At 46.9% G+C, this 72,089-nt stretch overlaps 1 long non-coding RNA gene across 1 annotated transcript; it reads right to left on the minus strand.

Moving 5' to 3' along the window:
• Nucleotides 1-33,187: 33,187 nt before the first annotated feature.
• On the minus strand, nucleotides 33,188-49,892 carry LOC140409628 (uncharacterized). Its single transcript, XR_011940445.1, has 4 exons — nucleotides 49,825-49,892; nucleotides 49,265-49,390; nucleotides 43,560-43,753; nucleotides 33,188-34,563 (listed from the first exon to the last, which is right to left on the minus strand). It is a non-coding gene; the product is annotated as an uncharacterized lncRNA (long non-coding RNA).
• Between the last annotated feature and the right edge of the window lie 22,197 nt (nucleotides 49,893-72,089).

A 72,089-nucleotide genomic window follows, 5' to 3' on the forward strand; every position in this document is an offset into this window, starting at 1 on the left:
AGTTTAAAGCTATGTCCCCTCGTGCCAGCCATTTCCATCCGCGGGAGAAGGCTCTCACTGTTCACCCTATCCAACCCCCTGATCATTTTGTATGCCTCTATTAAGTCTCCTCTTAACCTTCTTCTCTCCAAAGAAAACAACCTCAAGTCCATCAGCCTTTCCTCATAAGATTTTCCCTCCATACCAGGCAACATCCTGGTAAATCTCCTCTGCACCCGTTCCAAAGCCTCCACGTCCTTCCTATAATGCGGTGACCAGAACTGTACGCAATACTCCAAATGCGGCCGCACCAGAGTTCTGTACAGCTGCAACATGACCTCCTGACTCCGGAACTCAATCCCTCTACCAATAAAGGCCAACACTCCATAGGCCTTCTTCACAACCCTATCAACCTGGGTGGCAACTTTCAGGGATCTATGTACATGGACACCTAGATCCCTCTGCTCATCCACACTTTCAAGAACTTTACCATTAGCCAAATATTCCACATTCCTGTTATTCCTTCCAAAGTGAATCACCTCACACTTCTCTACATTAAACTCCATTTGCCACCTCTCAGCCCAGCTCTGCAGCTTATCTATATCCCTCTGTAACCTGCTACATCCTTCCACACTATCGACAACACCACCGACTTTAGTATCGTCTGCAAATTTACTCACCCACCCTTCTGCGCCTTCCTCTAGGTCATTGATAAAAATGACAAACAGCAACGGCCCCAGAACAGATCCTTGTGGTACTCCACTTGTGACTGAACTCCATTCTGAACATTTCCCATCAACCACCACCTTCTGTCTTCTTTCAGCTAGCCAATTTCTGATCCACATCTCTAAATCACCCTCTATCCCCAGCCTCCGTATTTTCTGCAATAGCCTACCGTGGGGAACCTTATCAAACGCTTTGCTGAAATCCATATACACCACATCAACTGCTCTACCCTCGTCTACCTGTTCAGTCACCTTCTCAAAGAACTCGATAAGGTTTGTGAGGCATGACCTACCCTTCACAAAGCCATGCTGACTATCCCTGATCATATTATTCCTATCTAGATGATTAGAAATCTTGTCTCTTATAATCCCCTCCAAGACTTTACCCACTACAGACGTGAGGCTCACCGGTCTATAGTTGCCGGGGTTGTCTCTGCTCCCCTTTTTGAACAAAGGGTCCACATTTGCTATCCTCCAGTCCTCTGGCACTATTCCTGTAGCCAATGATGACATAAAAATCAAAGCCAAAGGTCCAGCAATCTCTTCCCTGGCCTCCCAGAGAATCCTAGGATAAATCCCATCAGGCCCCGGGGACTTATCTATTTTCAGCCTGTCCAGAATTGCCAACACCTCTTCCCTACGTACCTCAATGCCATCTATTCTAATAGCCTGGGTCTCAGCATTCTCCTCCACAACATTATCTTTTTCCTGAGTGAATACTGACGAAAAATATTCATTTAGTATCTCGCCTATCTTTTCAGACTCCACGCACAACTTCCCATCCCTGTCCTTGACTGGTCCTACTCTTACCCTAGTCATTCGCTTATTCCTGACATACATATAGAAAGCTTTTGGGTTTTCCTTGATCCTTCCTGCCAAATACTTCTCATGTCCCCTCCTTGCTCGTCTTAGCTCTCTCTTTAGATCCTTCCTCGCTACCTTGTAACTATCCATCGCCCCAACTGAAACTTCACACCTCATCTTCACATAGGCCTCCTTCTTCCTCTTAACAAGAGATTCCACTTCTTTGGTAAACCACGGTTCCCTCGCTCTACGCCTTCCTTAAAACCTACCCCTTTTGTCAATCTGTCCTACTATCCCATGTAGACCAGTGTTATATTAAGCCCCTGTTCCGGGGTTTAGGTGTTTTAGTAAGCTCAGAGAAGGAGGCAAAAGAGGGGGAGGTGTGGCGCTGCTAGTCAAGAGCAGTATTACGGTGGCGGAGAGGATGCTAGATGGGGACTCTTCTTCTGAGGTAGTATGGGCTGAGGTTAGAAACATGAAAGGAGAGGTCACACTGTTGGGAGTCTTCTATAGGCCTCCAAATAGTTCTAGGGATGTAGAGGAAAGGATGGCGAGGATGATCCTGGATAAGAGCGAAAGTAACAGGGTAGTTATTATGGGAGACTTTAACTTTCCAAATATTGACTGGAAAAGATATAGTTCGAGTACATTAGATGGGTCGTTTTTTGTGCACTTTAGAAGTCAATGGTCACCTTGTCGTGATGGAATTGGACACTGGAGCTCCCATCTCCATCGTGGATCATTTCGGCAACTCTGTACAGGGATCCTGCCGCTGACATTGAACGACACCAAAACGACCTATAATAGCGAGCCTTTGAACATCATGGGGACCACGGTGATTCTGGTGACACACAGGTAGCAGCCGGTCCATCTTCCCTTGGTTGTGGTACAGGGACTGGGGCCCAGTTTGTTTAGCTGTGACTGTTGCGAGTCCTCTGTTCCAACTGGCAACAGGTTTTTTGGATGGGCTGAAAGTCCTACACAGTGGGCACCCGGGCACATCTAAGTTGAAGGTGCTGGCTCACAGTTAAGTCTGGTGGCCCGGCATCGATGGAGCCATTGAGACGGTCATTAACAGCTGCCCGGCATGCCAGGTGCATTAGAAGCTCCCACCGACGCCCTCCCTCCATCCGTGGGAATAGCCATGTTCCAATCCATGTTCCTAGTCACTCGAAGTGGCTAGATGTGTACAAGATGGCCTCGACGACATCCAGTACCAGGGTGGAAAAGCTCCAGTGCTCCTTTAGCACGCGTAGGACCCCTGAGGTCCTCGTAATGGTTAATGGGACACCCTTTACTAGTGAAGAGTTTGCTGCATTTACAAAGCAAAACCACATCTGGCATTTTAGAACCACCCTGTATCATCCCTCCTCCACCGTCCTGGCGGAAAGGGCAGCCCAGACTTTCAACAAAAAAAACCACAGTTGCCATGGACATGTGACTGCCATGTTTCCTTTTTAAACTACCTCACATTGTCACACATGACAATGGGAATCGCCCCTGCAGAACTGTTGATGGGCCGAAAGCTTAGAAACCAGTTCAGTTTCACATTTCCGAACCTCGACAGGAAAGTGGAGGTGCAGCAGGAGGCGCAACAGTGGCAACACGACCGGAGGACGTCAGGGCAGCAATTTCACTCAGGGGGCGCGGTCAATGTCCACGCCTTTGGAGACGGGACACATTGGCTCCCAGGTGTCGTGCTAGAGAGAAGAAAACCTGTCTCTACAAAGTTAGCATTCTGTGGAGAGCCCAGCGGAGGCATTTGGATCACCTCAATGCTTCACCATGCCTGCCTGGCAGCATTGACGCCTCCGTGTCAGGAACCGCCCCTCAGTCTGGGGACCCAACCGTCTAGATCGCAGCGTCCGATCCAGGAGTGGGAGGATGACTCTGGTTTGGAAATGGACGGCGTTGTGTCCAGGACTGAGGTCTCGGCAATAACACTTTGGAGGGCGGGTGGAAAACAGTGGTCAATGAACCGATGCACACCGCCTGACATGGGGGTGCAGGGGTGTTATAACCCCCATGAGGGCCACGGGGAAGTCATTGTTGATCTTCCCGCAGGACTCGAGGAGTAAGAGGTTCCCAGATGGGCACGGAGGCCACCCAGCTAGTGCTCGTTACAGACTTACATGAAAGCCGGCCCTTGGCAGGGCCTGGTGTGGTTCGTTCTCACAGCAAGGACTGGAGTTACTGCCTTGTGCAGAATATTGTACATAGTTAACTAAACCTCTGTACTACTACCGCTGGCTTCCACAAGTTACTAAGCTTTCTCAACCTGGAATGACCAGGAACTGAATGTTCTTGGCCTCAACCTGTTCTCCTCAGCAAGCAGCAATGACATCGCCACCAAATGATAGTAGGGCACTTTTACTCAAACTGGAAATCTAAATTCTGCAGAAAAAAATCACTGTATTGTTAAGCAAGACCCGAGTATTTCACTGTTTAATGTGTGATATATAAGTACAATTTTCAAACAACTCTTATAACTGGCTCAGTGGGTAACACTCCAGCCACTGAGTTAGAAGTTTACAAATCGAGGCTCTCAATTTCTACTCTCGCGAGGGAACATAAAAGATCCCTGACATAATTTCAAAGAAGAGGAGGGAAGTTAACTCAATGTCCGAAGGTCAACAATTACCTTGACCAATATCACCGAAACAGGCAATCTGTTCATGATCACTGCTGTTTATTGGGGGCTTGCTGTGTGCTAATTGCCTGCTGTATTTCTGACGTTATTGGGATGTGAGAACAGGGCACTTAGAAAATATCACCAGGATTAGACAAAGCCAACGTGGATTTGAGAAAGGGAAATTATGTTTGCCAAACCTACTGGAGTTTTTTGAGGATGTAACCAGCACAATAGACAAGGGTGAACCAGTGGATGTGGTGTATTTGGATTTTCAGACCGCTTTTGATAAAGTGCCACATAAGAGGTTAGTGTGCGAAATTAAAGCACATGGGATTGGGGGTAATATATTGTCCTGCATTGAGAATTGGTTAGCAGATAAGAAACAGAGAGTAGGAATAAATGGGTCTTTTTCAGAGCAGCAGCAGGCAGTGACTATTGAGGTTCTGCCGGGATCAGTGCTTGTATCCCAGCTAGCCACAATACACATCGATGATTTGGATGAAGGAACCAAATGTAATATTTCCATGTTTGCTGATGACACAGTGTGAGTGGTGAGGAGGATGTTAAGCGGCTTCAAGGTGATTTAGATAAGTTGAGCACTTCGAAAAATACACGGCAGATGCAGTGTAATGTGAATAAATAAGTTATCCACTTAAGATGGATAAACAGAATGACAAGAGTATTATTTAAGGGGTGATAGATTGGGAAATGTTGACATACAAAGGGACCTGGAGGTCCTTGTACACTAGTCACTGAAAGCAAGCATGCAGGTACAGTAAGCAGTTAAGAAGGCAAAGGTATGCTGGCCTTCATAGCAAGAGAACTAAAGTACAGGAGCAAGGATGTCTTACTGTAGCTGTACAGAGCCTTGGTGAGGCCACACCTGGAATATTGTGTGCAGTTTTGGTCTCCTTTTCAAAGTAAGGACATATTTACCATAGAGGGAGTGTAGCGAATGTTCACCAGACTGATTCCTGGGATGGTAGGATTGGCGTATGAGGAGATCTGGGGTGATTGGGTCTGCACTCACTGGAATTTAGAACAATGAGAGGGGATATCATTGAAATATATACAATTCTGACAGCGCTCAACAGACTGGATGAAGGGAGGGAGGGAGGGGGGAGGACTAGAATGAGAGGTCACAGTCTCAGCATACTAGGTAAGTCATAAGTCATTTAGGATTGAGATGAGGAGACATTTCTTCACTCAGAGGATGGTGAACCTGTGGAATTCTTTATCACATAACACTGTATAGGCCAAATCACGGAATGTATTTAAGAAGAAAGTTGATAGATTTCTAGACTCAAAAAGCTTCATGGAGTATAAGGAGAGCGCGAGAGTATGGCGTTCCGATAGAGGATCAACTGTGATCACATTGAATGGCAGAGCAGGCTCAATGGGCCGAATGGCTAACTCCTGCTCTCAATGTCCGATGTTTCATAACAATGGCAACAGTATTGGGTGTGAATCTCTTTGTGATGTCATGTGGTTGTGGAAGTTGCTATATAAATGCAAGTCCTAGCTTTCTTTAATCCCACAAATGAAGGTATTACTTCTAAACACCAGCTAGGTCCTTGAATGAATCAGATCAGCAAACACTGTAAATACATAGCAGCATTTGAAAAGAGAAATAAAAAGCAGATTAATACTTTGTTTGAGGGTTTTTTGTCACGTTGCAACACTTTCTGGTTTCTGACAAATTGCAACCTAGATTGCGAACCTTTCGTTTTCTTACTAACTGTGGGGATGTCAGTTCTCTCTTTCCTTCTTCCTCCGTTATTCCATTTCTCATTTCCAGCAGTCACAGTGGAAGAATTTCTCTGGGTGCCAGAATGAAAATTGGATTTGTGAAGCCCGCCTCTGTTCAGTATTTCTCGAATACCTGTAAATGGGGTCTTTTAAAGCTGTGGAATCCTGGTTTGCAAATTCTTGTCCGATATCCAGTATAAATATATTGGAACAAGGAGTGGCAGAAGTGCGAAATGAATCCTTCACTCAGTCTCCACTAATAATGAGTCCGGTCAAGTTATATTCCCAATCATTTTGGATTCATGTTAATCAGGAATCTGCAACATATTTGAGGTCAGTAAGGTGCAATGGAAGGCGAAGGTTCAAAGCATGCAACTCCACGATCCCGGAATTTTGGTTCCCTGACCGCTGTCACCAGAAAGGGAATTCCTCCAAGTCTTCAGGGGAGAATGCACTCAACTGCTGGACAAAGGAGACCCAAGACCTGTTCTGGCAATGCACTCAGTCTGGGAGCCCACAGGTTGCAAAGGCTCTGCTTGAGTCTCTCAATTTAGCCAAACACCAGGGATGGGTGGAGTGTGAAGGATTGGCTTTCGCGCACTCTAGTTATCATGCCTGGGCCCTCCTTTGTCATCTTAGAGCTGCTAAACAGATGGAACATTGGGCCCCCAAAGTCTGGCCTAATTCAATCGCCTCCTAAGTCAGTGGAGGGTGCAAAAAGACCTCTCGACAAGAATGCCAAGAGGCAGGGACAAAGAACAATTAGCAAAGAACAATACAGCACTGGAACAGGCATTTTGGCCCTTCAAGTCTGTACCGGTCATGATACCAACCTTTGCCAAAACCCTCAGCACTTCCTTGTGCCATATCCCTCTCCCCATCCTATCCATGTGTTTGTCAAGATGCCCTTTGAATGCCGTTAATGTATCTGCTTACACAACCTCCCTTGGCAACGCGCTCCAGGCACTCACCGCCCTCTGCGTAAAAAACCTGCCTTGCGCAACTCCTCTAAGCTTTGCCCCACGGACCTTAAACCTATGCTCCCTGGTGACTGACCCCTTCACCTTATGAAAGAATGCCTGCTCATCCACTCTATCCATGCCCCTCGTAATCTTGTAGACTTCTATCATGTCACCCTTCAACCTCCATCTTTCTAATGAAAACAGTCCGAGTCTATAGAGCCTCTCCACATAGCTAACACCCTCTAGACCAGGCAACATCCTGGTAAACCTCCTCTGCACCCTCTCCAAAGCCTTCACATCCTTCTGGTAGTGTGGTGACCAGAATTGTGCGCAATATTCCAAGTGCGGCCTTACCAAGGTTATAAACAACTGTAGCATGACTTGCCAGTTTTTATACGTCTAATGAAGGCAAGCATTCCGTATGCTTTCTTGACTACCTTGTCCACTTTCAAAGATCCACCTTCAAAGATCTGTGGACACGCACGCCCAGATCTCTCTGACTTTCTATATTCCTAAGATTTTTGCCATTTACGGTATATTTTGCCTCCATGCTCGATCTACTAAAACGCATTATCTCACATTTGTCCGGATTAAACTCCATTTGCCATTTCTCTGCCCAAGTCTCCTATCTTTTGTCCCACTGAGACGAGGAAGGAATGGTAAGGTGAAGGAGCCTTGGATGACAACAGAAGTGGAGCTTCTAGTCAAGAGGAAGAAGGCAGCTTACGTAAGGTTGAGGAAGCAAGGATCTGGCACGGCTCTAGAGGGTTACAAGGTAGCCAGGAAGGAACTCAAAAATGGACTTAGGAAAGCTAGAAGGGGGCATGAAAAAGCCCTGATGGGAAGGATTAGGGAAAACCCCAAGGCGTTCTACACTTATGTATGAAATAAGAGGATGATCAGAGTGAAAATAGGGCTGATCAGGGATAGTGGAGGGAACTTGTGCCTAGAGTCTGAGGAGGTTGGGGAGGCCCTCAATGATTATTTTGCTTCAGCATTCACTAGAGAGAGGGGCCTTGTTGCTCTTGAGAACAGTGAGAACCAGCTTAATAGACTCAAACAGGTTGATATTAAGAAGGAGGATGTGCTGAAAAGTTTGAAAAGCATCAGAATAGATAAGTCCCCTGGGCCTGATGGGCTATAACCAAGGTTACTACGGGAAGCGAGGGAGGAGATTGCTGCGCCATTGGTGATAATCTTTGCATCCGCACTCTCCACTGGAGTAGTACCGGATGATTGGAGAGAGGCAAATGTTGTTCCCCTGTTCAAGAAAGAGAATAGGGAAATCCCTGGGAATTACAGACCGATCAGTCTTACGTCTGTGGTGAGCAAAATATTGGAAAGGATTCTGAGAGATAGGATTTATGATTACTTCGAAAAACATAGTTTGATTAAAGATAGTCAGCATGGCTTTGTGAGGGGCAGGTCATGCCTCACAAGCCTCATTGAATTCTTTGAGGATGTGACGAGACACATTGATGAAGGTCGGGCAGTGGATGTGGTGCATATGGATTTCAGTAAGGCATTTGATCAGTTTCCCCATGGTAGGAAAATTCAGAAAGTTAGGGGGCATGGGATACAGGGAAACTTGGCTGTCTGGTTACAGAATTGGCTGGCCGAAAGAAGACAGCGAGTGGTAGTGGATGGAAAGTATTCCACCTGGAGGTCGGTGACCAGTGGTTTCCCATAGGGATCTGTTCTGGGACCTCTGCTCTTTGTGGTTTTTATAAATGACTTGGATGAGGAAGTGGAAGGGTGGGTTAGTAAGTTTGCCGATGACATGAAGGTTGGGGGAGTTGTAGATAGTGTTGAGGGTTGTTGCAGGTTACAACAGGACATTGAAAGGATGCAGGGCTGGGCTGAGAACTGGCAGATGGAGTTCAAACTAGAGAACTGGCAGATGGAGTTCAACCTATGTAAATGTGAAGTGATTAATTTTGAGAGGTCGAATTTGAATACAGGGTTAAAGGCAGGATTCTTGTAAGTGTGGAGGAATAGAGGAATCTTGGGGTCCACGTACATAGATCCCTCAAAGTTGCCACCCAGGTCGATAGGGTTGTTGAGACGGCATATGGTGTGTTGGCTTTCATTAACAGGGGGATTGAGTTTAAGAGCCGCGAGGTTTTGCTGCAGCTTTATGTCACGTGACAGTACCCTTTAAGAAATGGGTGTTTAAGAAATGGACCTTTAAGAAATGGAGCTGCTCATGTTACTGGAGTGATGTCAGTGTGTGGGTGGAGCTATGCTCCACTTCTGCTTTTTTTTAGTTTCAGTTTGAGAAAGCTTGGGGGTGTCTGTGAGCTGCACGGCTGTTGATCTCTGCCATCCAAAAACTATCTATGGGTCACTTGGTGAGTTCAGAAGTATAAATGTTTTCAGTCTTGAATGTACACCCTGATGTGCTCCTGTTTGGAGGTTTGTTAAGTCTTTTGGATGTTAACAGAACAGCATACAGATTACTTAGTGTTGTATTCTTTGGGGGGTGTATTTGATTTACTGGTTGCTAAGATGTAAGGCAGATGAACGGGTAAGGCAGATGAACTTCGAGCTTGGATTAGTACTTGGAATTATGATGTTGTTGCCACTACCGAGACCTGGTTGAGAGAAGGGCAGGATTGGCAGCTAAACGTTTCAGGATTTAGACGTTTCAGGCGGGATAGAGGGGGATGTAAAAGGGATGGCAGAGTTGCGCTACTGGTTAGGGAGGATATCACAGCTGTACTACGGGAGGACACCTCAGAGGGCAGTGAGGCTATATGGGTAGAGATCAGGAATAAGAAGGGTGCAGTCACAATGTTGGGGGTTTACTACAGGCCACCCAACAGCCAGCAGGAGATAAAGGAGCAGATAGGTAGACAGATTTTGGAAAAGAGTAGAAACAACAGGGTTGTAGTGATGGGAGACTTCAACTTCCCCAATATTGACTGGGACTCACTTAGTGCCAGGGGCTTAGATGGGGCAGAGTTTGTAAGCAGCATCCAGGAGGGCATCTTAAAACAATACATAGACAGTCTAACTAGGGAAGGGGCGGTACTGGACCTGGTATTGGGGAATGAGCCCGGCCAGGTGGTAGAAGTTTCAGTAGGGGAGCATTTCGGGAACAGTGACCACAATTCAGTAAGTTTGAAAGTGCTGGTGGACAAGGATAAGAGTGGTCCTAGGGTGAATCTGCTAAATTGGGGGAAGGCTAATTATAACATATTAGGCGGGAACTGAAGAACCTAGATTCGGGGCGGATGTTTGAGGGCAAATTAACGTCTGACATGTGGGAGGCGTTCAAGTGTCAGTTGAAAGGAATTCAGGACCGGCATGTTCCTGCGAGGAAGAAGGATAAATACGGCAATTTGCGGGAACCTTGGCTAACGAGAGATATTGTAAGCCTCGTCAAAAAAAAAAAGGAGGCATTTGTAAAGGGCTAGAAGGCTGGGAACAGACGACGCCTGTGTGGAATATAAGGAAAGTAGGAAGGAACTTAAGCAAGGAGTCAGGAGGGCTAGAAGGGGTCATGAAACTTCATTGGCAAATAGGGTTAAGGAAAATCCCAAGGCTTTTTGCACGTACATAAAAAGCACGAGGGTAGCCAGGGAAAGGGTTGGCCCACTGAAGGATGTGGAGCCAGACGGAATGGGCGAGGTATTAAATGAATACTTTGCATCAGTATTCACCAAAGAGAAGGAATTGGTAGATGTTGAGTCTGGAGAAGGGTGTGCAGATAGCCTGGGTCACATTGAGATCCAAAAAGACGAGGTGTTGGGCATCTTAAAAAATATTAAGGTAGATAAGTCCCCAGGGCCTGATGGGATCTACCCCAGAATACTGAAGGAGGCTGGAGAGGAAATTGCTGAGGCCTTGACAGAAATCTTTGGATCCTCATTGTCTTCAGGTGATGTCCCGGAGGACTGGAGAATAGCCAATGTTGTTCCTCTGTTTAAGAAGGGTAGCAAGGATAATCCAGGGAACTACAGGCCGGCGAGCCTTACTTCAGTGGTAGGGAAATTACTGGAGAGAATTCTTCGAGACAGGATCTACTCCCATTTGGAAGCAAATGGACATATTAGTGAGAGGCAGCATGGTTTTGTGAAGGGGAGGTCGTGTCTCACTAACTTGATAGAGTTTTTCGAGGAGGTCACAAAGATGATTGATGCAGGTAGGACAGTGGATGTTGTCTATATGGACTTCAGGAAGGCTTTTGACAAGGTCCCTCATGGTAGACTAATACAAAAGGTGAAGTCACATGGGATCAGGGGTGAGCTGGCAAGGAGGATACAGAACTGACTAGGTCATAGAAGGCAGAGAGTAGCAATGGAAGGATGCTTTTCTAATTGGAGGGCTGTGACCAGTGGTGTTCCGCAGGGATCAGTGCTGGGACCTTTGCTGTTTGTAGTATATATAAATGATTCGGAGGAAAATGTAACTGGTCTGATTAGTAAGTTTGCAGACGACACAAAGGTTAGTGGAATTGCGGATAGCGATGAGGACTGTCAAAGGATACAGCAGGATTTAGATTGTTTGGAGACTTGGGCGGAGAGATGGCAGATCAAGTTTAATCCGGACAAATGTGAGGTAATGCATTTTGGAAGGTCTAATGCAGGTAGGGAATATACAGTGAAAGGTAGAACCCTCAAGAGTATTGAAAGTCAGAGAGATCTAGGAGTACAGGTCCACAGGTCACTGAAAGGGGCAATACAGGTGGAGAAGGTAGTCAAGAAAGCATACGGGGCATTGAGTATAAGAATTGGCAAGTCATGTTGCAGCTGTATAGAACCTTAGTTAGGCCACACTTGGAGTATAGTGTTCAATTCTGGTCGCCACACTACCAGAAGGATGTGGAGGCTTTAGAGAGGGTGCAGAAGAGATTTACCAGAATGTTGCCTGGTATGGAGGGCATTAGCTATGAGGAGCAGTTGAATAAACTCGGTTTGTTCTCACTGGAACGAAGGAGGTTGAGGGGCGACCTGATAGAGGTCTACAAAATTATGAGGGGCATAGACAGAGTGGATAGTCAGAGGCTTTTCCCCGGGGTAGAGGGGTCAATTACAAGGGGGCATAGGTTTAAGGTGCGAGGGGCAATGTTTAGAGTAGATGTACGAGGCAAGTTTTTTACGCAGAGGGTAGTGGGTGCCTGGAACTCGCTACCAGAGGAGGTGGTGGAAGTAGGGACGATAGTGACATTTAAGGGGCATCTTGACAAATACATGAATAGGATGGGAATAGAGGGATACGGACCCAGGAAGTGTAGAAGATTGTAGTTTAGTCGGGCAGCATGGTCGGCACGGGCTTGGAGGGCCGAAGGGCCTGTTCCTGTGCTGTACATTTCTTTGTACTTTGTACTTTGACCACAGGGGAGGCCACATTGGATTTGGTATTTGGTACTGAACCAGGGCAAGTGATAGATTTGTTAGTGGGGGAGCATTATGGAGATAGTGACCACAATTCTGTGACTTTCACTTTAGTAATGGAGAGGGATAGGTGCGTGCAACAGGGCAAGGTTTACAATTGGGGGAAGGGTAAATACGATGCTGTCAGACAAGAATTGAAATGCGTACTTCCGGTTGCAGCGATGACCAGCTAAGTCGCACGTTTCGGCACCTCCCGTTTTAACGGACTTTTGGGCTCTTATCGGGAGCCCCAACGGAAATTTTTCACGGCTAAACCCAGTGTGAGGCAACAAAGGAAGGAGTCCCCCTGGGTGTGGATGGAAAGAAGCGATAGTAGTGGCCAGATTGCGGAGGATCCTCTGGAGCAGCGGCAGAGAAGAGAAGGGAGAAGCAAGATGGCGGCTGAGGGAGCCCAGATGGTATGGGGCCCGGAACAGCAGGAGTTCCTCCGGCGATGTGTGGAGGAGCTCAAGAAGGAGGTGCTGGCGCGGATGTTGCTGGCGATTGAGGGATTGAAGGAGACGCAAAAGATTCAGGCGATGGAGCTCTGTGGAGTGAAGGCAAAGGCTGCCGAGAATGAAGACGAGATACAGGGCTTGGTGGTGAAGACGGAGACGCACGAGGCACTACATAAGAGGTGCACAGAAAGGCTGGAAGCCCTGGAAAATAGCTTGAGGAGGAAGAATTTAAGGATTTGGGGTCTTCCCGAAGGGACAGAGGGAGCGGTTGTTGGGGCGTATGTGAGTACGATGCTCCATACTTTAATGGGAGCTGAGGCCCCGACGGGCCCCCTGGAAGTGGAGGGAGCATACCGGGTCCTCGTGAGAAGACCAAAGGCAGGGGAAATACCGCGAGCAATAGTGGTGAGATTCCACCGCTACAAGGACAGGGAGATGGTCCTGAGATGGGCTAAGAAGACACGGAGTAGCAGATGGGAGAACGCGGTGATCCGCGTGTACCAAGATTGGAGTGCGGAGGTGGCGAGAAGGAGGGCGAGTTTCAATCGGGCCAAGGCGGTGCTCCACAGGAAGAAAGTAAAATTTGGAATGTTGCAGCCGGCGAGACTGTGGGTTACACACCAGGGCAAACACCACTACTTCGAGACGGCAGAGGAGGCGTGGATATTTATTCAAGAAGAGAAATTGGACCAGATTTGAGGAATGGATGTTTGGAAAGAAGTAGCGAGGTGGTGGCAAGGAATTGTAAAGGGGGGGAGAGGGGGAGGGCTTGTCTGTAAAAATGTTAGACGGGAGAATTCCTCCCCCCCCACCCCCCCAAAGGGGGGGACACGAAGAAATGTGGGCGCCGGTGGGGAAGGGGTCAGGGAAGGGGAGAGGGAGCTGCGCCATTAGGGGTGGGGCCGAGAGGGAAGCGCGGGCTTTGTTCCCGCGCTATGGAAACAGTGGCGGGAAACATGGGCGCAGGAAGGAAGGGGACCTCACACGCAGGGAGGCCAAGGGTAAACGGGGGAAGCTGAGGTCAGCCAGAGTTTGCTGACACCTGGAAGCAATATGGGGGGAGCAATCAAGCTAGAAGGGAATCTAGCGGGGGGGGGGGGAGAGCTCATACGGGATGGGATGGTCGGGACGGGAGGGCGCCATCTGGGGGACAAACGGGAGCGTGGGACCCAGGTGAGGAGCTGGTTTAAAAAAGGGGATGGCTAGTCGACGATGGGGGGGGTAAAGAGCCCCCCAACCCGGTTGATCACGTGGAAAGTGAGAGGGTTGAATGGGCCGATTAAGAGGGCAAGGGTATTTGCGCACCTAAAGAAGCTAAAGGCAGACGTGGTCATGCTTCAGGAGACGCACCTGAAACTGGCGGATCAGGTCAGATTAAGGAAAGGATGGGTGGGACAGGTATTCCACTCAGGCTTAGATGCGAAAAATAGCGGGGTGGCAATACTGGTGGGGAAACGGGTATCGTTTGAGGCTAAGACCATAGTGGTGGACAGTGGGGGCAGGTACGTGATGGTGAGTGGCAGATTGCAAGGTGAGGCGGTGGTGCTGGTGAACGTTTCTGCCCCGAACTCGGATGACGCGGGTTTTATGAAGCGTATGTTGGGGCGCATCCCGGACCTAGAGATGGGAAATTTGGTAATGGTGGGGGACTTCAACACGGTGCTGGACCCAGGGCTGGACCGGTCCAGATCTAGGACCGGGAGGAGGCCGGCAGCGGCCAAGGTGCTTAAGGGGCTTATGGAGCAGATGGGAGGAGTAGATCCCTGGAGATTTGCTAGACCGAGGAGTAAAGAGTTTTCCTTCTTCTCCCACGTCCATAAAGTGTAGGGGCAGCACGGTAGCCTTGTGGATAGCACAATTGCTTCACAGCTCCAGGGTCCCAGGTTCGATTCTGGCTTGGGTCACTGTCTGTGCGGAGTCTGCACATCCTCCCCGTGTGTGCGTGGGTTTCTTCCGGGTGCTCCGGTTTCCTCCCACAGTCCAAAGATGTGTGGGTTAGGTGGATTGGCCATGATAAATTGCCCTTAGTGTCCAAAATTGCCCTTAGTGTTGGGTGGGGTTACTGGGTTATGGGGATAGGGTGGCGGTGTTGACCTTGGGTAGGGTGTTCTTTCCAAGAGCCGGTGCAGACTCGATGGTCCGAATGGCCTCCTTCTGCACTGTAAATTCTATGATAATCTATATACTCCCGGATAGACTTTTTTGTCCTGGGAAGGGCGCTGATCCCGAAAGTGGCAGGAACGGAATATTCGGCTATAGCCATTTCAGATCACGCCCCACATTGGGTAGATCTAGATCTAGGAGAGGAGAAGGAGCAGCGCCCACTTTGGAGATTAGACATGGGACTATTGGCGGATGAGGGGGTATGTGGAAGGGTGAGGGGGTGTATTGAAAGATACCTAGAGGTTAATGATGATGGAGAGGTCCAGGTGGGAGTAGTATGGGAGGCGCTGAAGGTGGTGGTTAGGGGGGGAGCTGATTTCCATAAGGGCCCACAAGGGGAAACAAGAGGGTAAAGAAAGGGAGAGACTGATTGGGGAGATTCTGAGGGTGGATAGGCAATATGCGGAGGCCCCGGAGGAAGGGCTATACAGGGAAAGACGGAGACTACACACGGACTTTGACCTGCTGACCACGGGTAAGGTGGAGACGCAGTGGAGGAAGGCACAGGGAATACAATACGAATATGGGGAAAAGGCGAGCCGACTGCTGGCCCAACAACTTAGGAAGAGGGGGGCGGCGAGAGAGATCGGAGGAGTCAGGGACGGGGAGGGAGGGATGGAACAGAGGGCGGAGAGGGTGAACGGGGTGTTTAAGTCATTTTATGAGAGGCTGTATAAGTCCCAACCCCCGGAGGGGAAAGAGGGAATTCTACATTTCCTGGACCACTTGGAGTTCCCGAGGGTTGAGGAGCAGGAGGTGACAGGACTGGGAGCGCAGATTGAGGTGGAGGAGGTGGTAGAAGGAATCGGGAACATGCAAGCAGGAAAGGCCCCGGGACCAGATGGGTTCCCGGTGGAATTTTACAGGAAATATGTGGACCTACTGGCCCCACTTCTGACAGGAACCTTCAATGAGGCTAAGGAAAGGGGGACACTACCCCCGACAATGTCGGAGGCGACGATATCGTTGATCCTGAAACGAGACAAAGACCCGCTGCAGTGCGGGTCATACAGGCCCATCTCCCTCCTAAATGTAGATGCCAAGTTACTGGCCAAAGTGATGGCGACAAGGATGAAGGACTGTGTCCCAGGGGTGGTACATGGCGACTAGACAGGGTTTGTTAAAGGGAGGCAATTGAATGCCAATATACGAAGGTTGCTGGGGGTGATGATGATGCCCCCACCGGAGGGGGAGGCGGAGATAGTGATGGCGATGGATGCAGAGAAGGCATTCGATAGAGTGGAGTGGGATTACCTGTGGGAGGTACTGAAGAGATTTGGATTTGGAGAGGGGTTCATCAGATGGGTTCAACTCCTGTACGGGGCCCCGGTTGCAAGCGTGGTTACAAACAGGCAACGATCCGACTATTTCCGATTACATAGGGGCACAAGACAGGGGTGCCCCCTGTCCCCGTTACTGTTCGCGTTGGCAATTGAGCCATTGGCCATAGCGCTGAGGGGCTCTAAGAAGTGGAGCGGGGTGCTTAGAGGAGGAGAGGAACATCGGGTGTCATTATATGCGGATGATATGCTGCTATATGTGGCGGACCCAGTGGAGGGGATGCCCGAGATAATGCAGACACTCAGGGAGTTTGGAGAGTTCTCGGGATACAAATTGAATATGGGAAAGAGTGAACTATTTGTGATGCACCCCGGGGAACAGGGCAGGGGAATAGATGATCTGCCGCTGAGGAGAGTAGCAAAGGACTTCCGATATCTAGGGATCCAGGTGGCCAGGAACTGGGGAACCTTGCATAAACTTAACTTGATACGACTGGTAGAGCAGATGGAGGAGGACTTTAAGAGGTGGGACATGGTGCCCCTGTCATTGGCGGGTAGGGTGCAGGCGGTTAAAATGGTGGTCCTCCCGAGGTTTCTTTTCGTGTTTCAGTGCCTCCCTGTACTGATTACAAAGGCCTTTTTTAAGAAGGTGGACAAGAGTATTATGAGCTTTGTGTGGGCTGGAAAGACCCCAAGAGTAAAGAGGGGGTTCCTGCAGCGCAGTAGGGACAGAGGGGGACTGGCACTGCCGAATCTAAGTGATTATTATTGGGCCGCCAACGTGTCTATGATATGTAAGTGGATGAGGGAAGAAGAAGGAGCGGCGTGGAAAAGGCTGGAGATGGCGTCCTGTAGGGGAACCAGTTTAAAAGCACTGGCGATGGCGCAGTTACCGTTCTCCCCTAAAAAATACACCACAAACCCAGTGGTGGTGGCGACTTTGAAGATTTGGGGGCAGTGGAGACGACATAGGGGAGTGACGGGTGCCTCGGTGTGGTCCCCGATAAGGAACAATCACAGGTTCGTCCTGGGAAGGATAGATGGGGGATTTCAATCTTGGCAGCGAGCAGGAATTGTGAAGCTGAAGGACTTGTTCTTGGACGGGCCGTTCGCGAGTCTGGGAGCACTGGTAGGAAAATACGAGTTGCCACCTGGGAATGCATTCCGATATATGCAAGTGAGGGCATTTGCGAGGCAACAGGTGAGGGAATTTCCGCAACTCCCGGCGCAAGAGATCCAGGACAGAGTGATTTCGGGGGCATTGGTTGGTGATGGTAAAGTGTCCGATATATACAGGGAAATGGGAGACGAGGGGGAGACGATGGTAGAGGAGCTGAAGGGTAAATGGGAGGAGGAGCTGGGGGAAGAGATTGAGGAGGGGCTGTGGGCAGATGCCCTAAGTAGGGTTAATTCCTCGTCCTCGTGTGCCAGGCTCAGCCTAATCCAATTCAAGGTTCTACACAGGGCGCATATGACGGGAGCAAGGCTGAGTAGATTTTTTGGAGTGGAGGATCGGTGCGGGAGGTGCACGGGAAGCCCGGCGAACCACACCCACATGTTCTGGTCATGTCCGGTATTGCATGGGTTCTGGGTGGGTGTGGCAAGAGTGATTTCAAAGGTGGTGGGGGTACGGGTCAAACCAAGCTGGGGGTTGGCTATATTTGGGGTTGCAGAAGAGCCGGGGGTGCAGGAGGCGAGAGAGGCCGATGTTTTGGCCTTTGCGTCTCTAGTAGCCCGGCGAAGGATTCTACTTATGTGGAAAGAAGCTAAACCCCCGGGCGTGGAGGCCTGGATAAACGACATGGCAGGGTTTATAAAATTGGAGCGAATAAAGTACGCACTAAGAGGTTCGGCTCAGGGGTTCACCAGGCGGTGGCAGCCGTTCCTCGACTATCTCGCAGGGCGATAAGGGAAAACAGGAAAGACAGCAGCAGCAACCCAGGGGGGAGGAGGGGGATGGGGAGGGGAAGGTGCATTCGGGTTTTTGGGGGTTTTTGTTTTGTTACATGCTAGTTGGTTATATTTATTTTTTCAGTGTTACTATTTCTTTTTTTTTTCTTGTTTCTTTGTTTTCGGCACTTGCTGTTAGTTAATATATTATTTCAATAACGGTCAATGTACATTCTGTTACAAAGTTGTAAAAATGGAAAATTCTTTTTGATCGAAAAACTTTAATAAAATATATATTTTTAAAAAAGAATTGAAATGCATAAGTTCATAGATTATCATAGAATTTACAGTGCAGAAGGAGGCCATTCAGCCCATCGAGTCTGCACCGGCTCTTGGAAAGAGCTCCCTACCCAAGGTCAACACCTCCACCCTATCCCCATAACCCAGTAACCCCACCCAACACTAAGGGCAATTTTTGGACACTAAGGGCAATTTATTATGGCCAATCCACCTAACATGCACATCTTTGGACTGTCGGAGGAAACCGGAGCACCCGGAGGAAACCCACGCACACACGGGGAGGACGTGCAGGCTCCGCACAGACAGTGACCCAAGCCGGGAATCGAACCTGGGACCCTGGAGCTGTGAAGCAATTGTGCTAACCACAATGCTACCGTGCTGCCCTAACAGTAGGAACATCGGCTGTCAGGGAAGGACACAAGTGAAATGTGGAACTTGTTCAAGGAACAGGTACTACGTGCCCTTGATATGTGTGTCCCTGTCCGGCAGGGAAGAGATGGTCAGGTGAGGGACCATAGTTGACAAGAGAGGTTGAATGTCTTGTTAAGAGGAAGAAGGAGACTTATGTAAGGCTGAGAAAACAAGGTTCAGACAGGGCGCTGAAGGGATACAAGATAGCCAGGAGGGAACTGAACAAAGGGATTAGGAGAGCTAAGAGAGGGCATGAAAAATCTTTGGCGGGTAGGATCAAGGAAAACCCCAAGGCCTTTTACACGTATGTGAGAAATATGAGAATGACGAGAGCGAGGGTAAGTCCGATCAAGGACAGAAGCGGGAGATTGTGTATTGAGTCTGAAGAGATAGGAGAGGTCTTGAACGAGTACTTTTCTTCAGTATTTACAAATGAGAGGGGCCATATTTTTGGAGAGCACAGTGTGAAACAGACTGGTAAGCTCGAGGAGATACTTGTTAGGAAGGAAGATGTGTTGGGTATTTTGAAAAACTTGAGGATAGACAAGTCCCCCGGGCCTGACGAGATATATCCAAGGATTCTATGGCAAGCAAGAGATGAAATTGCAGAGCCGTTGGCAATGATCTTTTCGTCCTCACTGTCAACAGGGGTGGTACCAGGGGATTGGAGAGTGGCGAATGCCATGCCCCTGTTCAAAAAAGGGACTAGGGATAACCCTGGGAATTACAGGCCAGTTAGTCTTACTTCGGTGGTAGGCAAAGTAATGGAAAGGGTACTGAGGGATAAGATTTCTGAGCATCTGGAAAAACATTGCTTGATTAGGGATAGTCAGCACGGATTTGTGAGGGGTAGGTCTTGCCTAACAAGTCTTATTCAATTCTTTGAGGAGGTGACCAAGCATGTGGATGAAGGTAAAGCAGTGGATGTAGTGTGCATGGATGTTAATAAAGGGCAGCACTGTAGCATTGTGGATAGCACAATTGCTTCACAGCTCCAGGGTCCCAGGTTCGATTCCTGCTTGGGTCACTGTCTGTGCGGAGTCTGCACATCCTCCCCGTGTGTGCGTGGGTTTCCTCCGGGTGCTCCGGTTTCCTCCCACAGTCCAAAGATGTGCAGGTTAGGTGGATTGGCCATGATAAATTGCCCTTAGTGTCCAAAATTGCCCTTAGTGTTCGGTGGGGTTACTGGGTTTATGGGGATAGGGTGTAGGTGTTGACCTTGGGTAGGGTTCTCTTTCCAAGACCCGGTGCAGACTCGATGGGCTGAATGGCCTCCTTCTGCACTGTAAATTCTATGATAATCTATGATTAATCTAGGACAAAGGTTTGGCACAACATCGTGGGCCGAAGGGGCTGTTCTGTGCTGTATTTTTCTATGTTCTATGTTCTATGACCAAGAAAGCACAACAGCGCCTATATTTCCTCAGGAAACTAAGGAAATACAGCATATCCACATTGATTCTCGGGTCAAGTAATCGAGCGACTAGGAATCAAATCCCACCACATCAGATGGTGAAATCTGACTTCAATAAAATATCTGGAATTAGATGACCATGAGACAATGCTCGATTGTCGTAAAAACCCATCTGATTCATTAATGTCCTTTAGACAAGGAAATCTGTCAACATTACCTGGTGTAGCCTACATGTGACTCCAGACCCACAGCAATGTGATTGACTCTTAAACATCCTCAGGGGTGGGCAATAATTGCTAGCCCACACCCCATAAACAAATGAAAAACCCCCCACTGTTGCCTCTGTATGTCGGTGGTGGAGTGAGTGAATATATCTTACCTTAGTGAAACTTACTTGCGCTATCAACCCGCCCCCTTTAAGGTGAGTATATGGAGCCCAAAACTGTAGATTGTAGTCTTTTTCTATGTGTTTATGGGATTTGGGCATTGTTGGCAAGGCCAGCATTTTTTGTCCACTCTTTCTTGCCCTTGTGAAACCCTCTATAAAGGATGGCATGGTAGCACAGTGGTTAGCACTGTTGCTTCACAGCACATGCCATGGGTCACTGTCTGTGTGGAGTCTGCACGTTCTCCCTGTGTCTGTGTGGGTTTCCTCCGGGTGCCCCGGTTTCCTTCCAGAAGTCCTAAAAGACGTGCTTGTTAGGTGAATTGGACATTCTGAATTCTCCCTCAGTGTACCCGAACAGGCGCCAGAGTGTGGCGACGCGAGGATTTTCACAGTAACTTCATTGCAGTGTTAATGTAAACCTACTTGTGACACGAAAAAGATTATTATTAATGACAAAAAGACACCCTGACTCTAATTGTTTTCTGCACCTGCCTGTTAATGTCCCATGATTCATGTACAAGGGCACCCAAATTCCTCGGCGTGGCAATGTTTATTGGTATCCCCTTTTCAAAAAAAAATCTCGTTTTCATAGAATCATAGAATTTACAGTGCAGAAGGAGGCTGTTCGGCCCATCGAGTCTGCACCGGCTCTTTGAAAGAGCACCCTACCCAGCCCACACCTCCACCTATTCCCATAACCCAGGAACCCCACCCAACACTAAGGGCAATTTTGGACACGAAGGGCAATTTAGCATGGCCAATCCACCTAACCTGCACATTTTGGATTTCTATTATTCTTACCAAAGTGGATAATTTCTCTCCATTCCCCTCCCAACTGTACGTCCTCGCTCATTTAACCGGTCTGTATGTCAAGCATAGTAGCTCCCTGAAGCACATAATTGTACTTGTATTCAGAACAAATCATATTTTTCTCAACCAATTGATCAACCTTGCCTAGTTTACCGATACTGGACAGGATTCTCCGCTGGAGGAATCCTCTGTTTCATTGGCAGCACACCCACACCCGCAGATTCCCCACAGTGTGGGGGTGGCCACAATGGGAAACCCCATTGGCTGGCTGCCAGGACCAAGGTTCGCGCTGCGGGGGGGGGGGGGGGGGGGGGGGGGGCTGCACCAGAAAACGGGCCTGGTGGGACGGAGAATCCCGACTGCTGTGTCCCCTTCAAACGAGAGTGAGAGAGCTGACTCCATTTTCATCATATCTGCTTAATAATGACTTATAAATCTGAAACTTTCTTTACATGTCACAGAAGCTTTACTGAACAAAGGAGGGTGAATGGCACCTTTCATTGTCAAGTACTTCTCTCGGTATTTACCATTGACAATGTGAGGAATAAATGACCTTGAAAGCATGGAAATAGGACTCTTTAGCATATCAGTAGTTACCTACCACAGTACTTTTGATTAATCTCAATTTGTTTATAAACTCAAACACAGGGCGGTACGATGGTGCCGTGCTTTGCCCTGCTGCATTCACCCACATTCTACCCTCGGTAAGCTTGAGGACATCCAGAATTCCGCAGACTGTGCCCCATCCCATACCAAGTTCTGTTCACCCATCTCCCATGTGCTTGCTGGCTGATGTTGGCTCCTGGTTACGCAATGCCTCGATTTTAAGGTTCTCATCCTTGTTCCTAAGTCCTCATAGTGACAACTATACTTATCTCTGTAATCACTTCCAGCGTATCAATGCTCCTCCGATTCTGACCAACTGAGGAGCTCTGATTTTAACGACTCAACCATTGATGTCTGTATCGTCAGCTGTCAAGTTCCTTGGATCTGGAATTCTCTCCCTCAACCTCTTCATCTTTCTTCCACTCTTTACCTAAAACATTGCTCAAATCTGCCTCTTTGGCCAACCTTTTGGTCATCTGCCTTAATACCTCCTTAAGTGGTTCAGCGTCAGATTTTACATTTAGAATGCCATGCCAATTGCCTTAGGATGTTTTGCTGCATTAAAGGCGTCATATAAATTAGCTCGTTGTTGTTATTGAGGTGCCATCATATGCTTAATAAAGGACTTGACCATTTCCTTCAAAACAAAATGATCAAAGTTAAAATGGCAGCTTTCTTCTTTCATCTGACCACCAAAGGACATTTACTTTCTCGCAAACCTCGTGGATTAAATTACTTCCAATGAAAAGAGGACGGTGACAGCTTGACTAAAGGAAGAGGAAATTGAATAATTTATAACAACTTCACCAACCAGCGGAAAAAATAGAACTTTTGTTAATATAATGGCTGACCTGTAGATTTAATAATGGACTGCATTGCAGAAGCGATAATGTGAGTCCAGCACAGTGTTCAATATAATGAGATTTTCCAACAATTTAAAAGGATGCAGTTGAGACAGAATTACTTTGGTGCACAGTCAGATTATTAACCGAGATGTAGCTGAAAAGACACATAAAAGTCAGTCATTGGACAAGGCACAAAGTTTTTTAAAAAATTAGAGTACCCAATTATTTTTTCCAATTAAGGGGCAATTTAGTGTGGCCAATCCACCTATCCTGCACATCTTTGGGTTGTGGGGGTGAAACCCACACAGACACGGGGAGAACGTGCAAACTCCACACGGACAGTGACCCAGGGGTTGGATTCGAACCCCGGTCCTCAGCGCCGTAGACAGCAATGCTAACCACTGTGCGACAAGGCACAAAGTTAATAATTTGTGACGGGCAGGTCATGCTCAATGGGTGCATTCAGAGCAGTCATGTGCAAATTTGTATCAACGTCTTCTTCCGGCAGCTTTTTGAGTTTTGGCGGTTTGATGATGAAATGTCAGAGGTTGCTGATATCGCTTTGCTGTTCATTAGATGGGAGCTCCATTGTCTGCTAAAGCCAGATTCCTTCCAAGAGAAGTGAAATTTGTCATTGAGATTTTCTAATAGGTGGATTGGCCACTCTGGAGCAGCATCAATAGTTGGAATGAAACACAGGATGGGGTTTGCTGTAGAGAAATTGACCCAATCTGACCAACATATATTGTGAAGGCCAAAAGGCTTTTCGAACTGAGGTAACCGATTAACACCTGCAGGCTGTTTTTCATTATAGATGAACAGATTAACTGGCCTGTGGTAGAAAATAATAATGAGACGTCTTACGGTCCTGCTCAGAATTCAATAAACTTACATACTTCAAAGCTATGGTTCACTTTGATGCCAAGTTAAAACTTAGGTGAATAATGAGGTGCACAGGTCACATATTTTCTAAATGGGATAATGCATAGGAAATCAGAAGCACAAAGGGATTTGGGAGTCCTTGTTCACGATTCTCTTAAGGTTAACTTGCAGTTTCAGTCAGCAGTTAGGAAGGCAAATGTAATGTTAGTATTCATGTCGAAAGGGCTAGAATACAAGACCAGGGATGTACTTCTGAGGCTGTTTAAGGCTTTGGTCAGACCCCATTTGGAGTATTGTGAGCAGTTTTGGGCCCTGTATTTAATGAAGGATGTGCTGGCCTTGGAAAGGGTCCAGAGAAGGTTCACAAGAATGATCCCTGCAATGAAGAACTTGTCGTATGAGGAACGGTTGAGGACACTGGGTCTGTGCTCGTTGGAGTTTCGAAGGATGAGAGGGTATCCTATTGAAACTTACAGGATACTGTGAGGCCTGGATAGAATGGACGTGGAGAGGATGTTTTCACTTGTAGGAAAAACTAGAAGCAGAGGACAGCATCTCAGACTAAAGGGCCGATCCTTTAAAACAGAGATGAGGAGGAATTTCTTCAGCCAGAGGGTGGTGAATCTGTGGAACTCTTTGCCACAGAAAACTGTGGAGGCCAAATCACTCAGTGTCTTTAAGACAGAGATAGATAGGTTCTTGATTAATAAGGGGATCAGGGGTTATGGGGAGAAGGCAGGAGAATGCAGTTGCAGTCAATGTTAAACCAACTCAGATAATGCATCATGATACCAGGGAACTATTAACTCTAACGAACCTACCTCGAGTGAATTTGCAATGACCAGCAAGCAACCATCTAGCGGCATGGAAAAGATCCAGCCCCCTCCGCAACTCCGGATCTCCGGCAACCTCGGCGCCAACTGGAAGGTCTTCAAACAGAAGTTCCTCCTTTATATCGAGGCCTCCGACCTCGAGGCATCATCGGATGCCAGGAAGATCGTGCTGTTCCTGTCGACTGCGGGAGATCACGCTATCCACATCTATAACTCGCTCACGTTTGCCGATGGCGAAGACAAGACGAAGTTCAAGACAATTCTGCCGAAATTCGACAGCCACTGCAAAGTCGAGGTGAATGAGAGATTTGAACGGTACATCTTCCAACAGAGGCTTCATGGTAATGAAAATGAAATGAAAATTAAATGAAATGAAATGAAAATGAAATGAAATGAAATGAAAATCACTTATTGTCACAAGTAAGCTTCAATGAAGTTACTGTGAAAAGCCCCTAGTTGCCACATTCTGGCGCCTGTTCGGGGAGGCTGGCACGGGAATTGAAATCCCGAAAGCCAGCTATTTAGCCCAGTGTGCTAAACCAGCCCCAATGATGAACCTTTTCAGTCCTTCTTGACCCATCTCTGCATCCTAGCGCAGTCATGTAATTAGGACTCGCCGGCTGATTCCATGATCCGGGATCAGATTGTTTTCGGGGTCCAGTCCGACTCCCTGTGGGAGCAGCTAGTCAAAATCAAACAGTTGACCCTCTCCGTTGCCATCGAAACGTGCGTTGTCCATGAGCATGCCAGAAATCGCTACTCCCGCATCACGGCGGCAGAAACGGCAAAACTGGCCTCCCACGAGGCAGAAAGGGTGCAGGCCGTCGCAAAAATGCAAGGCCTGAGCATTGAGGAGGGTGGCCGTTTCGCGCACTTTTCCCGGGTCCCGACGCATGCGCGCCACGACCGGGAGGACGATGAGGCCGAAGACCCTACTGCGCATGTGCGAACATCGGCCGACCGCACTGCACATGCGCAATGGTGCACAGAACTCGCTGACATCAGCTTCATGACGTGTCCAAATTGTGGCTCCGCCCATTTAAAGCGACAATGTCCAGCAAAAGGCAGGCGATGTCTACAGTGTGGAAAGCCTGGGCATTATGTGGCCCTCTGCAGGTCCGCTCCCCTGAGCGATCCCAGCTGCAGCGCAAACGTGTCTGCTGCATACAACAAGGCATGCAGGATTCTGATCCCGAAAGCCCGACGGACCCCAATGCTGACTGCCTGGAGTCTCCATATCGGGTGGGCATCATCACCACACGCGAGCTGGTCTCCACCGCGCCTGCAAACCGCCTTTCAATCCTGAGTGTGGATCCTGACGGCAATACCACAATGTGTTTGATGGGATGGGCACGCTCCTATATCACTACAAGGTACTACTCAAGCCGAATGCCACCCCAGTCATCCATGCACCACGCCGGATGCCGGCTCCTCTCAAGGATTGTCTGAAAAGAGGAGCTTCAAGACCAGGGCATCATTTCAAAGGTCACGAAACCAACAGACTGGGTCAGCTCCATGGTCTGCGTCTAGAAGCCCTCTGGTGAACTCCGCATTTGCATCGATCCCAAAGACCAACATCATGCAAGAGCACTACCCGATCCCGAAGCGAGAAGAATTAACCTGTGAGATGGCTCATGCCAAATTCTTCACCAAGCTGGACGCCTCACGTGGTTTCTGGCAGATACAGCTGGACGAGTCCATTCGGAAGCTGTGCACGTTTAACACTCCGTTCGGCAGGTATTGCTACAACCGCATGCCTTTCGGTATCATTTCAGCTTCCGAAGTCTTTCATCAAATAATGGAGCAAATGATGGAGGGCATCGAGGGGGTGCGTGTCTATGTGGACGACGTGATCATCTGGTCCACGATGCCCGAGGATCACATTGTTCGCCTCAGACAGGTTTTCCAGAGGATCCACGAAAATGGCCTCCAGCTCAACAGGGCCAAATGCTCATTTGGTCGGTCCGCTATCAAGTTTCTGGGTGACCACAGCAGAGTGTGCAACCTGATGCTGACAAGGTACTGGCAATCAATGCCATGAAGATCCCAGAGGACAAAAAGGCGGTCCTATGTTTCCTTGGGATGGTAAATTTTCTCGGGAAATTCATTCCTAACATGGCATCCCACACCACAGCCCTCCGGCATCTTGTAAAAAAACCACAGTGTTCCAGTGGCTTCCCGCACATCAAGCGAAGTGGCTTGAGCTGAAGGCAAAGCTCACCACAGCCGCAGTATTGGCGTTCTTTGATCTGACCAAGGATACCAAGATATCCACAGACGCAAACCAGGACGGCATTGGTGCTCCTCCAGAGAGACGACTCCTTGTCCTGGGCTCCAGTGGCATATGCATCCAGGGCCATGACTCCGACCGAACAACGGTGTGCCCAGATCGAAAAAGAGTGCTTGTGTCTCCTGACAGGAGTAGCCAAGTTTCGTGACTACGTATACGGTCTGCCAAAGTTCACGGTGGAAACAGACCACAGGCCTTTAGCCCACATAATCCAGAAGGATTTAAATGATATGACACCTCGGCTGCAGCGAATTCTTCTTCGTCTCCGCCGATATGACTTCGAACTCATCTACACACCGGGTAAGGAGCTGATCATCGCGGATGCCCTGTCCTGATCCATCACCACGCCATGTGAACAGGGCGACTTCATTCACCACATTGAGGCACAGGTACAGTTATGTGCCAGCAACCTCCCAGTCACTAATGGACGAGTTGTCCAAATACATGAAGAAATTGCCAAAGATCCTCTACTGCAGCGTGTGATGCAACACCTCGCCCATGGCTGGCAAAAGGGGCAGTGCCCCCAGTTCTTCAATGTTAAGGACGAGTTAACGGTTGTTGAGGGCATCCTTCTTAAACTGGATAGAATCGTCATTCCCCAAAGCATGCAGACCATGGTTCTCAGACAGATCATGAGGGTCACCTTGGGGTCGAGAAATGTCAACGCAGAGCTCGGCAGACATTGCCAACACGGTCCTCAACTGCACAACATGCCAGAAATTCCAACCATCCCAGCCAAAGGAAACACTGCAACAGCACAAGATCGTGACCTCTCCGTGGTCCAAGGTGGGGATAGGACCTCCTTCACGCAAATGGGCGTGGTTATGTGCTTTTAGTCGACTACTTCTCCAGCTACCCAGAAGTGGTGAAACTGTCCAAGTTAGTCATCAAAGCCTGCAAAGAGACGTTTGCCAGGCACGGGATACCACTCACAGTAATGAGTGACAACCGTCCATGTTTCTACAGCCAAGAGTGGTCCGACTTTGCACGAGCCTACCACTTCAGGCATATCACATTCAGTCCCCATTTCCCGCAATCAAACGGGAAGGCCGAGAAGGGGGTCCATATTGTCAAGCGGCTGCTTTGTAAGGCTGCAGACTCAGCCTCTGATTTTAACCTGGCGCTGTTGGCATACAGGGCAACCCCTCTGTCGACTGGTTCGTCTCCGGCGCAACTGCTCATGAACCGGAACCTGCGGACGACTGTTCCAGCCATCCATGTTCCAGACCTTGACCACCTCACGGTGCTGCAGAAAGTGCAGCGATCCAGGTACCAGCACAAGATCACGTATGATGCTCATGCCACTGATCTGCCTGCGCTGTCTCCAGAAGATGTTGTTCTCGTCCAGTTGCTTGAGGGAGGTTGGTCAGCCCCAGCTGTTATCGTCAGATAGGCTGCCCCCAGGTCTTTTGTTGTTCAAATGGCTGATGGTTCCATTCTACGGCGCAACAGGAGGGCACTGCGCAAAGTTGCCTGACCGCACTTCTCCGCATGTCATCATGTCGCCTCGGGACATCTCGCACCACGAGGCCACCAATCTGGCAGCAATCCCGCCTGTCCACGAGGCCACCAATCTGGCAGCAATCCCGCCTGTCCACGTGGCCACCGATCTGGCAGCAATCCTGCCTGTCCACGAGGCCACCGATCTGGCAGCAATCCCGCCTGTCCACGAGGCCACCAATCTGGCAGCAATCCCGCCTGTCCACGAGGCCACCAATCTGGCAGCAATCCCGCCTGTCCACGTGGCCACCAATCTGGCAGCAATCCCGCCTGTCCACGTGGCCACCAATCTGGCAGCAATCCCGCCTGTCCACGTGGCCACCAATCTGGCAGCAATCCCGCCTGTCCACGAGGCCACCGATCTGGCAGCAATCCCGCCTGTCCACGAGGCCACCAATCTGGCAGCAATCCCGCCTGTCCACGTGGCCACCAATCTGGCAGCAATCCCGCCTGTCCACGTGGCCACCAATCTGGCAGCAATCCCGCCTGTCCACGTGGCCACCAATCTGGCAGCAATCCCGCCTGTCCACGAGGCCACCGATCTGGCAGCAATCCCGCCTGTCCACGAGGCCACCAATCTGGCAGCAATCCCGCCTGTCCACGTGGCCACCAATCTGGCAGCAATCCCGCCTGTCCACGAGGCCACCAATCTGGCAGCAATCCCGCCTGTCCACGTGGCCACCAATCTGGCAGCAATCCCGCCTGTCCAGGTGCCGGCGTCCCCCGTCCACCTCTGAGGCGATCGACAAAAATTTGTCGCCCACCACAAAGACTGGATCTATAGACTTGAATCCTGTAAATTTTGTTCAGTTTGCTCTGTATCTGCATGATAGACACCTTCTCATGTACATATGCTCATTCACTCACCACTTGTACATAGTCATGCATGTATATACAGCCACATTCCAAAATTTATTTCAAAAAGGGGAGATGTCATAATATCCACTCATGTATATAATGAGATGCAGACAGGCAGTGATTGACACACAGGATAATGAACACACACGACACAGAACAACCAATCAGCAGACAGGACACTACCACTATTAAAAACACAAGGCATTAAGACTCTCCCTCGTCTCACAGGATACAGCTACAGAGATAGTTAGGGTTTGGGGAGGGAGGTTTGGAGAGGGGGAAGATTTGGGGGGGGGGGGGTTTGGGGAGGGAGGTGGGGGGGTTTGTGAAGGGCGAGAGGGTGTTTGGGGAGGGCGGGGGGGGGTTGGGGGGCGCATGCCAGGGAGGAGAGGGCGAGTGCCAGGGAGGAGTGGGCGAGTGCCGGGGAGGAGAGGGCAACTGCTGGGGAGGAGAGGGCGAATGCAGGGGAGGAGAGGGTGAGTGCTGGGGAGGAGAGGGCGAGTGCCAGGGAGGAGAGGGCGCATGCTGGAGAGGAGGGGCGCATGCCGGGGAGGGGTATTGTTGGGGGGCGTGTGCTGGGGAAGGGGGAGGGTTGGGGACGCATGCCGGAAAGGAGAGGGCGAGTGCCGGGGAGGAGAGGGTGAGTGCTGGGGAGGAGAGGGCGAGTGCCGGGGAGGAGAGGGCAAGTGCTGGGGAGGAGAGGGCGAGTGCTGGGGAGTAGAGAGCGAGTGCCGGGGAGGAGAGGGCGAGTGCCGGGGAGGAGAGGGCAAGTGCCGGGGAGGAGAGGGCAAGTGCTGGGGAGGAGAGGACGAGTGCTGGGGAGGAGAGGGCGAGTATAGTTTGAATGTACATGATTATGATTCAAAATCATTTCGAAAGAAAGGAGGATGTGATGACAGGTAGACAATCATCTGTATATAATATGAGGAAATCATCATCATCTGTATGTGTATTTTAATTATATGTTTTACTGTTGTAGTTCTAGCATCTGACCAGCAGGTGGTGCGAGTATGCAGGCATATGACCCGGCTGCACCATGGCCGGGATCCTCCGACCCGGCGCCTGGTTGGAGATTCCACAGGGAGGTGCGAGAATCGCGCTCCGCCGCCCCGACGCCGGCTTCCCCATTCTCCGGTGCCGTTTTTCAGGCGGTGGCGGGATCGCCGACCACCGGTCAGGGGCCATTGACAATGGCTCACCGGCGATTCACTGGGCCCCGAAAGGCCAAGTGACCAACAAATTTGGCCTAGTCCTGCCGGCGTGGATTATTCACCTCTCACATGGCGGCACTGGAAGATGAGTGTGCGGGGGCCCTCCTTGATGGGAGGGGGGCGGGTATCCGACCCCGGAGGCAGGGCCCCCACGGTAGCCTGGCCCGCGATCGGGGCCCACCAATCGGCGGGCTGGTTACTTGGAGGCCTTCTTTACGCCGCGCCGGACCCCTGTAGGGCTCCGCCATATTGCCCGGGGGGGTGGCACGGAGAAGGGAACCCCCATGCCTGTGCGGAATCACGCCGGCCGTTCCACGCATGCGCAGACCTGCGCGCGCCGTTCCCTGCCGGCTGGAGCTGCGGGGACGACTCCGGCAGCAGCCTAGCCCCCTAGAAAGGTGAGAATACCTCACTTTCTGGGGCCGTTGACGCCGGAATCGTTGGTGCCGGTTTTCATGCCGGCATGGGGACATTGCCCCATTATTAGAGAATCACGCCCCACATGATCCAGGGCAATGTGTTATGAAGGAGTTGATAGCAGTCACATATTAGAGTAGCTCTGTAGTATCTTAATGTAAGTTAGTGTTAGACCATTATTTCCAACTGTATTTATCTTAGGCATTATAGTAATCCTTTAGAGTAGTGTTAGTAATAAATAGTTTTGTTGCAAAACAAAGTGTAATGTTCTTTGTTAACACTACCATATCACGATTCAACATCAGCTCAATCAAAGGATATTACAACATGAAAGACGGGAACTTCATTATGTGTCACCAGCAAAGGACAGGGAGATACCGAGAACGAGACCCCACCACTGAGTTTCTCGCCCCGGGGTCTCGTGGAATTTTCCGCCGCCCCTGCGACTTTAACCCACAGGGAATGTCGGCAGGAACTCCCCCATTGTCCCGGATTGGTGGTAATTTTGGCTTTCTATGCTAATATAAAAATTGGGGGTTATCAATTCAGCTGGACGTTCCACAGTTTTCCTGGCTTTTTAAAATTCCCATTGAATTTAAATTGTCCATTTACCCTCTCATCCAAAGTTATGATTAACCCCCACCACCAATGTCCCCTTGGCAATTTTCTGTTTGCCCCTATCTCTTACTCCCATTATTTCTATCAACAACGCCGGGGGGGGGGAAATTATGCTGATGTTCTTCTTAACGTAATTGTTTTCAGTTGCCATGACAGTGGTTGCAAGCAATGCTGCAAAGCCTAATTTCAATAAATATATCCGCATATGCACTAATGTTTCTTTTTGTGATCTCATTCCTCGACATTTTGCCCTCCAATCACACTGGCAAGAGTGGTTTCAGCCAGTGGGGGGGCTCATCTCTTTCCTTTGATTTCTCTTGTGTATGAGAGCTGTGCTGAAGTGTGGGCTGCAGCCTGCGCTTGCATGTGTCACCAAGTGACTCAGACTACCTGAATTGTTGCCATATTTCCCCATCGCTCTTCACGTGTTGCTGCTCTTTGACATTCTGGAATCGAGCAAGTGCAGTTTGTTTCTTCACTGTGCTTTCCATTTCTTATTTCTTTTGTCAAAATATTTGAATCCTTCCAAATAAGTACAAGCACTAATCACTGCCTTTATCATCCCTCGCAGCTCATCATTGTTTCCAGGATACCACACGATTGTTGTAATATACTACCATCTTGGTATAATGGAAGAGTTACTTCATAAAGCAAGAGGAGCAATTCCTGGCAAACTTCGCCCAACAATACAGCTGGTAGCGATCAACGAACATGGATCTTTCAAAGCTGCCAAAATCTGATACTTGCACGGAGGATTTGGATGGTTCCCTTTGTTTCATATGCACCTTGCTTTGCTGAAAACCTCCTCCTGGAGAATGGATCGAAGCCGGCCCCATTGTTTTATTTCCCGACCAGTCAACTCTATCATTGCCACTTAAATTGTTGAAAAGATAGCACACCTCGGTCAGCCCTCGCTATGTGCAGGTGAGAAATGTTATTCAAAGCTTTGATTAAAGTCTGCCACATGAGTCACTTCCAGAAAAAAAATCTCCTTGATTACATAAAGTGCTGTAGAATCATAACTGCATGGTTCCAGTCCGAATCAGCCACCATTTATATACACATGGGGGTCCTGGCTAAGTGATTGCTTTGGTCAGGATGTTCTCAAGTCTATATGAAGACAAGCATTTTAAAAGCACCTTTTGCCAGTACTCCTTCATGAGAAAGGAGCCTGCCGCCTGTGTTGATTTTCTTCTTGAGTTGAGCCAGCTGGAGAGGGAGAACTTTGCTTTATAAATTCTCACTACCTCGCTCCCAGACTGAGGTGCTGGCCAAAAAAAGAATCAATTTTGGACGACGAATCTCTGCAGAGATTACCTTGTGAAGGCTAAAGCAACCTTAATTGAAGAATAGAAAAGCAGTCTGCCATTTAAATGGAAAGAGAAGCAGATAGTAATAATAATCTTTACAATAATCTTTATTGTCACAAGTAGGCTTCAATGAAGTTACTGTGAAAAGCCCCTAGTCCCTAGCAGCTAATGTAAGCCTATTACATTAGCGGCTAGGTACGAGGGGCTTTTCACAGTAACTTCATTGAAGCCGACTTGTGAGAATAAGCTGTTATTATTATTAACACTAAAATGAAGTTACTGTGAAAAGCCCCTAGTCGCCAAATTCCGGCACCTATATGGGTACACAAAGGGAGAATTCAAAACGTCCAAATTACCTAACAGCACATATTTCAGGACTTGTGGGAGATCTCGGTGGTATAGTTGGTTCTGGTACATCAAATCACAAAAAGTTGGTTTGCAGGTACAGCAGTGATTAAGAATGAAAATAAAATGTTGGTGTTTAATAATAATAATCTTTATTAGTGTCACAAGTAATCTTATATTAACACTGCAATGAAGTTTCTGTGCAAAGCCCCTCGTCGCCAAACTCCAGCGCCTGTTCGGGTACACAGAGGGAGAATTCAGAATGTCCAATTCACCGAACAAACACGTCTTTTGGGACTGTGGGAGGAAGCCGGAGCACCCGGAGTAAACCCCCGCAGACACAGGGAGAACGTGCAGACTCCGCACAGACAGTGATCCATGCGGGAATTGAACCTGGGACCCTGGCTCTGTGAAGCAACAGTGCTAACCACTGTGCTGCCGTTTACTGCAAGAGGAACAGAATATAAAAGTAGGGAAGTCTTACTGCAGCTGAACAGGGCCTCGACGAGGCCACATCTGGAGTACTGTGTACAGTTTTGGTCTCCTTATTTGAAAAGAGATAATAGATGGAATCCTCTGACCGCACGTGCTGGCGAGATCTTACAATCCCGCCGATGATGCAGACTTTTGGCGGTGAGGGGCATGTTCAACGGGAAACCTCTTTGACCACTGTTGGAAAGGAGATCCCGCTACCGCCACTGGTGAGCCATCCTTTGGCGCTGCAGAACACGCCGCTGAGGGGGAGGAAAATCCCGTCTATTACTGTGTTAGAAGCAGTTCTGGGAAGGTTCACAAAACTCGTTCCTGGGACGAAAGGCTTGTCTTACGATGAAAGATTGAACATGTCTCTACCAATTGGAGTTTAGAAGAATGAGATGTTACCTGATTGAAACTTATAAGATTCTGAGGGAGGAGACATGGTGGGTGTTTCCTCTTGTAGGGGGAGACCAGTACAAAGGGATACAGTTTGAGAATAAAAGATTCCCTTCTGTCACAACCCCCACGAGGACCACGGAGAAACCATCATTTGATCTCCCTGTGGGACGCATGGAGTACGAGCTCCCCAGGTAGGTGGTAGATGTGTACCACCTGGGGGCCTGATGTGAGCAAAGGTTAAAAGCAGTCCCAGATCAGGGCCAGGCGAGATAAGTCCTCCCAGCTAGGATTGCAGTGGGAGTGAGATTCTGCATTATGCAGACCCTTGTAAATACTTATAAATTAATCTATATTACGTTTACCATCTGCCTTCTCTGCATCTTTACTTTTTAAGTCAGAGATAAGGAGAATTATTTTCTGCTGGGAGACCTGCGGGTGGGGTTGTGCTGCCGCTGGGACCAGAGAATTTTGTCGGCAGGGAGCGGCTGGTGAATTCCGGTCGTGGTCTCCTGCTCAGTCTCCTCCTTCTCCATCATGTTCCTCCGCTCTGTCTTCCTTGCTAATGCCAACCGTCCCTTACTTCCAAAGACAGCGTGGCCTGACCTGACCACCGGTAGCTGAGTGCCAGTCTATTTGGGAGACAAAGAGCAACAACAGTACAAAATCAGCAACAGCTCTCTCAGAGAAAAGTAAGATTTCAGAATGCTGGGACTCAGCAAAGTAGATCGAGATGTCAAGATGTCAAATGGTGGCAGTCAAATAGCGAACTGACAACCAATCTATAAAAACGGCATGATCAATTTAAATAACATGGCAATTCATATCACATTATCTTGGGTGAGGTCAGCTAGTTGGTGGATGACGGGGTTGGGGGCTGGGGGGGGTAGGGGGTGGTGGGTTGAGGTTGTAGGGTCATATGTCTTGACTATAGGGGGATAAGGATCCTGAATAGAGTGAACACCTGATGCCCAATATGGTGGATGGCACTAGTTCAGCAGGGGCTTGGGAACCTGAATTGTGGCTCCAGTATACAGGAGGTTGAGAGTAGTGAGGTCATGAGTAGGGTTTCAAAGTTGCAGGAGTGTACCGGCAGGCAGGAAGGTGGTTTAAAGTGTGTCTTCTTCAATGCCAGGATCATCCGGAATAAGGTGGGTGAACTTGCGGCATGTGTTGGTACCTGGGACTTCGATTTTGTGGCCATTTCGGAGACATGGATAGAGCAGGGACAGGAATGGTTGTTGCAGGTGCCGGGATTTAGATATTTCAGTAAGCTCAGGGAAGGTGGTAAAAGAGGGGGAGGGGTGGCATTGTTAGTCAAGGACAGTATTACGGTGGCAGAAAGGACGTTTGATGAGGACTCGTCTACTGAGATAGTATGGGCTGAGATTAGAAACAGGAAAGGAGAGGTCACCCTGTTAGGGGTTTTCTATAGGCCTCCAAAAAGTTCCAGAGATGTAGAGGAGAGGATTGCAAAGATGATTCTGGATAGGAGCGAAAGCAACAGGGTAGTTGTTATCCCCGAACAGGCGCCGGAATGTGGCGACTAGGGGCTTTTCACAGTAACTTCATTTGAAGCCTCCTTGTGACAATAAGCGCTTTTCATTTTCATTTTCATGGGGGACTTTAACTTTCCAAATATTGACTGGAAACGCTACAGTTGGAGTACATTAGATGGGTCCGTTTTTGTCCAATGTGTGCAGCAGGGTTTCCTGACACAGTATGCAGATAGGCCAACGAGAGGCGAGGCCATATTGGATTTGGTACTGGGTAATGAACCAGGACAGGTGTTAGATTTGGAGGTAGGTGAGCACTTTGGTGATAGTGACCACAATTCGATTACGTTTACTTTAGTGATGGAAAGGGATAGGTATATACCGCAGGGCAAGAGTTATATCTGGGGGAAAGGCAATTATGATGCGATGAGGCAAGACTTAGGATACATCAGATGGAGAGGAAAACTGCAGGGGATCATAGAATTTACAGTGCAGAAGGAGGCCATTCGGCCCATCGAGTCTGCACCGGCTCTTGGAAAGAGCACCCTACCCAAGGTCAACACCTCCACCCTATCCCCATAACCCAGTAACCCCACCCAACACTAAGAGCAATTTTGGACACTAACGGCAATTTATCATGGCCAATCCACCTAACCTGCACATCTTTGGACTGTGGGAGGAAACCGGAGCACCCGGAGGAAACCCACGCACACACGGGGAGGATGTGCAGACTCCGCACAGACAGTGACCCAAGCTGGAATCGAACCTGGGACCCTGGAGCTGTGAAGCAATTGTGCTATCCACAATGCTACCATGCTGGGTAGCATTGGGCACAATGGAAATGTGGAGCTTGTTCAAGGAACAGCTACTGCGTGTCATTGGTAATTATGTACCTGTCAGGCAGGGAGGAAGTGGTCGAGTGAGGGAACCGTGGTTTACTAAAGCAGTCGAAACACTTGTCAAGAGGAAGAAGGAGACTTATGTAAAGATGAGACATGAAGGTTCAGTTAGGGCGCTCGAGCCAGGAGGGGACATGAGAAGTCTTTGGCAGGTAGGATCAAGGATAACCCTAAAGCTTTCTATCGCTATGTCAGGAATAAAAGAATGACTAGGGTAAGAGCAGGGCCAATCAAGGACAGTGGTGGGAAGTTGTGCTTGGAGTCCGAGGAGATAGGAGAGATGCTAAATGAATATCTTTCATCAGTATTCACACAGGAAAAAGACAATGTTGTCGAGGAGAATACTGAGATTCAGGCTACTAGACTAGAAGGGCTTGAGGTTCATAAGGAGGAGGTGTTAGCAATTCTGGAAAATGTGAAAATAGATAAGTCACCTGGGCCAGATGGGATTTATCCTATGATTCTCTGGGAAGCTAGGGAGGAGATTGCTGAGCCTTTGGCCTTGATCTTTAAGTCATCTTTGTCTCCAGGAATAGTGCCAGAAGACTGGAGGATAGCAAATGTTGTCCCTTGTTCAAGTAGGGGGGGGGGGGGGGTGGAGATAACCCCGGTTACTATAGACCAGTGAGCCTTACTTCTGTTGTGGGAAAAATCTTGGAAAGGTTTATAAGAGATAGGATGTATAATCATCTGGAAAGGAATAATTTGATTAGAGATAGTCAACACGGTTTTGTGAAGGGTAGGTCGTGCCTCACAAACCTTATAGAGTTCTTTGAGAAGGTGACCAAACAGGTGGATGAGGGTAAAGCAGTTGATGTGGTGTATATGGATTTCAGTAAAGCGTTTGATAAGGTTCCCCATGGTAGGCTACAGCAGAGAATACGGAGGCATGGGATTCAGGGTGATTTAGCAGTTTCGATCAGAAATTGGCTAGCTGGAAGAAGACAAAGGGTGGTGGTTGATGGGAAATGTTCAGACTGGAGTCCAGTTACTAGTGGTGTACCACAAGAATCTGTTTTGGGGCCACTGCTGTTTGGCATTTTTATAAATGACCTGGAGTAGGGCGTAGAAGGATGGGTGAGTAAATTTGCAGATGACACTAAAGTCGGTGGACTCGTGGACAGTGCGGAAGGATGTTACAAGTTACAGAGGGACATAGATAAGCTGCAGAGCTGGGCTGAGAGGTGCCAAATGGAGTTTAATGCAGAAAAGTGTGAGGTGATTCATTTTGGAAGGAATAACAGGAAGACTGAGTACTGGGCTAATGGTAAGATTCTTGGCAGTGTGGATCAGCAGAGAGATCTTGGTGTCCATGTACATAGATCCCTGAAAGTTGCCACCCAGGTTGAGAGGGTTGTTCAGAAGGCGTACGGTGTGTTAGCTTTTATTGGTAGAGGGATTAAGTTTAGGCGCCATGAGGTCATGTTGCAGCTATACAACACTCTGGTGCGGCCGCATTTGGAGTATTGCGTGCAATTCTGGTCGCCGCATTATAGGAAGGATGTGGAAGCATTGGAAAGGGTGCAGAGGAGATTTACCAGAATGTTGCCTGGTATGGAGGGAAGATCTTATGAGGAAAGGCTGAGGGACTTGAGGCTGTTTTCGTTAGAGAGAAGAAGGTTAAGAGGGGACTTAATTGAGGCATACAAGATGATCAGAGGATTGGATAGGGACAGTGAGAGCCTTTTTCCTTGGATGGTAATGTCTAGCATGCGGGGACATACCTTTAAATTGAGGGGAGTTAGATATAAGACAGATGCCAGAGGTAGGTTCTTTACTCAGAGAGTAGTAAGGGCGTGGAATGCCCTGCCTGCAACAGTAGTGGACTAGCCAACACTAAGGACATTCAAATGGTCATTGGATAGACATATGGACAATAAGGGAATAGTGTCTATGGGCTTTAGAGTGGTTTCACAGGTCGGCGCAACATCGAGGTCCGAAGGGCCTGTACTGTGATGTAATGTTCTATGTTCTATGTTCTATGCTCACCATTTTGTGAAATTCGTAGGCTACGTTGCACCTGAAACATAGGAGCTATGTGGCTTAATTTCCAGCCTGTAGAATTACATTTAAGTGCAGTGAGTGCTATGATGTAGATGAGCAGAACCGCCATTTTGTGCGCAGGTAGGTTCTACAGTCAGATGAATGCTAGCCTGGTAGTTAATTGAGAGAGACACATTGAGCATGTCACCAAGGGAAATCCTTGCTTTTCCTCAAATAATTTTGAAGGACCGGCGGGATTCTCCCCTACCCGGCGGGGCGGGGGTTCCGGCGGGATGGAGTGGCGTGAACCACTCCGGCTTCGGGCCACCCCAAAGGTTTTCTCCGCACCTTTAGGGGCCAAGCCTTCACCTTGAGGGGCTAGCCCCATGCCGGAGTAGTTGGCGTGCTGCCAGCCGGCGGGAAAGGCCTTTGGCGCCATGCCAGGCGGGGCCGAAAGGACTTCGCCGGGCGGCGGAAGTCCGTGCATGCGCGGGAGCGTCAGCGGCTGCTGACGTCATCCCCGCGCATGCGCAGGGGGGGTATCTCTTCCGCGTCGGCCCTGGTGAAGGCTGTGGCCGAGGCGGAGGGAAAAGAGTGCCCCCACGGCATAGGCCCACCCGCGGATCAGTGGGCCCTGATCGCAGGCTAGACCACTGTGGGGGCGCCCCCCGGGGCCAGATCGCCCCTTGCACCCCCCCCCCCAGGATCCCGGAGCCTGCCAGCGCCGCCTAGTCCCACCGGGAAGTGAGGTGGTTTGATCCTCGCCAGCGGGACAGGCATTCCAGAAGCAGGAATTCGGCCCATCGCGGGCCGGAGAATCGCCGGGGGGGGGGGCTCACCGACCGGCGCGGCGCGATTCCTGCCCCCGCCAAATATCCGGTGCCGGAGAATTCGGCAACCAGTGGGGGCGGGATTCACGCCAGCCCCCGGCGATTCTCTGACCCGGTGGGGGGTCGGAGAATGGAATCTTCAAATCAACAGGAAAATGGACCCTCGGTTGAATGCCTCATTCAAAGAGGGATTGGAATCTTGGTTTTGGAAGGCTAGGATGGGTCATGAAGTGAGGGTGCATGGGAAAGCAAGGGGGATGGCCCTAATATATCAATATACCTCTTAATTCTCTGTTTCTGTAACTGCTTGGCTGGGACATTTCTGAGAGTTTTTCTACATGTGCTCCGAAGCAACAATGCTAGGCTGGCATTGCAAAGCCAAGTTCAGGTGATAGGTGATAGATAGGTGTGATGAATATAAAAAAAGTTGTATTTTATCGTTTGTATTTTTGCAGTAATGCTATTAAAACATGGGTTAAAATCCATGCAGGTAGTGAGACTGCTGGAGCTGTGATTAAAAGTGAGGTATAGTGTTTGGCACTGGCTAAACAAATCTTGTGACGGGGGCAAATTAATGCTGTGTGCTTTTAGTGTCGCTAATGGGAGGGGCAAGGCCTGTCTGAAAAGGCAGTTCCCCACAGGACTCAAATTTGAACAGAAGTGTTTTCAGTTTGGTCCTGCAAGGTTTCTCTCTCCAAGACACATTACCAAGATAAGCAAGTAAAACCTGGTTGTTAACTTTACACCAAAGTGTTTATTGAAATATATGGATTTGCTGAATTGGAGTGTAGAGGCAGGTTTCAGGAAGCAAGTTGTACCTGTGAACTGTAAAGTTACTTCTTTGTTGCTAATGTACTTAATCGTATGTTCAAATTAAAAGTTGTTTAAATATAAAAGCTGTCTACTGGTCTGTGTTATCATTCCTGTGAACTAGTAACATTTTTTTCACAGGTTTACACACTGAAAATAATTGGGTTTTAGTCCACGATCTTAACCAAAATTGGGGTTCTGGACCCATACCATAGGCTTTTACAAAATAGAAGACTGGAGGATTTGATCCAAAGGTCAGTGACAGGGCCGGCTGTCTGTTTTACGGTTCACAGTTAATAGATTGGAGATGATTAAACTTTATCTTTACAGAGCACTGACTTTAGGAAGTCAGGATAAAGCCGTGGCAGAGTCTAATCGTGGAGTATTCCTTTAATTGAACATTAAGAACTGAAAATAATGCTGAATAGCCTTGCAGAGTTTTATGGCCCTTGAAAGTCATCACGCCGATGTTACGCACGGATGGAAACAATTATGAAAATAGTGAAGGAAAGCTGGACTCTGATGGTGATCTTGTTGAATGATGCAGCTGGTTCACACAGCCTCATTCAATGCAGCTGAATAGTTCATCAAAAGATTAGAGTTTTCCAGCTAAAGCTGCTGGATACTCGCCACACTTCGTGTTTCTTATTATGTGGTTGGATATTTTTTAACTGAAGCCTAATGTTTTGAGAGACACCACGTAAACATAAAAGATTCTTTCTTCTGTCTTTTTTTCGCCTCCTTGCGACTGAAGACTTTGGTCCGGAATTTTCCGCCAAGTGCACTTCATTGCGCTTCGCTGGAAATATGACGGAACCTCGGTTTGCATCTGCATATCAGGAAATTCCTGGTCGCTAACTTGAGGATGAGGTTTGGAGCCCGATTTGTTTCCTGGATTTTGATCCTTTCAAACGGGGTTATGGGAGAAGCAGTCACAGCCCCCCGTTTTCACTGAGGCCGGTTGCTCGCTGGCTGAATGGTGGTTTGAGCGGCCGATTAGCAACCTCAGGGGTCGGATTGTGCACGCACCCTAGAAGCCATTGCGTCACTGAATTGGCGGGGGAGGAAGGGCTGATACCCAGCCAGGGCCAATGCCAGCTTGGAGGTCCTCCCAGAGGGTGGCCAGAGAAAGCTGCCTTCCCAAACCACAAAGGTGTGGTTTGAGGTTGCTGAGATCAGTAACAGCAACAGAAACTGGCTCCAGTGCCTGAAAACTTTCAATGAAATGAAATGAAAATCGCTTATTGTCACAAGTAGGCTTCAAATGAAGTTACTGTGAAAAGCCCCGAGTCGCCACATTCTGGCGCCTGTTCGGGGAGGCTGGTACGGGAAGCTGCGTTGGTCTGCTTTCAAAGCCAGCGATTTAGCCCTGTGCTAAACAGCCCCTTCTTTGCAATGATCTTCTTTGCTCTTTGGAGGTGAGTGCAACGCAAAGCCACAGGAGTCTTCTATAGGTAGCCAACCACCAACAATCACTTCAGCTGATGAGTATATGAACACGCGAAGTAGGAGCAGAAGTTGGCCATTTTTCCCCTCGAGCCTGCTCCACCATTCAATAAGGTCGTGGTTGATTTGTTTGTGTTTCAAATTCCACATTCCCATCTCTCCCCGATAACCTTTGATTCCTTTGCCTAACAAGAATCTATCTACCTCAGCCTTAAAAGTATTCAATGACCCCCTCCTCCAATACGTTCTGAGGCAGAGAGTCAAAGTCACACAACCCTCTGAGAGAAAATAATTCTTCTCTAATGTTGAATGGTGGCCCCTTGTTCTGGACTCACCCACAAGAGGAAACATCCTTTCCACGTCCATCTTGTCAAGACCGTTCAGAATCTTATGTACTTCAACTAAGTCACCCCTCACACTTCTAAACTCCAGTGGAAACAAACCAAGCCTGCCCAACCTATCCTCATCAGACAACCAGCTTATCCAGGTATCAATCCAGTAAACCTCCTCTGAACCATTTCTGTCGTGGAAATCATAATAAAGACAAATTCCTCGAGGTTCGATTTAAGGAAATTTATTCACACAAATATATTTGCGGAGAGAGAGTGTTCTAGCTGCAAAACCATTTCACTGCACTCTGAGATTCGATTGAAGGCAGCATGTTTTATAGTCTGAAATCACAGTTTGAAGTAAACAGCCATGCTTATATTAAATAGACCTTGGAAAGTACGTAAGCTGAAATACGTAGTACGTATGTTCTTGCCCTTGGCTAAAAACAGGACACATTTTGTTATCTTTCGGAGGACAATTGTTTTCATAATAAGGCCGAAACCAGAATATTTCAGCAGTATTTCATTTATGTTAATTTCCCTTCCACAATTCCATCCTTGTTGATCTTTCCTTTTGGTAAATTATCGTGTCCTCTGTAGAAAAGGGTGGTTTATAATGTAAGGGGAAAGGACGTGTGACAGTTCCCTGCATGTTATGAGCCTGGTAGCAAGGAGGCTAGGGCTCTTCCTGTGTTCGTACAATAAAAAATATCTTGCGCAACATTAAAACAGTAACCATACGACATTCAAGATTACAATGGCAATTATAATCCAGAACACAATCCTTTGTCCTGACGATCCTACCATCCAAAGCCAAAGTCCCATCCCTCATTTTCGTGTAATCTTGTTACCTCTCTACGAATGTGATCCACCAGATTATCAATTTTTCTGAGTTATCAGTGATGTATGTGCAACAGTCAAGTACCTTCCTTTTCAGCTAACAAGAAATCAGGAGTCATTCTATTCTGCAGGGCAACCACTCTGATAGCAACCATCTCAGTTTCTACCTGGTTAACAGCTTCTGCAGTGTCATTAGCTACCTGCTCAAGGATGTCTCGCAGTTCACGTAGTTCGTATGCTTAGTGGCTATTCCTAATGGTGGTATCATTATTCCCAGCATTTGTGCCCATGTCATAACACTTTGTGTCGTCCTGTGATGGAGATGGAGATGCAGTTGCTGGACGTGATGTACATAAGGGACTACATATCCCAAATAGCAGGAGCCTTCCCAATTTTCTGGTAACCACGGGTACGCCTTACGTCCACAGATAAAATACGTGCCGTTATATGCGGTCAGGTTTCCTTTACTATCAGTCATCATTCATCTAATCAGATCCCCATCCCAGGAGCCTTCACTAGTTTGATTTTCAACTCCTGACTAATCAAAGATGAATAATTCTTGAGCGTAAGGTGGAACATAGGGGGTTGCCAATTCAAGGTCTGGTCGCACTGACTCGTGCCTACTGAGTGGGTCCCATATGTTTTATGATTCTTTAAGCATATACTTCCTTTTGGGACTCCAGTATAATTGGGAAAGATCAACCAGGACGGTTGACATGTTACATTAAACCTCGGCCACCACCATCCCTCAAACCTATTCATATTGTATCCAGCTAATCCCCAATCTAACATATTCTGTGTATCTTCACCATGTCCTGTACTATTTTGTCTTCGAGCCCATTCTGCTATCTCTTTACTGGTGAATGGGATAGGTCGCACAGGGAAGCCCTCCCCCAAGCATCTGGGAATTTGTGTACAAACCCAACAACTGAATTTATTTACCCTCTCTACGTATGAGTGAGACATGTATATTAAGGTGTTAGTATGCAGCTTACCCTCTACAGGATGTTGGATTAATATGATAATATAAAAACATCAACGCCGTCATTCTCTTCAGGTTAGCGTTTCGCTAGTACTCTTAAAGTTCCGTATGATGTAGTTTACACGAATTGTGTGGATCCCATCTGACTTTTCTTTTACTTTAACGGCTGTTCGGGTTGTTAGCAGCACTTGGTAGGGTCCATTTCACCTAGGAGAAAAATAATCTTTGTTTAGTGCTTTCACATACACTTGATCTCCAGGTTTAAAGGGGTGTGTATTTCCCTCTTTTGGATGCATCTGAGCCTGTCACACTTTTCATGTTATTTTTTCCAGCGGTTCACACATGGCCTGGGCATATTTTAGTGATGCCTCATCTGCCCATATTAAAGCTACTTCCGCTGGAGTCATTGGGGGTTTAGTTCCAGTTGTCATGGGGCGGTCTATTAATATCTCATACAGGGTTAAACCCGTATTACGATTTCTCAGATTTCTCAGGTCATACATTACTATGGGTCTGCCATCTGGCCATAGCAGCCCATTTTGTTGACACACTTTTGTAACTGCAGTTTTAATTATTCCATCCGCCCTTTCCACCATTCCTGAGGATTGTGGCTGATATGGAAATGCAATTTCCAATCAAATCCCATGGCGTCTGTTCGGGCTTTGGTCAATTTGCTAGTGAAATGAGTTCCCTTGTCACTGTTAATACCCACTGGTATCCAAAACCTAGGTATTATTTCCTTTAACAGAATATTTACCACTGATCTAGCATCATCTCTTTTGGTTGGAAAAGCCTCGACCCAACGTGAAACAATGCCCACGATCACCGATTATTCATTTGACAAATCATACATGCACTTCAACGTCATCTTCACTCTTTGATTTCTCCTCTTGTGTTAACCTGTGACTTTACGACCTTGTTACTACACAATCCGGAAAAATCCCAGGATATTCGTCCTTCAACACATCAGTTGTATGATTTTCCACTGGCTTATCAACCACAGTAGGCATCACTCCCACCTGCGATCCAGCTATATCGTTGCCCAAGATAAACTGTGTCCTGGACAAGATAGTTTCTCTATTACTCCTACTACCACTTCACTGGACTTTCCAACCTTACCTTATATAATGGAACACTACTCCTCTCACCCTGAATTCCACATATTACCACCTTTTCTGGCAACATTTTCCCCAACCTACATAATTCCTCATCTCTTACCATCAAAGATTGACTAGCTCCCGTATCTCTTAAAATTGTGACTTCTGACTATTTGGATAGTCAGAGGCTTTTCCCCAGGGTAGAGAGGTCAATTACTAGGGGGCATAGGTTTAAGGTGAGAGGGGCAAGGTTTAGAGTAGATGTACGAGGCAAGTTTTTTACGCAGAGGGTAGTGGGTGCCTGGAACTCGCTACCGGAGGAGGTAGTGGAAGCAGGGACGATAGGGACATTTAAGGGGCATCTTGACAAATATATGAATAGGATGGGAATAGAAGGATACGGACCCAGGAAGTGTAGAAGATTGTAGTTTAGTTGGGCAGTATGGTCGGCGCGGGCTTGGAGGGCCGAAGGGCCTGTTCCTGTGCTGTACATTTCTTTGTTCTTTGTTGTTTGTTTACCTGCTCCTCCTGATACACCTGAGTAAACTTTACCCACACAAGTAAATTCTTTAAAGAGATCTGGCACCTTCTTATCAATCACCTCTTGATCAGGCTGTACAATCTTTTGCACCTCCTTTGCTTCACTTGGGCTTTCCTTTACCACTTTAACAAACCCCACTTCTTATCCCGTTTTATCACATCAGCCTTCCCAGTGCTTTTCTTCAACCACCAACACTGTGACTTTACATGACCTAGTCTATTACAGTGAAAACATCTGAAATTTTTCATTTCTTTTCCACCCTCCTGGATTTCTTTTTGAATCTGAGGTACATTCTCCTTATTATCTCCCATCAGATCACCTTTACCTTTACAACTTGAGTATTTCTCATGTCCCCAGTTTCTATCCCTCACAGGCTGAAACTGATGTCGGAAACCAAGCTTTGATTTATGAACAAATTCATAATCATCTGCCATTTCTGCTGCTAATCTTGCAGTTTTAACCCTCTGTTCTTCCACATGAGTTCTCATTGCATCAGGAATTAAATTTTTAAACGCCTCCAAAAGTATAATTTCTCTGAGAGCTTCATACGTTTGGTCTATTTTCAAAGCCCTTATCCACCTATCAAAATTGTCGTGATAGCAACCTGCTTTTAGCCAAGAGCGATGCTCCTGTAGGGAGGCTTGCTCCTGTGCCTGTTTTAACTTTGGTTCTGTTATGGTGGATGGAAGTTCAACTGCAGCCACTTGCCGTTGTGGCTGCTGTTTGAAATCCAATTCCTTTCCTATTTTATCAGCAAATCTATTGTCGCATGAGAATTCATCGTCTGCGGTAGTATGCGCTTCACACTTTAAAATAGCTATCTTGCTGGGCAGCTGAACAGCATCTAATAAATTTAAAACCAATTTAGCATGTTTAATAGGTTGACGGAGGAAGTTATGAATCCCCTGTTTTTCCATAATTGGCCAAAATCATGTACTACCCCAAAAGCGGATCGGGAATCATATAAATATTGCCTGTTTAATTTTTGCTAGAATACATGCTTTAGTGAGGGCAAACTATTCGGCCGCTTGAGCAGACGTTCCCGAAGGCAGAGCAAAAGCTTCCACTATCTCGAATGGAGTTACTATTGCATAGCTGGCCAGGAGGGTCATATCATTTGGTCGTTTGCTGACCCATTGGTGAAAAAGATGAAGTCTGGATTTTCTAGTGGGTGACTCAATAAATCAGGTCGAGGTGGCTTCAACCAATTGTAAACAGTCATGATCATACATATGTTCTGCTTCCGAGGGCGTGGGCAAGAGTGTTGCAGGGTTGACAGCTGGCGCTCGCTTGTAGGTAAAGTTGGTTTTAGAGAGGATTACTTCGTACCCAGTGTGTCGAGCCGCAGTAAAATGCTACGTTGCGGATGAATTAAGCAGCAGCAAAACTGATTTTTTTCTATTATGGCCGCTGTGGCTGCTACTGCTCTTAAGCAATTTGGCGTACCCTTTACCACAGCACATAGGGCCACCGAGTAATAGGCAAGGGTACTTTTCCCTCCTCAATGCTCTTGCACCAGGACCCCTGTTGCAAATCCCCCTGCTTCATTCACATAAAGAGTAAAGGGCTTGCTGAAATTAGGAAGTCCCAAGGCAGGGGGGCTAATCATGGCTTGTTTCAAATTACAAAATGCTTGCTCCCTCTCTGGGATCCAGGTAACAACTGAAGGGGCATCCTGTAGGGTAGCCTTGCACAATACTGTGTCCATCTCTCTATAGTCTGGTATCCACTGCCTGCATTAGCCTACTATGCCGAGGAAGGTGAGGATTTCCTTTTTCGTGCGTGGAGTTGGTACCCTTGCTACAGCCTGTATTCTTTCAACCCAAGCCTCCGCTGTCCTTGCTGCAGCTGAAATCCCAAATACTGAACTGTCTTCTGACAGAACTGCAGTTTGTCCATTGAGACCCTGTGCCCTCTTTCTGCCAGATAATAACATAAGGGTATTCTGTTGACAAACTAGCCCTCCCTCTGAGGCTATCAATAAATTGTCATCATATTGAGGGAATGTTGAACCTGCAGACAACTGGCACTCGTCCAAGTCTCTTTTAATACTGTTAATTCCGATATGTAAAGCAAATAGATGTTGACTTTCCGGGTGCAATGGTATGGAGAAAAAGGCTTGAGAAAGTATCCGTTGTTGGTGGTATACAAGACAAAAATGACATTTGTGTCCAGCACCAATGGAGCAATACTGATAACAATTTTATTGATGGCTCTAAGATCTTGCACAAACCACCACTCGTTGGGTCTTCCTACCTTTGGAATGGGGAGTATAGGGGTGTTACAGGGGCTTTGTGTTCTCTTCAGCACCCCTTGCTGTAATAGTGCATTGATCGCTCCCTCTATCCCTTTTTCTGCTTCCGGTGCCAACCTGTATAGTTTTAAGCAGGGCAGGCCAGCGTTCTTCTGTAACTGCACCCTATGCGCTGGGGCAGAATTCATCAATGCACTTTTCCAACATGATTTTTAAGTTGGGCCCATAGATGTGTGAGTACCTGGGCCAGGATTGAAGGGAGTAAATGATAGCTCTCTCGGGGAGGTTGTTGTCTTTCAAATGTAGCAGGCCATTGCTCCTCTTTCCAGGTCACTTTGCCCTCCTGTTTGCCATAAAATTCTATCAGGCAATTTTGTCCGTCCATTTCAATATAAATCCCATGTATTACTTTTTTCCTTTGGCCTCTTTGATCACTTCTATTTGCTTTGCCTTATCGGGATGTCTTACGGCCAATGTTAAATGGGGTTCTGAATGAAGTTAAACCCATTATAAAAAGGTCCCTCTGACTATGGGTCAACTGTACTAACACTCCTGATCCCACAACACCGAAAAATAAAAAGGAGTGACATGCAATGATGTCTGCTCTCCTAAGTGACTTTGCGTTTGTAAATTGTATGCGTGCTCATCCTCACGAGCATAGCAAGCCGTGCAATGGGTCACTATATTCTCTCATCTGGACTCTATCAGGTGTTTTAATAGCTGTGCCCAAGGGTCATTAATCTTTTGTCAGACTTCCTGCAGTTTAAAAAAAATTATTTTTTAACAGTGGTACTGTAAGGGTTAACGTTCAGCTGCCAGCATAGAACACAGATGCAGAGCGATTGGGCACAGGCTCAGAAGTTATTAAATTTTGCAGCTGGTGAGCTCATATTTGAGACAATTCTATAAACATTCCATTATCAATGCAATGTATTACAGCTCCTAATTTGCAGAGTGTCTGTCTGCCTAATAGGGGAAGGTGTCGCTAGGTGGGGTACATCCTTCCTGGGGGGTTAAATGCTTCTTGGCCCCTTGCAAGATAGCCTCTTTCCCTCTATTTGCTAACCAGTGTTCGAGGGACTCAGATCCTTCATTCAAATGATTATCATTATTGGGAACCCAGCCCCCATTTATGCCGCGTGGGACTGCAATCTCATACTTCAAAGCTGACCAAGATGCACCATAAGAGCACTTTAGAAGCAGCAAAGCATCCCTTGGGAGGGGGCTATAAATAGCACACGTTTAAGTCAATTTCCAATGATTGATTTTATCGGCACTAGCTATTTTTAGACACGTATATTGTTCTTTGTCAATTCAGAAAAGGTCAATTGTCTGCTGAAATGGTTAATGTTTCCTGCAGAATCTAAGGGGCGGAGAACTTGGCATGTTGCCATTTATGTTTTTTCACGTAATCTAAAAACGTATTCATATTCAATTACTGTTATTCGTAAAGGCACTTTCTTTCTTTTAAACTGATCGTAATTTCCAATGTTTCCGTTCATTAGAGAAATCTCAACAAAAATCACTTACGTTGTAATCTCTGACTCACAAAGACAGATGATAAAAAATACAACCCACTTCGCACTTCATGCTTTGACTAAAATTAATTGGTTAAACAAAATATACAGATTCTCACAGCACACAAATATCGCAGTTAACCGTCAGCCTTATCTCACGGCTACAGAAAATCTGAATTCCCTTTCTCTATAGGAACTCATCTGTTACGCTTTTACCTTAATCTTCTATTTACTTTTACTCCCCTGTTTTTTTTCCGAGAGGGGGTCAGCTTCATTATATTCCTATGCGGGACATACAGGTTTTCCTACCTCATTCCGTTGCTTTGCGATTGTTTCCTTTCATTTTCTTACACATTTTGACTCCCTTATCTGTCCTCTTTAAGGAGTTCACCTTCTTTCTTGCTCCGGATGTCTTTACCGAGGCTTCGGGACGACCTGTGAAGGGGCGTTGAGTTTATTGTTCATCGTTCCTTCTGCAAAATACTTCAGAACATATATATAACAATAACAGCGACCGCGGAAATCATTTACAAATACTATAGGGAACGCACGGTGTTTATCCTTTCACGAATCTCAAAGTCTTTTTTTTAAATTTTAGTCTCCAAGGCATCTTTTTCTTCCCGTACAGCTATCACCTCTCCTAGCATGAGTCACTGGCCAGTAATTAAGGCTGCTGAGCCGCAGACCCCCCTTTCAGCTGGGGTCGCACTGTGGCTCTCTCCCTTTCAGCTGAGAGAGTCCTTTTCAGAGATTCGTTTCGGGATTCACTTCCCATTAAATTAGGGAAACTGCAACAACTACGCCAATTTGCTGTGGAAATCATAATAAAGACAAATTCCTCGAGGTTCGATTTAAGGAAATTTACTTACATAAATATATTTGCGGAGAGAGAGTGTTCTAGCTGCAAAGCCAGGGCACTGCAATCTGAGATTCGATTGAAGGCAGCATGTTTTATAGTCTGAAATCACAGTTTGAAGTAAACAGCCATGCTTATATTAAATAGACTTTGTAAAGTACCTAAGCTGAAATACATAGTATGTATGTTCTTGCCCTTGGCTAAAAACAGTACACATTTTGTTATCTTTTGGAGGACAATTGTTTTCATAATAAGGCTGAAACCAGAATATTTCAGCAGTATTTCATTTATGTTAATTTCCCTTCCACAACTCCCAAGATATTTACATCCTGCCTTAAATAAGGAGACAAAACTGCACACAGTATTTGACATAAGGCCTCACAAATTCTTCTGTAACTGAAGCATAACATCCTTGCTTTTACATTCAATTCCTCTTGTGAGGAAGGATAGCATTCTATTAGCCTTCTTTTAAAAAAAACATTTTATTAAGGCTTTTATAATTTTATAACAATAAACGGTACAAATACAAATATAAACATAGTGCAAAATCATCTCTCCATCTCTCACTAATCCTGCCTACCCTAAACACAAAGTAGCCTAACTCCCCCCCCCCCCCCCCCACACCCCTCCCCCCACCTTTATTGCCTCTGCTGACAGTTTAGCTTTCCCCGAAGAAGTCGATAAAGGGTTGCCACCTCTGGACGAACCCTAACGGTGACCCTCTCAGGAAGAACTTAATTTTCTCAAGTCTGAGAAACCCAGCCATGTCGCTAACCCAAACCTCTGATTTCGGGGGCTTTGAGTCCCTCCACGCCAACAATATCCGTCTCCAGGCTACCAAAGAGGCAAAGGCCAAAACATCTGCCTCTCTCGACCCCTGGACTCCCGGATCTTCCAACACTCCAAAAATCGCCACCTCTGGACTCGGCGCCAACTTGTTCTAAGTACCGTGGACATGACATCCGCAAATCCCTGCCAGTATTCCCTAAGCTTCGGGTATGCCCAAAACATATGGGCATGGTTCGCTGGCCCTCCCGCATACCTCACACACCTGTCCTCTATCCCGAGAAATTTGCTCATCTGGGCCACCGTCATGTGTGCCCGGCGAACCACCTTAAATTGTATCAGGCTGAGCCTGGCACATGATGAGGACGTGTTGACTCTGCTGAATGCATCCGCCCACAGACCCGCCTCCACCTCCCCCCCCCCAGCTCATCTTCCCATTTACCCTTTAGCTCATCGATCTGGGTTTCCTCCCGCTCCATAAGCTCTTTGTAGATATTTGAAACCTTCCCCGTTCTAGAAACTACCCTGTCCTGTATCCCCTGTGGCGGTAGGAGCGGGAAGGTCGAAACCTGCCTTTGCACAAAATCCCTTATCTGCAGATATCGAAACTCATTCCCTCCCGTCAATTCAAACTTTCCCTCCAAATCCACCAAACAGGGAAAGCTCCCATCAATAAATAGATCTCCCATCCTCTTAATCCCTGCTCTCTGCCATCTCCGAAACCCCCCCATCCAGCCTCCCCGGAACAAACCGGTTATTATCACAAATTGGAGCCCACACCGATGCTCCCTCCACTCTCATATGCTTCGTCCATCGCCCCCCAGACTCTCAGTCTATTAGCCTTCTTAATTACTTGCTGGATATGCATCGTGACTTTCTGTGACTCATGAACTCACACACCTAGATCCCTCTGTACCTTAGAATTATGCAGCTATTCTCTATTTAAATAATACGCTTGCTTTACTTTGCTTCCTCCCAATGTGAACAACTTCACATTTCCCCACATTGTACTCCATCTATCAGATTTTTGTCCACTCACTCAAACTATCAATATTTGTCTGCAACCTCCACATGTACTTTACGCAACATATTCTCCTACCCATCTTTGTATCATTTATAAATTTCAGGGTGGCATGGTAGCACAGTGGCTAGCACTGTGGCTTCACAGCGCCAGGGTCCCAGGTTCCATTCCTGGCTCGGGTCACTGTCTGTGTGGAGTCTGCACGTTCTCCCCGTGTCTGCGTGGATTTCCGCTGAGTGCTCCGGTTTCCTTCCACAAGTCCCGAAAGACGTGCTATTAGGTAATTTGGACATTCTGAATTTTCCCTCTGTGTACCCGAACAGGTGACTAGGGGCTTTTCACAGTAACTTCATTGCAGTGTTAATGTAAGCCTACTTGTGACATAAAGATTATCAAAAAAATTAGTTACTGTGCCTTCACTCCCCTCATCAAATTCATTGATATTCCATTCCATTCCAATTCTGTTCCCGAACCAGTAGTGCATTGAGGCGGACTTTTGTCTCTTTCCATAGACATTAATCCCTGGAACAGATGGCTATCTGTTGCCAGGAGCTGATGGCTTGAGGGGCACCATTCCATATCAAGCATGGCTGATCCGGAGTCTCTTCCGCTCTTGCTGTCTGCCATTGGTTTGTTGCAAAGATTTGCAGGTTGACACACTCAATCTGTTTGACCGTGTCATTAATGCACCTTCCTTGGCCACAAGCTCTGAGGTGGGATTCCAACTCGGAGCTTCTGGTTCAGAGGTAGGGACACCACCACTAAGTCACAAGACATCCAATTCATTGATATAAACAGTAAAAAGTTGAGGACTCTGTTTATTACATTATGCCAACTAGAGAAACACCCATTTATGCATGCTCTCTGTTTTCCAGGGCCAGCCAATCTTCTACCCATGCTAATATCCCCTATACCATGAACTTTTATTTTTTACAAATGCCTTTCAGAAATCCAGAATACATATCTATAGGCTCTCACAGAATCCGAATCCAGAATCCACAGAATGTATAATACAGAGGAGCCCTTTTGGCCCATCTAGTTTGGACCAACACATGAAAAGCCCTTCACCTACCTACCTAACCTCATTTATCAGCACTTGACCCATGTCCTTGAATGTTCTGACGTGCCAAGTGCTCATCCAGGTACCATTTAAAGGATGTGAGGCAACCCGCCTCGACCACCTTCCCAGACAGAACATTCCAGACCGTCACCAGTCTCTGGGTAAAAAGGTATTTCCTCACATCCCCTCTAAACCTCCTGCCCCTCTTGAACTTGTATCCCCTTGTAACTGCCCCTTCAACTGAGGGGAACTGCTGCTACCTATCCACATTATCCATGCCCCTCACAATCTTCCCATCTCGATTAGACCTCCACGGTAGCACATTGGTTAACACTGCTGCTTCACAGCGCCAGGGTCCCAGGTTCCATTTCCGGCTTAGGTCACTGTCTGTGTGGAGTCTGCACATTCTCCCCGTGTTCTCTCTTAGTTACCACACCAAAGCGCCTATTTGGGTACACTGACGGACAATTCAGAATGTCCAATTCACATTACAAACATGTCTTTCGGGACTTGTGGGAGGAAACCGGAGCTCGCGGAGGAAATCCATGCAGACACAGGGAGAACGTCCAGACTCCGCACAGACAGTGACCTAAGACGGGAATCGAACCCAGGTACCTGGCGCTGTGAAGCAACACTGCTAACCACCATGCTACCATGCCGTCCCCCCTTAATACACTTGTAAAGCAGCTTAGGATTTTCCTTTAACCCACCTGCCAATATCCTTTCATGTCCCTATTTCACTCTCCTAATTTCCTTTTCATGTTCATTTTGCACACTACCGCAAGGACTGTTGTTTTGAGTCCTCGATATCTGCCATAAGCCTAATTTTTCTCCTTATCCAATGCTGTATATCCCTTGATATCCAGGGTTCACTGGATTTGTTGGTTCCATCCTTTTTCTTGTTTGGAACATGTTGGCCCTGTACTCTCCCTATTTCCTTCTTGAATGTGTCCCACTTTTCTGTCACAGATTTATCTAAAAGTGTCTGTTCCAAGTCCACTCTGACCAAAACATACCTGATGCTATTAAAATCAGCCTTCCCCCCAGTTTGGAACTTTGATCTCAGACCCATCCTTGGCCTTTTCCACAACAATCTTGTATCTAACGGAGTTAACATCACTGTCTGCAAAATGCTCCCCCGCTGATACTCCAACCACTTGCCCAGCTTTGTTACCTCGAATTATGTCCAGGACCGCCCCCTCTCATGTAGGACCTTCATGTAGGAATTTACTGTAACAGCATTTGGATTTAAAAATTGGATCATCTGCTTGAAATAATATTGTATTTTTTCTGACATACTGTTAATTTTCTGATTAACGGCCTTCCAACTGTGAATTGCAGGTTTGGTTCCTTAATAATCTCCCATATGGTTTAGAATTTAAATTGTTTGTCATAAATTACTTTATTACTTAACTCAGAAACTCCATGTCCCTACATTATTTGGTGAAGAGGTAGTTTACCAGGTGGAAATGCCTGGACCCTTACAATATCTGGCATAGAATCCGTTAAAGCAGCACGCATTGTCTAAGCAGGTAGAAAACAAAGGTTAGGTTTATTTACGGTGTACAAGATCGCCAATCCCCTAAGGGTCTCCCTGACTGACCTGCGCCCAGGTTGGAGTTTTTATACTGGTGATCGAATTCCCTTTTAAGGGGAAGCCCCGCCGTCTTATTACCAGGGGAGCTCGTATTCAGTGGAGGTCACGGGGAATCTGATAGTCCTGATGCAGTGACCTCCACGGGGGATATGACATCTGGGATATTATAATCTGGCTGGAACATGTTAACAAAAAAGACAACTGGAAGATGATAACATTATCAGTTTGTTCCTTTCATTTAGGATGAGTACGACCAAGCCTTCAGACCCATTCACTCTCTTTAGGATTTGGCTTCCTTAAACTTAAATTAAGAGTAACCATCTTCGAAGTTCACCCAGTTGATAATACCAAAGACTGATAGTCCGCCACAGGCCAAATGACAGGAAATGAAGGGTTCCTTTTGGATTGGGGGAACAATAGGGTTCATCAGGGGTCAGTACTAGGAATGCTGATTTTCTTGATATATCCATGACTTGGGTGTGCCGACACAATTTCAAAACTTGCAGATATTTCTAAGCTCAGAAGTGTTGTGAACTTTGAGGAGAATAGTGATAGATTTCAAGAAGACAGGTAGGTTGATGAGTTGGGTGGACACAACATGAATGAAATTTAATGCAAAGAAGAATGAATGATGTATCTTGGTAGAAACAATGAGGAGATACAAGATAAAATAAAGGATCCAATTATAAAGAGGGTACAATAGCAATGGGACCCGGGGGTATCTGTGCACAAGTAATTGAAGCAATGAGCAGGTTGAGAAAGTGATTACATACGCATATGACATTCGGGCTATAAAGAAGTATAGGGCACAAATTTCTGTTATCATTTCTAATTATTTTTCACCAAAGTCTTTTTGATGTTCCGTGGTTACCTCACCTCACTTGTAGCTTTTCCTGTACTGATGTCTCGGATCGTGTTTTCCGGGTCCTTAGGGGGGAGGGGGAGCAGCCCCAAGTCGTGGTCCACATTGGCACCAACGACATAGGTAGGAAAGGGGACAAGGATGTCAGGCAGGCTTTCAGGGAGCTAGGATGGAAGCTCAGAACTAGAACAAACAGAGTTGTTATCTCTGGGTTGTTGCCCGTGCCACGTGATAGTGAGATGAGGAATAGGGAGAGAGAGCATTTAAACACGTGGCTACAGGGATGGTGCAGGCGGGAGGGATTCAGATTTTTGGATAACTGGGGCTCTTTCTGGGGAAGGTGGGACCTCTACAGACAGGATGGTCTACATCTGAACCTGAGGGGCACAAATATCTTGGGGGGGAGATTTGTTAGTGCTCTTTGGGGGGGTTTAAACTAATGCAGCAGGGGCATGGGAACCTGGATTGTAGTTTTAGGGTAAGGGAGAATGAGAGTATAGAGGTCAGGAGCACAGATTTGACGTCGCAGGAGGGGGCCAGCGTTCAGGTAGGTGGTTTGAAGTGTGTCTACTTCAATGCCAGGAGTATACGAAACAAGGTAGGGGAACTGGCAGCGTGGGTTGGTACCTGGGACTTCGATGTTGTGGCCATTTGGGAGACATGGATAGAGCAGGGACAGGAATGGATGTTGCAGGTTCCGGGGTTTAGGTGTTTTAGTAAGCTCAGAGAAGGAGGCAAAAGAGGGGGAGGTGTGGCGCTGCTAGTCAAGAGCAGTATTACGGTGGCGGAGAGGATGCTAGATGGGGACTCTTCTTCCGAGGTAGTATTGGCTGAAGTTAGAAACAGGAAAGGAGAGGTCACCCTGTTGGGAGTTTTTTATAGGCCTCCTAATAGTTCTAGGGATGTAGAGGAAAGGATGGCGAAGATGATTCTGGATATGAGCGAAAGTAACAGGGTAGTTATTATGGGAGACTTTAACTTTCCAAATATTGACTGGAAAAGATATAGTTCGAGTACAATAGATGGGTCGTTTTTTGTACAGTGTGTGCAGGAGGGTTTCCTGAAACAATATGTTGACAGGCCAACAAGAGGCGAGGCCACGTTGGATTTGGTTTTGGGTAATGAACCAGGCCAGGTGTTGGATTTGGAGGTAGGAGAGCACTTTGGGGACAGTGACCACAATTCGGTGACGTTTACGTTAATGATGGAAAGGGATAAGTATACACCGCAGGGCAAGAGTTATAGCTGGGGGAAGGGCAATTATGATGCCATTAGACGTGACTTGGGGGGGATAAGGTGGAGAAGTAGGCTGCAAGTGTTGGGCACACTGGATAAGTGGGGCTTGTTCAAGGATCAGCTACTGCGTGTTCTTGATAAGTATGTACCGGTCAGACAGGGAGGAAGGCGTCGAGCGAGGGAACCGTGGTTTACCAGGGAAGTGGAATCTCTTGTTAAGAGGAAGAAGAAGGCCTATGTGAAGATGAAGTGTGAAGTTTCGGTTGGGGCGATGGATAGTTACAAGGTAGCGAGGAAGGATCTAAAGAGAGAGCTAAGACGAGCAAGGAGGGGACATGAGAAGTATTTGGCAGGAAGGATCAAGGAAAACCCAAAAGCTTTCTATAGGTATGTCAGGAATAAGCGAATGACTAGGGAAAGAGTAGGACCAGTCAAGGATAGGGATGGGAAATTGTGTGTGGAGTCTGAAGAGATAGGCGAGATACTAAATGAATATTTTTTGTCAGTATTCACTCAGGAAAAAGATAATGTTGTGGAGGAGAATGCTGAGCCCCAGGCTAATAGAATAGATGGCATTGAGGTACGTAGGGAAGAGGTGTTGGCAATTCTGGACAGGCTGAAAATAGATAAGTCCCCGGGACCTGATGGGATTTATCCTAGGATTCTATGGGAGGCCAGGGAAGAGATTGCTGGACCTTTGGCTTTGATTTTTATGTCATCATTAGCTACAGGAATAGTGCCAGAGGACTGGAGGACAGCAAATGTGGTCCCTTTGTTCAAAAAGGGGAGCAGAGACAACCCCGGCAACTATAGACCGGTGAGCCTCACGTCTGTAGTGGGTAAAGTCTTGGAGGGGATCATAAGGGACAAGATTTATAATCATCTAGATAGGAATAATATGATCAGGGATAGTCAGCATGGCTTTGTGAAGGGTAGGTCATGCCTCACAAACCTTATTGAGTTCTTTGAGAAGGTGACTGAACAGGTAGACGAGGGTAGAGCAGTTGATGTGGTGTATATGGATTTCAGCAAAGCGTTTGATAAGGTGCCCCACGGTAGGCTATTGCAAAAAATACGGAGGCTGGGGATTGAGGGTGATTTAGAGATGTGGATCAGAAATTGGCTAGCTGAAAGAAGACAGAGGGTGGTGGTTGATGGGAAATGTTCAGAATGGAGTACAGTCACAAGTGGAGTACCACAAGGATCTGTTCTGGGGCCGTTGCTGTTTGTCATTTTTATCAATGACCTAGAGGAAGGCACAGAAGGGTGGGTGAGTAAATTTGCAGACGATACTAAAGTCGGTGGTGTTGTCGATAGTGTGGAAGGATGTAGCAGGTTACAGAGGGATATAGATAAGCTGCAGAGCTGGGCTGAGAGGTGGCAAATGGAGTTTAATGTAGAGAAGTGTGAGGTGATTCACTTTGGAAGGAATAACAGGAATGCGGAATATTTGGCTAATGGTAAAGTTCTTGAAAGTGTGGCTGAGCAGAGGGATCTAGGTGTCCATGTACATAGATCACTGAAAGTTGCCACCCAGGTTGATAGGGTTGTGAAGAAGGCCTATGGAGTGTTGGCCTATATTGGTAGAGGGATTGAGTTCCGGAGTCGGGAGGTCATGTTGCAGCTGTACAGAACTCTGGTACGGCCGCATTTGGAGTATTGCGTACAGTTCTGGTCACCGCATTATAGGAAGGACGTGGAGGCTTTGGAGCGGGTGCAGAGGAGATTTACCAGGATGTTGCCTGGTATGGAGGGAAAATCTTATGAGGAAAGGCTGACGGACTTGAGGTTGTTTTCGTTGGAGAGAAGAAGGTTAAGAGGAGACTTAATAGAGGCATACAAAATGATCAGGGGGTTGGATAGGGTGGACAGTGAGAGCCTTCTCCCGCGGATGGATATGGCTGGCACGAGGGGACATAACTTTAAACTGAGGGGTAATAGATATAGGACAGAGGTCAGAGGTAGGTTCTTTACGCAAAGAGTAGTGAGGCCGTGGAATGCCCTACCTGCTACAGTAGTGAACTCGCCAACATTGAGGGCATTTAAAAGTTTATTGGATAAACATATGGATGATAATGGCATAGTGTAGGTTAGATGGCTTTTGTTTCGGTGCAACATCGTGGGCCGAAGGGCCTGTACTGCGCTGTATTGTTCTATGTTCTATGTTCTATGATCAATTCCAAAGCATTTGCTGGGTTTCTACAACAGGCAAAGAAATGCAACATTGCATAATAAAACATTTTATTCTTAGTGCTATTTTTAATATGGATTTTCTGCTGCATCAGGAATGATGAGCTGCTTCAAGTCACAATGTTGGCCCTTTCTTTTGTCAGCTCCCACCAGGAGTTACAGGAACAAAATAATTTCTCTCTTAGCCAATGGAATCTCACACCTCATCGTACAGCTTGTAATCAATGAAAACAGAGAAAGTGCAGGTAAACTGGCTCCCCAACCTGAACTATCACAAAACAGAGGAATCTAAACTCATTATGCCAGAAGTGATGCAAATTACTACTTTGTCTCCCTCCTAAGGAGGAACAATGGAATTCTAGCCAGAAGAACAGAAACTGATTGTTAAGTCGCAATTATCCATTAATGTGACATGTCACATGACCCAAACCCCTGGCCTTTTGGACAGTTATGCCGTTACATCTACAGCATCATAGTCATTCTTCTGTTTGATATTCAACTGGGGAACCACCAAGGAGAAGACTTCCAGGCAGGACAATAGCCAACTCTTCAAGCCTGTCTCTCTTTGAAGATTTCTTCGCATGGCTTGCAGAAATGACCCAGTCTCTGTTTACCTACTTCATCGTGTGTTATCAGCATCAACTCTAATCTTCAGCCAGCCTAACTTGAGACCTCCCATGAAAGAATTCCTCATTGGACCTTGACTCTGAGCTCTCAAAATCAAGTGAATTAATATTAATTTCTGTGGTTCTTGTACTATTACTGTCCATAGTTGTAAAATTTATTTTTCTGTCTCCCCCCCCCCCACTTCTTGGCTGTGTGTGTGTGTATATTTGTGTATGTATGTATGTGTGTGTGCTGCGAACATCACTGAGGTTACAAATCTGAAATAAATTAACCTTCTGAGTTAACCATAATGCAAGTTTTCTGTCGGTTATTAGTATATTGGATCACGCAAACCATGGAATTGGGAAAAGGCAACACTGTAGACTCTAAAAATAATTCAAAACATTTTCGGCTTACAGGTAGGAGGAAAGAAGTTCAGTTTGTCTGTTTCTATCCTGTGCGTAACACATTCTTTATCTCTGATATCTTAATATGTGCTTCTTCATTTGTGTCCATATATTGAGGACTCCCTTGATTTGGATAATATTTAACGTAAGAACAATCTTAAATAAATATCTAGAAGTAAATAAGAAAATTTACATATGCTCCATCATTCCACCCTGTTTATCACCGATAACCTATAGACTTGTTGCTGAAATGTGACATTGACAGTAAGGATGTGAGATTTATCCAGAGTGAAAATTGGGACCAAATAGTGAACATCAGGCTAGAAGATGGGAAATCAGATCTGTTTCAAGCAACGAGAGCTGTACGCCAATGCAGTGCACTATCACCAACATTATTTAAACTGTACACAGAACAAAGATTTAGAGAATTAGATGTACTTCCAGGGATAAAAATGAAGGAAAGAGCATTACAAACTGCACTAGGCTGACGACATAGAGCTGCTTTGAATCAGAAGAGGCCCTACAAAATATCCTAAATCAATAAGACCTCAATTTTAGAATATGGATTGAGTTTCAACATCAATAAGACAAAAACAATGGTGGTCAGAAGGAATATATTCAAAGAAACTAGAGTAAAGATTGAGGTGGAGATAGCAGAAGATGGTCGATTTGAAGCAGAAGTCAGAAGAAGGACCGAGACAACCAGAGGTAATTTTTGTAGATTGAGGATGTGTTAACAACAAGATAACTCAAGCTTGTAACAAAACAAATCTCATGATCTGATTAACTGTCAATTTCCTGTATGTCTCAGAAACCTGGACAATAAATAAAGTTCTGTGGAAGGAAATAGAGACCTTTGAAATGTGGATACCAAGACGTATACTAAAAATTCCGTACATAGACACTAAGGCAAATGAAGAGGTCTTGAAATTGCAAGAGCAAAAATAACTAAAACGTGAGAATATGACTCTGAGCGTAAATGAGACTCTGCAAGGGCCTCCCACACACTGAAGATTTGGGAAAGAAAATGTCTGTATCTTGGTCATTTGTTCAGAGCTGCTTTGTCCTCGATGGTGTTGAGCCTCTTGAGTATTATTGGAGCTGCACTTATTCAGGCAACTGGAGAATATTCTGTTACATTCCTGACTTGTGCCTTGTAGGTGGCACAATAACAGAGGGACATGGGGTATATGTACACTTTGAAGAGCTTTGGGGAGTCAGGAAATGAGGTTTTTGCTGCAATATTCCTGGCCTTTGACCTTGTCTGGTAGCCACAGTAATTATATGGCAAGTCCAGTTCAGTTTCTGGTCAATGGTAACCCCCAGGATTTTGACAGGTTGACAGGATCTTTAACTGTGCTCCACCCATTCTTCCCACTTCTGCTCTCATTCTTTCCACTTTCTCCCAGAACCATAATAGAGTTTCCCTTTCCAACCCATCAGCTTCCACATTCAAAGGATCATTCACTGCCATTTCCATCACTCCAGTGTGATGTTGCAACCAAATGTATCTCCCTCTCCTCTCTCCTGCCCACATTTCAAAAGGAGCATTCCCTCCCATGACAGCCTTTTGAAGTCCTCAAATGCTTTGTCTCTTCCCATGGCATCTTCCCATGAGATCGCAGAAGCTGTACCTGGGGAGATCATGGGATAATGGTCATGTATAAAGAACAAAGAAAAGTACAGCACAGGAACAGGCCCCTCGGCCCTCCAAGCCTGTGCCAACCATGCTGCCCGTCTAAACTAAAATCTTCTACACTTCCTGGTTCCGTATCCCTCTATTCCCATCCTATTCATGTATTTGTCAAGATGCCCCTTAGTGGGTAAATGAATGACAGATGCTGTATAATTTGGGTAAATGTGAGGTTATCCACTATGGTAGCAAAAGCAAGAAGGCAGATTATTATCTGAATGGCCATAAATTAGGAGAGGGTAACGTGCAACGAGACCTGGGTGTCCTCGTACACCAGTCACTAAAAGTAAGCATGCAGATGCAGCAAGTGGTAAAGAAGGTAAATGGTATGCTGGCCTTCATTGCGAGAGGATTCGAGTACAGGAGCAGGGATGTATAGCTACAATTATACAGGGCCTTGGTGAGGACACACCTGGAATGCTATGTGCGCTTTGGTCTCCTTATCTGGGGATGGATGTTCTTGCTCTAGAGGGAGTGCAGCGAAAGTTTACCAGACTGATTCCTGGGATGACAGTACTGTCATACGAGGAGAAATTGAATCGGTTAGGGTTCTGTTCACTGGAGTTCAGAAAAATGAGTGGGGATCTCATAGAAACCTATACAATTTGAGCAAGACTGGACAGGGTTGATGCAGGAAGGATGTTCCCGATGGTGGGTGTGCCGAGAACCAGGGGTCACAGTCTGAGGATACGGGGTGGACCATTTAGGCCAGAGGTGAGGAGAATTTGTTTTACCCAGAGGGTGGTGAGCCTGTGGAATTCGTTACCTCAGGAAGTAGTTAAGTCCAAAGCATTGTATGGTTTCAAGGAGCAGTTAGAAATAGCACTTAGGGCAAAGGAGATCTAAGGATATGGGAGAAAGCGGGATTAGGCTATTTAGTTGGATGATCAGCCATGATCATAATGAATGGTGAAGCAGGCTTGAAGGGCTGAATGGCCTCCTCCTGCTCCTATTTTTTTCTATGTTTCTATGTCACTGGGCCAATAGTCCAAGGGCCCAGGGCAATAATCAGGGCATGGAGTTCCAATCCCATCATGGCAACTGCTGGACTTTACTTTAAAACTAATAAATCTGGAATATAAAAACTCGTCTCGATATGGATGACCTCAACAATTATTATTGATTCTCATAAAAACCCAACTGTTTCACTGAGGTAATTTAGGGAAGGAAGTCTGCCATCCTTACCCGGTCTGGCCACCATGTGACTCCAAGCTCACAGAAACGCGGTTGACTCTTAACAGCCCCCTTATAAGGCCAAGAAGGACACTCAGATCCAGGGCAATTAGGGATGGGCAACAAATGTTGGCCTTGCCAGTGATGTCCACACCCCACAAAGCCAGTGATGTTTATACCTCTCCTCACCTCCCAAGGCCACAAGCACTCCTTCCAGGTGAAAAAGTGACTTACTCGGTACAATTTAGTACAGTGTATTCACTGCTCACTTTGCAGTCTGTTCTACATCAGGGACACCTGATTGCTTGGCAGGACAGCTCCACTCGGTATGCAAGCACAACCCTGTGCTACTTTTTTCCCAGACCTTCCCTTTGCTCTTCCTCCCCCCTCCCCTTTCAATGGCATATAATCCATCGTATTACTTCGGTTCTGTAGAAGAGTCATATTGGACTCAAAAGGTTAACACTGTTTCTCTTTCCACAGATGCTGCCAGACCTGCCGGGTATTTGCAGCACTTTCTGTTTCTATTTCATTTTCCCAGCATCTGCAGTATTTTGCTTTTATTTAAGATTGAGGAGTATTTCAATTGAAGTGTTGAAAATCATGAGGAGTCTAGACACTGAGTTGATGGGGAAAAACTGTTCCTATTAGCCAAAGCGTCTTGAACCAGAGGAAACAAGTCTAAGGTGATTGGCAAACAAGCTAATTGTGGGGCGATGAGAGATCTTTGTAAGCATTGAACGGTTAGAATCTGGAATGCACTGCCAGGAGTGGTGGAGGCAGATACAATAGGGCTTATGAAAGAGAATTGGATAAGCACCTGAAAAGAAAGCATTTTCAGGACTACATGGGAAGTGGGAAGAGCTGTGGTGCTCTTACAGGGAGCTGTCGCTAAGAAAAATAAAGGTAGTTTTAAGGGATTGGTAATCATTAGAAATAAGGTATAGTTTTAAGTGGGCTTCATTTAATGCTTCTGTGTCGGGAAGGATAAGACCTACAGTTAGATTCATGCTGGACAAAGGTGTTTGTACGTCTGGGGTTTGTTTCAATTCCAATTGTGATTCTATTGTTCTTAGAGAGGGTTATGGTGTGAAGAATAAATGGAACAAACGCTGGGGCCTTGTAAGGTAGAGAATATTTTATGTTTTAATTCGCTCATTTGATAGCAGTTAGAGACAGATAGTCTAGACACCGGGCAGCATGGTAGCACAAGTGGATCGCACTGTGGCTTCACAGCGCCAGGGTCCCAGGTTCGATTCCCTGCTGGGTCACTGTCTGTGCGGAGTTTGCACGTTCTCCCCGTGTCTGCGTGGGTTTCCTCCGGGTGCTCCGGTTTCCTCCCACAGTCCAAAGACGTGCAGGTTAGGTGGATTGGCCATGATAAAATTGCCCTTAGTGACCAAAAAAAAGGTTAGGAGGGGTTAGTGGATTACGGGGATCGGGTGGAAGTGAGGGCTTAAGTGGGTTGGTGCAGACTCGATGGGCCAAATGGCCTCCTTCTGCACTGTATGTTCTATGTTCTATGTTCTATAGTGATAGAGAAGGCAGCTCTCACATCTCTGCTAGAAGCAATTGGTTTAGAAAGCTAGAGAGGGATAATCTCTCTCTGCTTTGCTGGAAGAAAAGCCATACCATGGAGTAATATTTAAGAAAACGAGTGCAGAGATGTGAAGAGCAGCTAGCTAAGGAAACTAGAGAAATTAAGATAAATTTCCAAGAAGTCTGAGTTAAAGTTACTAGAACAGAGAACTGTTCAGTAAAGACAGACAAATCTGAGAAGAAGGCTGAGATGTCAAAAATATATCTGAAGTGATCTTCAGTTTGCAAAATTTTACTACAGCCTGCAGAATGTGAGTTGAAATAACAATGGAAATCGATGACTAGATCTTGGAGTTTGTGTAAAAGTAGTTAAGACAAAAAAAACTGAAAGGGGTGATGTGATATTCTGGACTGGATTTGCTACTACCAGTGGAGTGGAAACATGGGTTAAAAGAGTCATTTCTAAAACCTGGATTGGATTCCAAAATGCAAACCGCTAAGGGAAAAAATAATTCTGAGAGGAATTTAAAGCGTTATTTTGGAAGTGGAGTTTGGAAACTCACGAGGCAATTATAATAGTAATAATATAATCATCTTTATTGTCATAAGTAGGCTTACATTAACACTGCAATGAAGTTACTGTGAAAATCCCCTAGTCACCACATTCCGGCGCCTGTTTGGGTACACGGAGGGAGAATTTAGAATGTCCAAATTACCTAACAGCAGGCCTTTTGGGACTTGTGGGAGGAAACTAGAGGAAACCCAAGCAGACACAGCCTGTTTTCTGGTGGTTTGCCAATTCTTGATCCAAGCTATTACATTACCTCCACCCTCTTGGGGCCTTACCTTTTGTGTGGCATCTCATCAAATACTGTCTGGGAAGCCCAGATGCACTACATCTACAAGACCCCCATTATCCAATTTGATTGTAACATCTTTGAAGAACTCTAGCAAGTTGGTCAGACACAATTTACCCTTCATAAAACCATGCTGACACTGATGGATTGTGGTTTAACTTTCCAAATGTCCCATTGCTACTTCCTTACTTATGGATTTCAAAGGTGTTAAACTAATTGGTCTATAGTTTCCTCCGTTCTGCCCATTAACTCGGAGCCAAAGTTCCTCGAGCATGCAACACTTTGCTAAAGATGTGGTCCCTATGAGCCACAATGGGGTCTGCCAGCTCCCACATGCTGCAGCTACGGCACGTCACCTAGCCCTCCGCCGCTATTTTATTTCATTAGATTTTCAATTTGTTTTTAATTTTGTGACTGACGTTTAATTTTCACTCTGTAATTTTTCCTACCTAGCCTTCAATCTCAAAATAAGTCAGAAAATATTGAAGAGATAAATACTCACCTGTCAATCACTTACCTGTGATATCAACGGCTGTGTCCACTCCATGTTGTAGGGCTGACTACATTGGCTTAGGAAAATAAGCCACACAAATGCCTCGCTCCTCCACTTCTTCAAACTTCCACTTAGCTCAACCCCTAAGCACTCTCTGCAGCTTCGCAAGTAAGTATTAGTCCAATTTTTTATGTTGAATTCCTGTTGTGAGACTTCATCCCACAACCTTTTGGGCAGCACGGTAGCCTTGTGGATAGCACAATTGCTTCACAGCTCCAGGGTCCCAGGTTCGATTCCAGCTTGGGTCACTGTCTGTGCGGAGTCTGCACATCCTCCCCGTGTGTGCGTGGGTTTCCTCCGGGTGCTCCAGTTTCCTCCCACAGTCCAAAGATGTGCAGGTTAGGTGGATTGGCCATGATAAATTGTCCTTAGTGTCCAAAATTGCCCTTAGTGTTGGGTGGGGTTACTGGGTTATGGGGTTACTGGGTTATGGGATTACTGGGTTATGGGGATAGGGTGGCGGTGTTGACCTTGGGTAGGGTGCTCTTTCCAAGAGCCGGTGCAGACTCGATGGGCCGAATGGCCTCCTTCTGCTCTGTAAATAAAAAAAAAAAAAAAAAAACCTTCTGACTCAGAGACAAGAGTGCTACTGCAGCAATGACAATGTCTGAATGGATTGGTGAGAATGACTGAAGCAATCAAAACCTTTAAAGTGCATCATCATCAAGGACTGTAAAAATCAGTCGTCCTTGACATGCGTTAATGTAAAGGACTACAAGAAAAACCTCATCCATAAAGCAGCAACACAAGAGATAACTAACGTACTGAATAAACCTGGAAACCCCAATCAATGCACAATTGCCTTATTTTTCATCGTGAGGTGTCCAAATTAAATTGTAAGCATGAAATCATAGATTGGTTACAGTGACAAGGAATACTATTTGACCTGTTATGATCCCAGGTGATGTTATAACTGGACGGGAAGATCCCAGAATGAAGCTCATGGGGGCGAACTCTCCATTTGAGAGGCTAAATGCTGATGTAAGGACTGAATCATGCGTATTCTATGTGAACGAAAGAGGTGCCAGTCCCAGAGCGATTCAGGTCCCGTTACTGGGCTAGTACTGTCACCACGTAGAACTTGCGCAATTACAATGCATGCCGACCTCATCCCAGCCAAGCTGTTGACACTGGTTGCGCTGGAGAATGCCCATTCTGTTGATGGGTTGGGTGGGGCAAGGGAAGTGGCCTGGGAGGGGCACCCATACGACCCATGGCGCTAAGTTCCCAGTGGGCAGTCAGCAGCTGCCTTGCAGGCTGCGGCAATGGCGGTCCATGCCCGGCCACCCCAGCCCCACGGCCCACATCCTAGCTACACCCCGCACCTCCCCCCTCCAGCCCTGGCAGATGCTCCTCGGCAAGCGACATAATAGTGATGTTGTACATTGTGTGTGTCCCTGCCCTCAGCAGCCACGGCACCTGATTTCAAATACCACAAGTGAACGTCATTGTCAGTAATTCCTCCTGGTGGAGACGGAGCATTGCGGAAGGCCCAGGAAACTCTGGGTCAGGGCCGTTAATGATATGCCAACGTCCTTTGCATTCATGCTGCCACCAAGGGACCGGAGCACGGCATTCGATTTTAGGCTGACACCAAATTTTCCACCCAATCGTGTTTCCCGATTCTGGCGTCAGATGACGAAGAATTCTACCCATCTTTTATTTTCTTAAATAAAATGTGGAGGTACATGTCGCCACAATCCCAGAGGACCACAGGCTGCTCTCCTCATTGAGAGAGTGCTTAATGGGTGGTGTTTTAACCCGAGGGTCACCATACCTCAGGCAAGGGTAAGGTTGAGAAGGTGGGACCTTCATGAATAACCTCAGCCCACGGGAATGAAACTTTTACTGGAGGTCAACCAGACCGGGCAGCGGGGGTGAGGGAGAGAGAAAGAGAGAGAGAAGAGTCGCCAGATAGCCAGCAGCAGCAGCCAGGCAGCCAGCCAGGATCACACTCAGTCATCGAGGCTCGAGACCTGTCCAACTGAGCAGTCATTGGGGATGGGGCTCAATGTCATTGGGGGCAAGGCTCAATGACATTGGGGGTGGGGCTTAATGACATTGGGGCGGGGATTGATGTCATTGGGAACAGGGCTCAATGTCATTGGGGGCGGGGATCGATTACATTGGGAACAGGGCTCGGTGTCATTGGCAACGGGTATCGATGTCAATGGGGATGGGGCTCAATGTCATTGGGGGCGGGGCTCGATGACATTGGGATCAGGGCTCGGTGTCATTGGCGACGGGGATCGATGTCATTGGGGACGAGGCTCAATGTCATTGAGAACAGGGTTCAATGTCATTGGGGACAGGGCTCGATTTCATTGAGAACAGGGTTCAATGTCATTGGGGGTGGGGATCGATGTCATTGGCGACGGAGCTCAATGTCATTGGGGGCGGGGCTTGATGACATTGGGGGTGGGACTCGCTGACATTGGGGGTGGGCCGCCATGTCGCCCAGGGGCCTCAGCAAAGAGGGAGAGGGGGACTCCGTCAAAAGTGTAAGTCCGCCTCTACAAATTCTCCAACCTTCTCTACGAGGGAGTGTGGCTTGCTGCTGGTAACACAGGATGAACAAACCATCCTTGGTGAAGAGGGAGCTGGGAAACCAGCACATTTAGCATTTGGAAGAGACAGGATGGGAGAATTCTCTCTCCCGCCATCTGTCACTACATCAATCCTTATTTACCTCATCATCTCTCGAGGGGACTGAGAGAAATAGAGGCACACAAAAATAGCTGTTATCTGGATGATCACAATGTCGGAGGTCAATAATCCTCTGGCAGCAAAACAAAGATAAGAGGAAGAAAGAATAAAAAGCTGTTGTTCATTTCACATTCACTTCGACAACAATAAATCCCACCAAATCATTCATTATGGCAGAGATTTGCTTTTGCATTGCTGCTGCTAACACATCAGAACAGGGAAAGGTCAAGCAAAAGTGAATATTCTATGGTTTCAATTTCAGATAACAGGGTTTATAAGAGATGAAACAATATATTTGATTGTTAAAGCTGATTGATTGTGAACTGACTGTACATCTACCATGACAACAGATTACTAAAATATTTTGCAACTGCTAGTCTTTCATGCCTTTAATTAATATTTTTACATGTAAAACCCAGCGATATTATTAGCCCGCAAAACTCTACATACGCTAATTATTCATTTGTTAGAATGACATTTTGTAAGATGATCATGCGTGAATTAACAAATCTTTATGAGTGTGGCTCTTTCAATTACTTGGTGAACTGTGGAGATACTAAGAATGAACAGCCACGAAAGGCAAGAGTCGACCAATCTTATTCTCTGCAATTCAAAGATTTATGGAAGTAGTTGTAAAGATGGCTGCTACAGCTTTAGAAATGGTCTCTTCCTCCTGATTTACGTAACTGCCCAGCATTACCTTTATCCACCCCCATCAGCCCTGGAGGTGTGTTGTGTAGGTAACTCTGCATTCTGGGGCTTTTCTCTAAAATTGCATTACAGAGCAGGGTTTAACCTTTAACAGAAGTAATGTTTTTAGAAATAAATTTAGAGTACCCAATTATTTATTTTCTTCTAATTAAGGGACAATTTAGCATGGCCAATTCACCTACCCTGCACATCTTTGGGTTGTGGAGGTGAGACCCACACAAACAGGGAGAATGTGCAAACTCCACACGGGCAGTGACCCGGGGCCGGGATTGAACCTGGGTCCTCAAGAGCTGCGAGGCAGCAGTGCACCACCGTGCCGCCCCTAACAAAGGTTATTTAGGATTTCTCCGACACCACCCCCCTGCCGACGCTCACCATCTCTGACAGTTCAGGTCATATTTCCTTTATTTAAAAATAAATAAATTTAGAGTACCCAATTATTTTTTCCAATTAAGGGGCAATTTAGCATGGCAAATCCACCTACCCTGCACATCTTTGGGTTGTGGGGATGAAACCCACGCAGACATGGGGAGAATGTGCAAACTCCACACGGACAGTGATCCAGGGTCGGGATTCGAACCCGGGTCCTCAGCGCCATTGGCAGCAATGCTAACCACTGTGCCACCGTGCTGCCCCATATTTCCTTTATTGACGATAATCGTTTTCAATATTACTGCGAAATAAACTCTTCTCAAAGGTTCAGCGGATTATGAAGTTGGTTGAAGATGGGATCTGTGAGCTGGTTCCGCCAATATCTGGACTCACTCTACCACAGGCTGAGTTGAAGCATTTACCTGGAAGCATTTACAGAGTCAAACATCCTTTACCATCACATTAATTACTTCCAAAGCTCCTCATTCATTATAATTCCTACTTTCACTCCGACAAGAAGACATTTATCAATAACTTGCTTTGCAGCAATAGAAGGAGCTTCCTGTCCATAGCGATACTTAATTCACATCAAGCTGGTTCTCAATGCATCGTGTGTCTTTTTTTTCATTCATCAGCAGGCATCGCTGGCTAGGCCAACGATTTTGCCCAGCTCTGATTACCCTTGAGAAGGTGGTGGTGATCTGCCTTCTTAAACTGATGCAGTCCATGTGTCTTCACCAGATGTCCACCTGAATTATGCATTCTGCATTTTATCCTGGTGGTTCTTCTAGACACTGCATCATGGCAGGAGTAAGTGGTTGGCTGCCAACTCTGCTTCAGTGTGCTTCTTGGGATTGAGGTTGCCCTTTGAATCTATGTGCTAGGACATGTGATGACCCTGGTTCATCTATGTCAGCTGCTGTATGGCACTATTGCTTTTGTCCTCTCTTCTTTCAGCCACTCAGTAATATTTGAGACAGTGTATTGGAAAATGCACGCAGGGAGCATCATGTTGAGTGGCAGCAGCTTCACCCATTTCTGCTCCAGTCATATTGCTGCTTCTGAACGACACCCAAACTATCCTCGCCCCCTCCACTCCCTCCCAGAACAAGGATAGAGTCCCCCTCCCTCTCACATTTCATCCCACCAGCCTCCGTATGCAAAGCATAATCTTCCTCCATTTTCGCCAACTCCAGCGTGATGCCACCACCAAACACATCTTCCCTTCACTTCCTCTGACAGCATTCCACAGGGACCGTTCCCTCTGAGATAATCTAGTCCATTCCTCCATCATACCCAGTACCTCTCCCATCACCCAAGGCATCTTCCCATGCAATCGCAGAAGGTGTAACACCTGCCCCTTTACCTCTTCCATGCTTTACATCCCAGGCCCAAAACACAGAATTCCACTTGCATCTCTTCCAATTTGGTCTATTGCATTCGATGTTCCCAATGTGGTCTCCTCTATATCGGAGAGACCAAACGCAGACTGGGTGACCGCTTTGCTGAGCATCTTCGGTCTGTGCGTATTCAGGACCTTGACCTTCCCGTTGCTTGCCATTTCAACACAAGGCCCTGCTCCCATGCCCACATGTCTGTCCTTGGCCTGCTGCAATGTTCCAGTGAAGCTCAACGCAAACTGGAGAAACATCTCATCTTCCGGTTACGTACGCTACAGCCTTCCGGACTCAACATCGAATTCAACAACTTCAGATGAGCAGCTCTATCCCACCTCGACTTATTTGTTTCCATCCCATTTCATTTTAACTGTCGTTTACCATTTCTTTCTTTATTAATATATATTTTATATCCCCCCCAATCTTATCCACCTTTCCTTAACCTTTCTCCTCTTTGCTTCCCCCTTGCGCTCCCCCCACATCTACAGTCCATCCTCTGATGTTAGTTTCTTTGCTATTTGACCTTTCACATCTTTTGTTCTCTCTGGGGACTGCCATTAGCACTCTTTCCCCTTGGTTTCTGTGGCCATTCGCACCCGGTTTCCCTGGGTTTCTGTGGCTATGACTCATCTTTCATTCTCACTCCACAGTATAAATATTTCCCACTTTGTCTGTTAGCTTTGACAAAGAATCATCGGACTCGAAAACCTAGCTCTTTTCTCTCCCTATAGATGCTGCCAGACCTGCTGAAATTTTCCAGCATTTTCTCTTTCGTTTATTGACTGATCTGGATGTGAACAGACCACTGGCCATTATTGAGTCAAGTCCTGTATTATAACTTCCCCTGGCAGGTTCGATTCCGGCTTGGGTCACTGTCTGTGCGGAGTCTGCACATCCTCCCCGTGTGTGCGTGCGTTTCCTCCGGGTGCTCCGGTTTCCTCCCACAGTCCAAAGATGTGCAGGTTAGGTGGATTGGCCATGATAAATTGCCCTTAGTGACCAAAATTGCCCTTAGTGTTGGGTGGGGTTATGGGGATAGGGTGGAGGTGTTGACCTTGGGCAGGGTGCTCTTTCCAAGAGCCGGTGCAGACTCGATGGACCGAATGGCCTCCTTTTGCACTGTAAATTCTATGATAATCTATGACTGCTGCAATGTTCAATGACACGTTGAAACTTGATGATGCTCCTTTGGATATTGCGTTCCTGGTGGGCGATGGGTTAGATTTTGCTGCTTTCACTGCCAGAGTTCGATTCCCAGTTTGGAAATTTAAGTTTTTTGCACTTCGGGACATATTACTCAGTTAGAGGTTCTGCATGAGTGTAAGTTGTTTCTATCAGAGCTTGTGTCCCCAAAGCAGCAGTCAAATAATTCATAAGAAAACCTCAAACCTAGCTTAGCGTGATTGCTGGGAAGCTTCAGAGTACGCTGCACTGGTAATATGTTCTTGTCAATGACTGCATACTCATCCAAATTTGCCATCAAATCTTAAATGGTACCTGGCTAATTCTCTA

Source organism: Scyliorhinus torazame, chromosome 3 (assembly GCF_047496885.1).
Source record: "Scyliorhinus torazame isolate Kashiwa2021f chromosome 3, sScyTor2.1, whole genome shotgun sequence".
In the NCBI taxonomy this organism is placed as follows: Eukaryota; Metazoa; Chordata; class Chondrichthyes; order Carcharhiniformes; family Scyliorhinidae; genus Scyliorhinus; species Scyliorhinus torazame.